Genomic DNA, 72,089 nt, shown 5'->3' on the forward strand with positions numbered 1-72,089 from the left:
GTTCTAACTTTGAGATCGGGATGATTGTTGACTTGTCTTTTATGATTTATAATGATTTCACTAGCTTCATCTTTAGATTTAAGAAAATATGTCCAAGAGAACTTTGAGAAATCATCCACAATCACTAGGAAATATCTCTTCTTTGAAATTGACACCACATCGACTAGTCCAAACAAATCTATGTGCAACAATTATAGTGGTTCTTCAATTGTAGATTCAAGCTTCCGTTTAAATGATGCTTTAATTTGTTTCCCTTTTTGAAAAGCATCATACAATCCATCCTTTGAGAACTCAACTTGAGGAATGTATCTTACTAGATCTTTCCTGACTAATTCATTCATAGTCTTGAAGTTCAAATGAGACAGCTTCATGTGCCATAGCCAACTTTTATCTTGACTTGCTTTGATGAAAAGACAAGTGATAGAATCTGGATTAGATGAGTTGAAGTCAGCTAGATACACATTTCCTTTTCTCACTCCAGCGAGAACCACTTTGTAATTTTTCTTGCAGGTAACAACACAGGCTTCAGAATAGAAAGTTACAGAGTTGCCTTTGTCACATAGCTGGCTGACACTCAAAAGATTGTGTTTGAGTCCATCCACTAGAGCAACTTCTTCAATGATGAAATTCTCTTTTAAAATCAAGCCATATCCCACAATATACCCTTTGATGTCATCTCCAAAAGTAATACTTAGGGTCAGCTCTCTCCTTGAACTCAGTGAGCAGGGTAGAGTATCCAGTCATATGCATTGAGCATCCACTGTCTAGATACTATAGACTCTTTCTGTTTCCCCGCACACATTAAAATTAAATCAAGTTAATTTTGGTACCCAAGTTTCCTTGGGTCCTGCCTTGTTAGCCCTTTTCTTAGGTTTCTTAGGCTTTTCACCATCAGATTTAGGTGATGGAGGATCAACCTTAGTCCTAGGGGATTGACTGTGAATCCCATGAACAATTTTAGAATTATCATGCACAATTTGATTAACATGATATGGCATAGATTGTACGAAATATTATTCCAGTAAGGCATGCTAAATGGAATTTGAGGCATATTAAATGCAGCATAATAAGGATTTTGTGCAAATAGCATATTACCAAATTATGCATTTAAATTTAGTGCAGGCATAATAGGCATGACATTCATTGGTAATGTGGGCGTGTTGGGAAAAGTGGGAGGTGCAGACATCGGTGTAGGCATAACATATTTGCAAATAACAGACAAATGATTAACACTACCACACTTCACACAAGTCTTTTTAGGTGCATATTTATCAGGTGTGTAGTTTTTATGTTTGTTAATTCCTACATTCCCATTTCTGTTGTTTTTCCTTTTAGAATATGGTTTGACCTAAATTTTCTCCAATCTGTTACCCAACTGCTTCATTGATAGATGCCCCATATTTACTCTCTTTGTATCCTTGACTTGACTTAATTTTCCTGTAACAAAGTTCTTAGAAACATATCCATATTTCTCATTCAGCTTGACTAGCTTGGCTTTGCTAATTGGCTTCTTTTCTATCAACAGATGTGCATCCTTGTCTTTCAATGGATGTTTACTTTCAGATTTCGACGGATAAGCTTCATCATCCATTGATTCCACATCCGTTGATAAACCATCAACCAAAATAGGGTCCAGTTTCTTCTTGTCCTTTTTCCAGGCTTCTTCACAAAAAGACTCAATTCCTTGAATTTTGGCATTTTGGGCTCTTACATTCCTCGAATGATTTCCAAGCCTTTATCACCTCTTTCTCATATTCAAGATGCTTTCTTGAAATTTCCTCTTTCTTCAAATATTCAGTCAGTTCATCCTTTGCAATCTTGCACTCTATTTTCAATTTCTCAAACTCAATGAATTGAGTTTCTAACACAGCATTCCTCTCACTTAAAAATAGATTATTATCTTTAATTCTATTTTTTTAGTGAGTGATTTATGTGTAACACGCAAGTTATATAATTTTGTGGACATATCATTTATGGCATCATTACACTCATCTTTAGAAATGTGTGCTAGGTTTGTAGTGATTACATGATTGCTTGAGGAACTGACCTCTGCTTCATCTGATTTGGCCATTAAAGATAGGTTGACATAGCTTGTTTCTTCATCTTCATCTTCCTCATCTGTTGCCCAGTCTTTTTCTTGAGTCAAGAAAGTCTTTTCCTTTTGTTTGATCAATTCAAAGTATTTACTTTTATAATCCATTGGCTCAAACCTCTTTTTCTCAGAGTTAGGCTTTCTGCATTCATTGGAAAAATGACCACTCAATCCATACTTGAAACATTTGAATTTTGACTTTTCCACCATGTTTCTGTTTGGCTTGATTGCTCCAAAATTCTTTTTGAATTTGAGCTTGGCAAATCTTCTTGATATGAAATCCAAATGCTCATCTATGTCTTTCATTTCATCCTGACTAGGATAATCTTCATTCCCAGCCATTAGCCATTTTCCTTTGCCTTCACAAACCCTTGAGTTTGGTGCAGATTCAACAGCTTCAACCTTAAACTCTATTCCTCTCTCTTTCTCCAACGGCTCATCATGCTCCATTTCGAGCTCATATATTTTTAAGATACCGTACAGTCTCTCTAGAGTAAATTCTTTATACTCTTGAGAATTTCTGTGAGAGACCGTCATTGGCTTCCATTCTTTTGGTAGAGACCTCAGAAATTTCAGATTTGAATATTTAGTTTGGTAGATTCTCCCATACAACTTTAAACCATTCAGTAGTTTTTTAAATCTACTGAAAATGTCACTCAATGACTCTCCATCCTCAAAATGAAAATGTTCATATTGTTGTATGAAGAGTTGCATCTTGTTTTCTCCGACTTGCTCAATTACCTCGCATAGCACTTGAATTTGATCCCAAATTTCCTTAGCAGTATTGAAGTTAATAATATTGTCAAACATATTTCCATCAAGACCATTGAACATAATATTCATGGCCTTTTTGTCTTTATGAACTTGCTCAATGTCTTCATCTGTCCATTCTGACTTTGGCTTTAGGACTGTTTGCTCATTCCCAACAGCTTCTTCAACATCTGTTACAGCTCTGCGAGGAACATGAGGTCCTTTCTCTATGCAGTCAATATATCTTTCATCTTGAGAGAGTAGATGAAGGTGCATATTTACTTTTCAGTGAAGATAGTTATTTTTATTCAAAAGTGGGATCTTCACTCCAACATCCTTTCTACTCATGTTGTTACTTTGTTTGGATCTTTAAACTCTTAGTGTGTCAAGAGCTTGCTCTGATACCAATTATTATTCCCTAACAATCTAACCACAGAATTACATAGGGGGTGAATGGAATTCTGGTTTTTTTGGATATTTAAAAACTCTTTTGAGTATATATAACTGTGAATGAATATGCAGTAGCACGGATTAAAAGAATTCAAGTATTCACACAAAGTAAATAAACAAGAGTGTTTAAAAACTTTCTGGTGGATTGAACTTTCCACCAGAGATATGTATAAAGATTAGAGAATCCTGTGATGCAAGAATGCACATAGCTGCATACAAGTGTTTACAAAGATGAACAAAGAGAATTCTTAACAAATATAGCTTTATATATATTCTCTATTCAAATTGCTTGTAGTTCACTTACTTTTAAACACTTGCAACTCTTGGTTTATATATTACCAAGTTACATATTAATAATAAAAACAGTAAAACCAAGAATCTAAGTCTTATTCATATGTTGCTTCATTTCTCTATCTAGCATCTTTGAATATCTTCAGTTAAGCATGGAAATGGAAATGTTTCTTTGTTCTCTAAAACCTGCAAACAGACTACCACATTCCTTTTGTATACAATCAACCCATGTGACTGTCAAGTCACTTTCAACTATGATTTAAATTTGTTATCATTCGATACTTTAGCATTATCCGTCAATACTTGCACTACACCATATATGGCATCTAGCAACACCCAAAAAAAAGTGTAAAAATGGCCAAAAAGTGTTACCTAAAGCAAAAAATTGGGCTATGGTTACAGTTTTCGAAAATTTCGTGGTGTTGGATTTGCTCGTGCTATAATAGGGGTCTATGGTAACAGATTTTGAACCTTTGGTAATATAGCTGAAAATGTAACAATAGACCCCCTATTGTTACACTTTCAGTATCTATGGTTACAAAAGGTAGGTGTAACCATACTTCTATTATAACACCCATAAAGATCTAGTAACATCAAAAAATATGTTACAGTAAACTCTTTTGCAACATCATTTTTGCTATTGTAACACCGAATGATAAAATATTTCAATCTTTTGGTAACATCTTTACATCTTATTGTAACATTTCTTTTTTAACACTTCTGTATTTATTATTTTATTTTTTCATGTTCGTACCAACATAAAAATATCTACTAATTACACTTGCAACACTAAACACTTAAATACATATTTAACTTAAGAACTCAAATCCAAATTTCAAATACAACACAACAATACAAAGTTTAAGTCAACTAAAATAAATAAAGTTTGCAAATTCATCCAAAAGCCATAAATTTTGACCTTTCTAATTAAACAAAAATAATCTCAAGTTCTGACATCTCTTCTCTTGATAATCATATTCAGCTTGAGTGGCATCTCCTCTTGTTGCTACCACTGGGATAAGCTCTGGTCCTTGCGCCAATCTTTTGTTAATGTAGACACAGACCTTGAGGCATTCCCTATAGGTTTGCTGAACTCTCCATGATCAGATGTTCTAAATTGGGATGCAATTAGGAGAGCGACAACAATCTGCAGTTAATGAAGATAATGAACCTTTATTAGATATAAACCACAACGCATGACATTCTACTTAAAAATACTTCAGCAATTTACAGGAAGAAAAACTACGGATGAATTGCCGTATTTGGCAACATATGGTTGTAGATAGGGATGCCTCAACAGCTCTTAGAGAAAAATATGCAAGTGTCATAACAAGGTAATTTACTAATTCACAGCCATATACAATATTTCTAAGATAGAGAGTTGGAGACTGACAGTTGGTCGGAGTTCTGGCATTTTCTGTAGCATGCTTTTGATCAATCTTTTCCTGTGATACAAAGGAATGTGATATATTGAGCAATCATAGCGTTCTATTATGTCATTTTAATTACTTACTGTATACTATAAGCTGAGGGATGTTACTTACAATGTAGAGGAATAAACTGTAGGCAGCGGGGAAATAGAGGATTGATTGATTACTCGGTCTCTATATGCTGGTTGATGTGCTACTATTTCAACCAAGGAGCAACCTGGGTACAAAACAAACTGTCAACTTATAAAATATATGTCTCATGAACCACCATTAACCCCAAATTATGCACGAAAATTGTGTTATGGAGAAATGTATATACCTAAGGACCAGATGTCTGACTGGTAGCCATACGGTATATCTGCTATAAGTTCTGGACACATATAGTTTAGAGTGCCAACAACCTAAGTAAGGTTTAACAAGAAAATGTTTGAATATAAAATCAACTACGAAAAATCATTTGTGAAGTCTTAGAATTAAACTTGTACAAACATGAAATTTTAATGAGTTGCATACAAGTCAAACAAGTTAACAACAAAGGTAAGGGAAGTACAATAAAAAAACTAGAGTAATATTCCCCCTTACTCTGTATAAACACCAGTAGATTATCTTAGATCACTCAATTCATTTTTAAGTAGGTTTCTCATGTTCTTTCTTTATGTAGATTATATGCAGATGACATGAGATACATATGAGATAAATATTTAGAATTGTTTTGACAGGCAAACCATATATACACTATATTAAAGTAATAAGTCATCATATCTAATAGTATAGTTTTATGCCTAGTGAACTTATATCTGTAATAAGTAACCTTTCAATTTTGATATATATCTAATGCCATATCCAAATATATATAATATTAATAATATACTTATTATTTAGCTTATAATAAGTATATGATTATTATTCAAATTAAAAATTTAATTTTATGTGTGTACAGTTATACTTTAAATGTACACACATACAATTACTCAACCATTTTTTTCTTACCAGAACATGGGAGGGGGTTGGAGTCAATTTTTCCGATTTCTGTAAAATAGAACAGCTATAGCATATCCATTTTTTACAGCATCGCGAGATTTAGTTCCCACCTCTGTGGCAGCCTAACGCCCCCCCCCCATAGAACAGAGGTTTTAAGACATCTTACTATGGTGATTAGTTTTATATAGCTGCAAGTCTTTGCTAATAGAATACATAAAAGGATTTAGAGTCAAGTATCATTAGAAAAAATAAGTGGCAAATTACGCTTATCCTTGATCTAAAACATGGAACTTTAGATGTTAACCCGAGATTGTGAAATACAGGTCACTAGGAGTTATATCAGGGATGACAGGGAGCGGTGGAACAGTAGGGGCAGTGGTTACTCAACTATTACTATTTTCAGGCACAAACAAATTTTCAACACAAACATGCATCTCTTTAATGGGACTTCTCATTATCTTTTCTACACTTCCAATTACATTGATCTACTTTCCGCAATGGGGTGGGATGTTCTGTGGCCCTTCAATCCCTCCGGATGACTGATACCGGCTAATTGCCTAAAGATCCTCCTACTGCACAATAAACGTAAAAAAGATAGAGTTTGTACATTCTTCGAATTGCCAACAATTCTATCATTAGCACACAAGTGTAATATACACATTAAGCACTTCTCTTAATCCATTAAAGTGTTATTATTACCTGATAACTTAACATGTTACTAGAATTATTTTGACCTCTACTTAACAGTTGATTTTATAAAAAGACTGAACATCTGAATACGAATCTATAATTCAATCTTTCTCATTGATGTATGGACAAATTTGAGCATTTCTGATATGTTTCAGAATTCCACATTCCGAAATTTGACCAAGCTCTTAAAATTTCCTATTGATTGCAACAAGCCAAAAGGGAAAGCGGGTCTCTGCTTAAAATAGCCACAAACTTTGCCATATTTATTAATAGAAATCATTTCTCTAAATATGCACAACCAAAATTTTCTAAAACTGTACAAAATCATCATAGAGAATAATATTAACTTTGTAGCCTAGTACTATAAACCTGATATGAATAAAAATCCATCACATTGAACCATAGGGAATACATTATACACTCTACACTCTTGCGCGATACAAACACACAATATATGTATATATAGATAAAGAGCATACGTGATTGAGGAGGTGGGGAAGAAGGAGAACCGAAATCAGCAATGCCGGAGAACGTAGGAGCATCATCATTTACAGTAACACTTGATGAGATAGCTTTGGTAGAATTCATCTTTGTTTCTTCTTTCCCTCCTATTACAATTCAAACATTACTTTAAACATATATAATTATATATTACACCACCAATGTATCAAATCATACATATTAATGAAATTAGCAAAAGACTGTAACATATGTTAACGAATATGATGTGCTAAAGTTTCATAGTAAATGCAGCTTTCATTGAAGCAAATTATAAACTCGAAATGGTAGATGTAGTCTTAGAATTGGAACCAATACACTATACAAATAAAAACAAATGCATGTTCTCCAATTCCACTTCATGATTATATATGAACATTCATTTCGCCTAAAATGCTTATATAAAATCATCTAGAAGTATACTAATCCTCAGTCACAAAATGTTATTCACTTAAAAGTATAATTACACTTCATCGAAATAGACTAACCAGATGTTATTCACTTAATAGTATAAACAGATTATATACATTAATACAACATACATGTAGCTAGAGAGAGCGAGTACCAGACTTAGGAGGAGAAGGAGAATCGAAAGCGGAAGTAGGAGCAGCATCATCATATAAATTAAGACTCGACGAAAAAGCCTTACTGAGATTCACCTTAGCTTCGTCTTCATATCCTATATAAAATCAAACATCAATCCAATCACAATACAATAACACAACTATCAAATCAAACACAAAATAAATACAGTAAAAATAATATAATATAAATCACTTAATAAATAGAAATCATCAAAATAAGTAAATCTCTCTCACACACACGAGAGAGAAAGGGGGAGAGAGAGACAGAGAGATTCAAACATCAATGATGACAATACATGAATCTCTCTCACATAGAGAGGGGAGAGACAGAGAGATAGAGAGAGAGGAACCCACATCAGAACGAGAAACATTCGGTGATTCAATCACGATTGAAAACCCCAATTACTCAACCCCTAAACCCGACTGAGAAAAACTCTATTGAAAAGAACCCCTCAATTACTCAACCCCTAAACCCAACTGAGAAGACTCTGATTAGTTCTGAACCCTAATTCATCTTCTGCAATAGCTCTGAACCCAACTGTTTGTGTGTGTGTTTTTTAGATGCGTTTTTGAGATGAGTGGGGTATTAGTTGGTTTTGGGCCGCCCAAAAATTTGGTCCAAAAAAGAACCGCCTAAATTTTGTCCAAAGAAAAAAAAAGAACCGCCTAAAATTTCAGTTCTTTGGTAACACATTTTTTGATATCAATGCTAACATTTTTTTATGTTACAATAGCAATTTTCTCCTATCTATGGAAACACTTTTTAATCTCTATTGTAACGTTAAAAAAATATGTTAGTTTATCAATTTTGGGGGATGTCAGGTAATATTTTTGCTTGTAACACCAAAAAAAGTGTTGGGAGAGGCCATATATGGTGCAGTGTTGACTTAGTTATCCGTTGAGTCTTTAATGGATTATCCGTTGAGAGTGTCTTGAGTCATCCGTCGAGGCTTTGCAGTTTATCCGTTGAGAATGTTTCCTTGGAAGTTGATACTCTTTCACTTATGCAAAATTACAAGGTATCTTCTATTTACAATTAGTCAACCTATTTTACATATCTTGCTAGTAGTCAACATGACTTAGAATTTCCAACAACTTCTAAACCTCTAAGTAATCACAGTATACGAAAATGTATTACAAAAACTTATTGATATATAAGCTATTTTATCAATGGATGAACAAGTGTGGTTATCAGTTGATAGTTACAAAAACACATAATTAAATCTACAAAGGTGTTTTGGTGAATTATCATCAAGTATACAACATATTCCTAACAATATATCAATATTATATAACAAAATACAGAAAATGACATCAAATACCGGTTAAAGTATGTTTTAAGCTCTACTAAACTAATTTTTTCCACCGGCCTCTTCGGCTTGTTAGGGTCCTTAGCAACCTTCTTTTCCTTCTTAGTCTTTTGCTTCACGCCAAGCCTATCACCATTACAAACACAAATCAACAATCACATATTCAATTACATATATTAACATATCACCATAACAAACTGATCAAACAGATAAGCAAATTTTCAATTACACATATTTTCATGAGAGAAAGAAGCAAATAACAAACCCTCCCATCATCCTAGAGTACTAACCCTACCATTGTGAAATTTTCAATTAGTGTGATTTCACCTAAATAATAAATAAACTGTAGATACATTAATAAAAAGAAATTTTTTTAATAAAATAAAGAGATTTAAGTAAAAGGGTTGTGGAATATCACCAAGTCCAAGGGCCCATTTTGAAAGGATCTGATCTTTTAACAGTACTTTGCGTTTGACGACGAGAGAAGCATATGTGCAAATCAAAATGAAAAACAACATAAATCAAAAAGGGAGATATATTAGATGAAGTTTAGGAAATTACATGTAAGTAATTGAACTCTAGTTGAAGTTTCTGAAGAACAAAAATCCTAATTGAAGAATCGAAGCCTTAACCCCCAATTAGACTGAGCCCTATGTGAATCTCTAGTCACATACAAAAGATTGAAAGTGGCGGCGAGAGACAGTATAATTGATGGAGAGAAAGAGATTAGCCTCAAAGAGATTATTCAGAAAGAGAATATAATGAGAAAGAAATTCAGCATGAGTGAAAAACAGATCTAGAGTTAGTCAAGTGTATAGGCCAGTGCGTGTGTACTAAAATTTCAAACTTAGTTTGAAAATTTGGTCGGCTTTTTGCCCAAATTCTACCCGCTTTGGCCCAAAATATTTGGGCGGTATGATGAGTTCAACGATTCGCATATATTTATATTTTATTATTTGAATAATATAAAATTTATATACTTATTTTAGAAAATAATTAATTACTCATATGTATTTTATTATTTTTATCATTCTTGTATGTAATATTTTTTATATTTTTAACTTCTTAAAACTTATATATCAATGCTTATATCAAAATTAGGGGAATTTATACTCTTTTTAAATTTTCTTACTTTTAAAATTCCTATTTTATTTATTTTTTTTAAAATTTAATTATGTATAAAATTCATGTATCTTGATTATTTAATTTATAAATCGCCTTAAATTCTTGAATATTAATTTAAAATAATTTTTAATCTTAAAAAACTTATACTTATATTTTAATAACCTAAGCTAACACTTTTACAAGTATGTTGCAAGTTACTACACTTTATAGCTAATGCAACATCGTGTTTTGGGATAAAGTAACATAAAAAACACAATGTTATACTAGGCCATAAGTAGCATAGATAACTTAACATATTGGGGGAACATTATTGTTATAGGTTAATTATGATATTTTGGTTCTAGTGAATTTATCAACTTATATCTCCAAAATTCACTGAAATCAAAATCATGATTGTAGCATGATAATTAGTTGTATGCTAATTCTTGACTTATATCAGTTAATGATATTTAGTTAAGAGTTAAATATGAACTAATTGTGAAGTATTAGTATTATTGGCATTACTTAAAATTCATTTAAGTAATCAATGTTTATCCTCGGTCACTTATACTGATATAGAAAGTGTAAAACTCTTTCTTAAAGTACAACTATGGTTATTGTGTTTGATATTTTATTAGAACTGACCATATGTTGTCTACTTAGAATAATTTTTATACTTATTTGCAAATTTATTTACACATTGATAATAGATGCCATACTCATTGGATCAAAGTATATGGAACTTAGAATATTTTTCTAAGATTGCATACAAGACAATGTTGGTTAATGTTACTTTATTTATCGAATTAGTATTGTTTGAGATATTACAGTTGTTAGGAGTTAACAATTGTATAATATATGAAATTGAATGCTAATGTCTATTTTATAGATTGTTGGTATTTAATTCATTGATTTTTTTTAATATATTTGAATTATGATGTTAGACGATTCCATGTCAAATCAGTTTCATGATTTAACTTATATTAAAATGAGGTGCAACATAATTATTGGTATCTAAAGTACTTGATAAGTATCAGTCAATGATATATTGTTAATATTTTATTGCAGATAAATGTGAGATTTTAAGTCTAGTGAATTTATATGAGTTGCTATATCTGACAGATTCACTACAATTTGAAATCAGCAGCGTAGTCATTCTTATTAAGATTATTTTTCAATAAAAATGTTGTTGATAATAATTTTATAGAGATAGATTATGGAGATTTTGACACGAATGAGAATTGCTTAGACTTTACCCTAAGTGATCAATACTTTTATAAAAACTCATTCATATTGAAAGATAAAAATTTTATTTCTCTTCTTGATAATGCTAGGTCATGAATCTGTCTTTTTCATCTCAAAAGATATGATCATTTATCTTTTTATGCATAAAAAATAGACTTGTGCACTCGAATAGTTTTAAGAGAAAAATCAAACTTCCTTCCACAGTGGTGATTACTTATTTCATAAAAATCTTTATAAAATCACTGTTGTACATCATTTTTCCCAAAAGATAAAATGCATAACTTTTATTCATTATAGATTTCAGGGTGCATTTTATCTCTACATTGTCATATATTCTATGATGCAGGTTCAGCCTTCAATGGCATTCTTTCATTGATATTCATGAGGTTGAAAACCCACAACTTCTATCCTATATTATAAAAATAAACACAGAAATAGAACCAACCAACACACTTTTACACCTAAAATAAAGTATGAACGAGCGTGAGGGAGAAAGTGCTTAGTGCACCACATAAGGAAGGTTCTGAAGTCAACCCAGCAGCTTTGTCTCCTACAAAGACGAGTAGTTTTAAAACCGAGGCAACTGCTAGCCCCCATACACCTTAACAAAAAGATATACTGGTTGAAAAGGCACAAAACAGTTACTAGATTCATCCTCTGAACATGGTGCATCTATTGAAATTCGCCTGTCACCCAAGGTATCTGATCTAGTGACACCACCTCAAACACAAACAATTCTTAATGCACAAGGCGAGGTTACACAAAAAAAGGAAGAGTTGACGGAAACAAGAGTTTCGACCATTTTAAGGTCAGATTCGATTGTTCAAGGTTCTTTAATGGACCAATTGCCTTTACATGTGTTAGGAGAGGATACTGATCTAGTAGCCATATGCCAGTGATCAGTGTCTACCTCCCCAGGCTTAAATCCCCTGGATGCATCTGCGGATAAACGAAAACTTGTTGACAATGATTCAGATTTACCTGATCAGTCACAAGAAAATATCTTCACAGACATTAGAAGGAAAATTTGATCTTTATGCAAAATTCTTTGGATCACTATTTACCTTCCTAGAGTTCAAATCTGGAATCCTCAAAGGGAAACTAGCAACTTGTAGATTATGACTCAGATTCATCTGACGAGTCTAACAAGGTTGAGGATTTGCGAACTTTCATTGCACCACCTATGACCTCCTTAAGGATGGCTAAGATGATTTTTCTTGCAGGTACAACGGTATTTTAGAGCTATGAAAGGAGTGATACACTTGTGAAAATGAGTGTAAACACGAGTGGAGAGAAGAGTGAAACACTTGTGTGGTACACGAAATAGAATCACACACTCACAGTGAGGAAGAAAGAGAAACACCAAATACTATTCCCTTTCCCTAAACATGGTTCGTAATGTTCAATCTTTTGGAAGATGATTCTTAGGACCCAACTCTATCAAATAGTTCGAGACCTAACAATAGTTGGGGCCTAACAATTGTGATTTTACAGTTGGGAGGTATAAGGATGTGGGAAGCTTGGTTAGGAGGATGATCAACGGTGAAGCCATTGTTACAGTATTTAAAAGGACATGGTTGATCAGACTATGACTTGATATTTCTTTTATAATCAAGTGAAATATGAGAACTCCTTCAAGAAATAGAAATACATTCCTTCTCTTATTCCAAGGGGAAGAAATGTTACATAAAAGTTTGGATAAAAGTTTGGAGGATTCCTCAACTAAGGGGGGGAAATGGCAAGTGGCAGGAAAAAGGTAAAGCATATGTACACCACACCACACCATTGTTGTTTAAAACTACGGATCTTATTGTACAAGAGAGGTGATAAACACGAAGGTGATTTCCTAGCTATCAGAAGAAGTGGATTGGTTCATCACTACTCTTTATAATGGGAGAAGCTGTTCTCCAAAAAAAGGGAGTACCATTGGTTTTTATCTGCAAATTCTATTGTACGGAAGAGTTGGTAAACGAAGGTGATCTCCTTTAAGTAGTTGACTCTCATAGGGGGAGAAGCAAGAGATATATGTGCTTCTCAATAGAAAATGTGGTTGTACAAAAAAAGGTGCTGATGATTACTTCAAGACTGAGAAGTGTTATCTGGCAGAGATTTGAAGAACCAGTGAAATGAAGATGAGACTAATTGAAGATCAGTTCAGTGCTAGAGGAACAAGCATCTTCCATTTCAGTTACTCAAGAAATCTGAAAATGCAGAATTTGATCCAGAAAACCAGTAGCATTATTTACAAGTCCTGGTACTTTACTTTTTCTAGTTGTTAGTTGAGTTATTCTCTCTATTAATTTGTTTGTTAGGTTTAATAACTAAATCGGGGGAGATTATTGGCGAGATTGTGAAGCTGTATAAACAATAGACGTGATAACTAAACACTAGAATATGACATGTGAATAATACTACGTCTACACAAGAAATCAGGAAGAAATGAAGACAAGGCAAATACAAAGAATCAAAAGATTAGAATAAATCTTGAAGTCTATTTACAGGTCACTGAAAGAAGTTCATTAATGTGTTCATGCCTTAGTTAAGAATAAAGGTTAAAGACTTTCAGGGTTTCAGAAATGTTGAAGATTAGTATAAAAGTGCCACAAGAAGATTTTAGTATATCATCATTGATTAAAGATATACAGTGTTCGAAGAATAAGAATCTGAAGATTTGAAGATAGGGTATAGACAGAGGTTAAAGCGTTCGACAGAAACTAAGTCAAAGTGATCACTACCTTGTAATATGAGTCACTGAGACCATTATATTGCTTAGCAGGAGCAAGAACATTGAAGTACAACTCATAACCTGAGTACAGGAATTGGTTTTGACCTAATAGGAGCAACAAGGAAGAAATGAGAAAAGAAACTAACTCATAAATGCTTCTTCTACACCCTTGATCATAACTTAGATTGTTTCCAAGATAATAAAATATTCTAAGGCATAAGTGGTTACCACTAGAGCACCTAGGTCGCAACTAAAGCTTCCAAGGTGAGCTAGGGTCGCCACTTAGCCTACACTAGTGGGTGGAAGTCGCAACTCAGCTCAAAAACTAAGGCAATTTCTTTTCCCTAGCTGCAAAAGGGCGCCAGTTAGCTACAAGGGATGCTTGGTCGCAACTTAGGATTTTTCTAAGTCAAAAATCCTCCCTTTAGGAGTTGTAGTTGCCAGTAAGGTTTCCAAGAACCTTTTGAGTCTCCACCTAGCTCCTCTAATCACTCAAGTCGCAACCTAGGGCCTCCATGGTGGAATGCAGTCACAAGGAAAGCCTTGTCCTATCACCTAGTAGTCGCCACTTAGAAAAAACTTCAAGGAAACTTCTCCTGGTGATTAGGAAACGCAAGTTACATGTTCAAAGGATCCTTGTACTCGCCAGTAAGGTCTTGGAAAATCAATTCAAGTGCAAAACTCCTTCATGTATACACAAGTAAAGAAATGACATCCCAGGGAAGTAAGTTTCTCTCAGCCACTACTTTATTGATTGATCAATTTATTTACTTGGCTCATATTTAGCCACGTAATTAAGATTGATATAAAAGTCTACACAACAGAAGCAGAAAGAGGACAATTGATTTTGTATTTGTTCTGTTCATCTTCTCTCCCACGAGATCTGGTGAAATAAGAAACAAAGAATTACAGAGAAGTTCAGGCACATTGAATATCCGTTTAACTTCTCACCGGAGAAACGTTATAATGTCCGATTTAACTCTTGTATATTCATTGTGGCATTATAATATTTATCCGGTAATTAGATCCCTAGACAAACAAAAACTAGATCATTGTATAGGATTTAATTTGTATATCTTTGTAGAAGCAAGAACATAGTTGTTCTTAGATTGTAACTGGTTAATTCATTTACCGGAGAGTAGCAACACCCCTGAGGATTTATATATGAATATATACTTCCCCGAATATTTTGTGTTCATTACTTTATTGTCCTAAACACTATTCACCTCAAGAACACGGGATCACTAACTGAATACTAAATTATATATCCGTAAAAGATTCGAAAGAATTTTTTAATCTAGTGAGTATCGTATTCAACCCCCCTTCTACGATACTTCGGGACCTAACAACTTGTGATGCTAATGGATACACTCAAGTGTGGTTGATCCTATTTCGGCACACTGAGCAGTTGTTGCATCGTAAGCTAACATTCATAGTGCAGCAGTCATTTTTTGTTGTGGTAACAACCCAAGTAATCCAATTGCATCAGTTTTTTGATGCCAGTAAAAATCTTGAGTACAAAGAGTTGTCATGATGCGATTGAAAATATGAGGGCGCAATATATACCTCTGACAAAAATCATCCTCATTGAATATTGGACGTTCAACGAAATAATTTTCCATGAAATAGTTTCCTCTCGATAGCCTTTCTCTAAGATGATTTAAAGATTTTCCTGGTCGTGAGCCCCGACCTTGTGCTTCATCTAGAGTATCGATGAACTTCATCATCATCGCCGCTTCCGTCACCATGGTATTCATAATTTCAGTCTCTTCTTAATCGTGTTTTTGTCTCTGACACAATAATGTTTTTAATGAATTCATTATTGTAAAGATTTATAGTGAGTTTGAGATGATTATAATACGAAGATCATGATATTATTTATAGAATTTTCTATCTATAAATCTGGATTAAGACACGTGTCATAACGTGATTCAACGAAAATCTTATCAAAAACTTAAATTTATCCACAATATTATCAAAAATTTAGAATTATCTAAAATTATATTATTGGATACTATCTGTAGGACCATTAAATAATAGAGATGAAATTAAATTTATGATATATAATAATATTATTTATTTAGTGAATAGTAATTAATAAATTGATAGAATTATATGAGTTTATAAAAACTAAAAAAATGAATTTAACATGAATAGTAATCAACTCTATTAATTCAATTGATGAATTAAGGAATTAATGCCCCGTGTGGGTGCATACGCTCTTATAGGGCTGAGCAAAAAACCGAACAAAAATCAAAACTGATCCGAAACTGGTAAAATTCGTAAAAAACCGATCCGCAAAAAGCCGAACCGATCCGAAACCGAAAAGTTTAAAAACCGATCCAATGATAATTTTCCGGTTCCGGTTTTAGGTCCAAACCGATCCGAGAAAAGTCAAACCGAACCGATTATTTAAATAAATAAATATATATATATATATATATATATTTAGAATTAACAAATATATGTATATATATAAAACTTAGAATGAATGAACTGAGAAAAATGAACTGAACTGAACCATATGTATCGTATATTATTAGAATTTAGAATGCTTCACTTCTGAGTGGTATCTTGCATGTTGGTTATATTTATAATTTAGAATTGCATGTTAGTTGTAAAACTAACGGACCATTCTTATCTTTTCAAATGAATTACTAAAATGTAAAATTTGCCTAGTAGTACGAAAGATATCACATATGTACTAACTAATAACATTGATCGGTATAGCCTCCTCTACCGTCATTTCTGTGCACCGGTATTCAGTCTTTCTGATTGAAGTCGGACCGTACGTAACTGTTTAATTTAGAATAACAGTGGTGAACCTTGATTGTAATATAACAGTGGTGAACCACCCTATTTGGTTTTTTAGTTAGTGTCTGCACTAAAGTATGTTTATATTATTTTTTGTTACTTGTCTGTTTTCTCGCAATTACATTAGTAAGACGTTCTAACAATGCAAAAAGATATTTGAAGAATCTTATTTGTACACGATATCTAGATATTATGCAATACATTTTTTTAACCGATTTTGCAACCGAAATCGAACCGATATAAATTGATTCGAAGTTTTTAAAACGGTTTTTAATTTTAAAAAACGAAGACTTCCGATTCCGGTTCCGGTTTTATTTAAAAACCAAAACCGAACGGATCCGAGGTTTGCTCCACTACACTCTTATGATTATGGACTTGCGTAAATAGAAGTAATTGTAGAGTGCGGTGCAGGGGAGCAGCCAAGGGCCCTGGGTCTCATGAGTCAGGACTTCGTGACAAGTCCCTGGGTCTCATGATCTTGAAATAAGTAATTTTAATTTATAAATAATATTTGAATAAATATTTATAAGTCAGATAAATATTTGAATAATTTTATTTAAAGCAAGTCTAACAAGTTCTTATTTGAGCTCTTAATGCAAAATAGAAAAAAGAATAGTGAAATTTTGATTGCAATCGATGACTTTACTGACTTATCAAATCGCTAAGAGCTTCTTTTCCTTAAGTCTTATGTTTTAGAGTATTTTCCAGAGAATCTTAATGCATTACTTATAAATATGATAAATATTAAAGGTTTCTTAAAAAACACGAATGTATATATATAAAGGTGGTTCTTTGCTCGAGGAAATATAAGAAAATTAAATATATGGTTCGAACTATAACATTTTAAAATATATGTTGCAAAATCATGCACGTCCATTATCTTTGTTTATATAGCAAATTTGCAATCCTAAATTTGAATCAACAATGCTAAACTACAATATTTTAAAGCCGTATATATAACTTGCGAAAAGGATATGTGACGTGTTAACGATCAACTTGCAAAATATAAAGGTTTGTATAATTAAATATTTTATTGGGGGTTGCCCAAAATACCCACGCTCAAAATAAGTGCGCAAAATAACCAGACAAATAAGTATACAAGAAATGCGTGTATAATACATGCATACAACATATACGCATATTGTAAAAATTTTAAAGTTATGCGCATACGCATATAAGCTATACGCAAACGGAGTATGCATCTCACAGGAAAATTTTGAAACTATACGCATTTGATGTATGCGTGTAAGACACACGCATATGATGTATGCGTGTTCAAATGGTTATTTTGCGCACCTGTTTTGAGCGTTGGTATTTTGGGCAACCATCTTTGAATTTTGGTTATTTTGGGCATTTTCTCCATATAACTCGTGCGATGCACGGATTATTTTAACGCACGAATAATTTTTAACAATATATTTTATTTTAAAATTATTAATATATTAATATAGATTTTCAATAATTGAAAAATAAATTAAGAACATAATAAATTATAATAATATATATTTTATGATAATTTGAGACTTGACCGAAAATAAATAATATATAATATAATATGTTGTTTACAGGACTCGAAACTTGAACCTGTAAAAATTGTTAAAAATACAGAATATAAAAGTTTAAATATAATACGTTATTGACGGGATTCGAACCATAGAGCATTTTAAATATTAATATAATATTATTTTATCATTACATTCAACGATTCTCATCTATCTATCTTTAGATCTGACGGTTATTATATATCGTACTAAATAACTATATCGAACAAACAACTACCAGTTTGAGGGTGTTCTGCTTATAATGATATACGATAGGAGAATATGGCATATAGGAAGAACGAATTACATATACATAAAAAACAAATGTCTCTTTCTTGAAAACACATAGACCTGCTTATCACAAGGGTTTGCCCATGAAGTTATTAATTATTGGAACAAAATGCAAAATTGAAATGAAGCTGTCGTGGGTTATAATACGAGGCCAACACTTTTGTTAAAACGCCTAAAAGAAAATGATGTGAAAGGGGCTTGTCAATTGCCATCTTGTTTTGGCATGCATATTTGGAGAAGCAACATGCCCTTGTGCTCTTGTACCCGCACTTATCAATTGCCATCTTGCTTTTGCATGCATATTTTGAGGAGCAACATGCCCTGTGCTCCTGTACCCACCCCTTTTATTCATATTCGAGCCACTATATGACGCATATTTTTGTTCTATTCACGCTGGTGGTCATGTTAGAGGAAATAGGGTCCTTTCCGATCAGGACGGGAGGATCCAGAAATTAAATTTTAGGGAGATATCGAACATATTTTATGAATATGTTCTTATAATTTTAATTTTTGAAAAACACTTTTATATATTTTTCAAAAAAAGTAATGATAATAAAGGTAGAATTTTATTTTATAGAAAACACATGTCCTCTCATATCTCTTACTAGATCTTTTCTGTTTTTGATATATCAAAGGACTAAATCGACCACTCTTTACAACAGTCCATTTTACACCTAAATAGACAAATTAATCCGACTATCATGTCAGTACATGTGATAGTGTCACATCAAATTTGGATGAGCACCAGGTAAACTGGGTACAGACACATGTAAGTACATATAGTTTTAATCATCAAATCAAATAAGGCCAATGTCTTTTTTGATCGATTTCGACCATTATTTCACTAAACCGATCAAAATTAACTCGACCCCCTCTAGCGATCGGGCTTAAGCAAAATTGACCAATTTTTGATAAAAACCAATGTTTCAGAAATCGCTAGGCGTGCCAGGGTGGTGATGCTACATTCGAAAGATTAATTGAAAAGTCGGAGATTAATCAGACCGATTAATCGAAACATTAATCGGAATAATATAAATATTATTTTTAATTTTTATAATTATATAATGATCAATATGTCAAATACTTGTTTGAAAAAAATATTAGATAGGTATTAAATAATATCTACACATTTGACATGCGTTATGTACTAATTATTGAGTTTACAATATTAAATATATTTTAATTCACACTTTTAAATTATTATAATATGTTATTTTTATATTTTAAGTGAGAAAATAAATATATTAGATTACTTGTTACTTATTACCAATACTTTATATTAGAAATTGACATGATATTGTGTGAAATTATGAAATGAATTAATTAAAATTATAAAAATGAAAAAAAAATATTTTTTTAACTATTTTCCGCCAAAATCGGCTAGGACCGATTTTTGACCGTATAGCCTGTCTAATCCCGATTTTGACCCGATTTTTTGAAAAAACGCCTAAATCACCGCTAGGTCCGAGTCAGGGCGTTTTACCACGGCCTACCGTCGCCTAAACCGATTTTCAGAACACCGATAAAAACCCGCTGATTCTTGATAAAAACAGATTGTTTTAGTGATTTATTTAGGCTATCTATCTTGTAGAGCATACCGCCCGGGGATTGATCTAATTTTACCCTGCAAATCTCAAAAAATTAAAATAATTACAAAATTACAAAAGAACCGGAAAAAGAATGCTGTTCCTGGTTAAAATATTTATACTAGTTTAATCCAGTCCAATAAATTTACGATCCTAGTTTGGCTTATGTTTATCTAATAGATTTGCTCACAACTTTTGATCTATTATTCCACGTCTGAGATCGATTAGCAGCAGTGAACATTGGAGTATATATAAATTAATATACGTACTCTTGAGCAGTTAAAATATCCATTTGATTGAAAATGAGCTAATGTTTAAGCTCCAAATTGAATTGTTCAAGCAATTTATTATTGTCGAATGATTATTTGTTAAGAACAAAGAGTGCTGTTAATTATGTGAGGTTCGATTTTTAATATATTTGTAGATGTTAATATGAAATATTTAACTAACATATCTGATTCCGCCAAAATCATGATCGAGTATACTTTTGAAATCCGGAGACTACAGTTGTAATGTAAGTCAGCAAAAGCAAAGCTGACCCTGAGTGCAAGCAATATAAATTATAGTCTGGGTATCAATCATTCAGGGGTAATTGTCATTAAGAGACACTAAAAATAACTTAAAAATGAAAAAGTAACATAATTTTTGAATTTGAAATTGATTAGGTCTTCTAGTATTATCACATAAATTGTCGAATACTGTTATTATGTGATCTGTCGAGAAATAAATATTAACACATTCTTGTTTTCAAAGTTTATTAAAGATTTTGCTACAAAAAATACGTGAAAAATAATTTTTAAGATGTGAGTTAACATCTATTTATTATGATTATTATGTACTGAGTGCTTATTTGATTCTATTGCTTTGTTTTTTTATTCTATTATAAATAATAACACTTTTCTTGTCAAAAAATCAATTTCCAACTTTTTAAACAACATGAAAAAATCAAAAGTTATGCCATTTTGATTGTTTTTATTCAATAATAACTCATTTTTGGTACTGGTACATCTTTCCGTGCTTTTTGTCTTAACTTTATAAATTTCAATTTGATCAAACCTTCCGCACAACCATTTTTATATTTGAAAAATGTTTCGGGAGAAAAATTTATCTACAATAACAATACTCTTAGAGCATCTCCAATGGTGTTAGATATAATTGGTTGACTAAATTGGACATGTTGGACAATATATAAAATTTGTTGAACATGTAATATATTGTATTTCGATGGTATTGGTTATATTGGTTAGCTATATTTTAAAAATAGTATGTTATTATAAATAAAATATATTACTTCAATATGGTAATAAATGATTAATTTTTTTTTTTTACAGATTTCATGAAATTCTGTAGTGGTTCAACAAATATAGTCAATATAAAGAGATTGACTATATTTATGAAAGAGAGGAATGTACCATTGAAGATATATTTTTTTTACATAATTTTTATATTTTTTATTTATAGTGTGTATTAATAATTTTTATCTAAAAGATCTATGTGATTGAAAATGCTCTTATGAACTAATTCCAATCACTCATACTAAATTTCTTTATATAACAGGAAATTTCGAATTTTGAGATACTTATGATTTAACATCTCACACCAAGTATTAGTGCAGAGTCCGCAGACAGATCAAACATCTTAACGGGCGGCCATCACACTTCGCATAATCCCAAATGAATTGATTTATTTGAAAAATATCTTGTGTTTTGAGATCTATAATAATTATTTCAAAATTATTTCAAGTAAATGGTAGAATAAATTTTGGAAAATGTTAAAAATCCCAAATTTTTATAATAAAAGATTTCTCAAATCTGATGTGTCATATAAATATTGGACAACTTTCATAGTAATAATATGAGATTACTCGTGTATTTATATACGCCCACAAATCAAAATTAGTCATATATGAGCAACTTTATTTAATAAATTTTTTAAAAAAGATATTTAGGGTCTCTAACAATCCTCATAATTTTTTTTGAGATGGCTCGGAACATCTCAAAATTCATGGCTAGATGACGTGCCTATTTGTTGTTACCACACAAAGCCGAATATCAATTGATCAATGATTTTGAGGAGTTCACATCAACTTTCAACTTGCCAAGTTGGAATATTAGTTCTAAAAAGTGGGACGTATCATCATGTTTTTTCATGAAGTCAAACGATTGACCATCCTCATAAAAGTTTACTGCATCAAGCTCGACCTGGCAATTCGTTCGTATCGTATACTTTCGTATCGTATAGTGTATTTTCGTGTTTCGTGTATTTGAATGTCAAATACAAAACCGACATATTTAGCGTTCGTGTACATTCGTGTTCGTATACGTTCATTTCGTATCGTTTCATGTCGTGTATGTCGTGTTAATTGAATATTAATATATATTAAATTTAATATTAATATAAATTAAAATATAAGGTTTTTAGGTAAAAAACTATATAAAATATATGAAAAATATATATTTAGATCTCAATTCAATACAATATAATGAAATTAAATAATATTTTAAAAATAAATATGCATACATTTATTATAATTCTATATATATTTATAAAAAATATTAAAATTTAATTATACACTATACCATAAATGGCCTACAGCAACACCAAGAAAATGTTACAACATGCCCAAAAAAGTGTTACCACAGCCAGAAAAAGGCCTAAGGTAACATAAAAATTAAGTTGCTTTTTTTCGAGTTACCTTTGACCCCCAAGGTAACATTACTTTTGCCCTGCTGTAACATTCACTTTTATGTTACAATAGCTGTCAAAGGTAACATTAATCTATGTCTATAGTATCACAATATGTATGTTACCTTTGGACTCAGAATTTTCAAAAAAAAATGGGGCCCACATGTAGGGCCCACTGGTGGGCCCCATTTTGGGGCCCTATTTGTTTGCAAAGGTAACATACATAATGTGATACTATAAACATACTTTAATGTTACCTTTGATGCATATTGTAACAGTAATGTTTTGTATTATACCAATTTCTTTGTAACATTTTTAGTACCTAATGTAACATATTTTTCAAAAAAAAAATTGACAGGAATGGTTCGTAAATTCAACATGCCATAAAATCTGTTTTTCATCCAAGTCAACCAAATAAACAATTTCAACCAAACTCCATATCAGTTTTCACAAACCCCCACCAAATACTGCGGTTTCACACAATTCACCAACTCCACATACTCCACATACTCCAAAGAACAGTTACTTAGTCTAGGACGATAAATAAACATCCAAAAGCTAGTACGATAACACTTGTTACTAGTACGCAAAATAAGATATGTAAAAAGGTGCACATCTGAAATCTAAAGTCCAGAGCCTCCGGTAACTGGTGTGAGGTAATTGTCATTATCGCTGGTTGTGCTGAAATCTTGATGGTTGATTGTGATGCCTGGATTTGCGTCGGCTATTTTCTTAAGTAACCAGGCCATATTCTCCTGCACCTTCTTGTTGACTTGCATATCCACTTCTTCTTGTACCTTCTTTGTCATCGATGCCTCGACTTCACTCACCAGAGTCTGCTTTATCTTTCCTGCCAACTCCTGTACATAAGTATTTGTCGAACCAGCAGTACTGGAGTAACTTTTTGCAGCATCAGGACATCTTCCATGGAGCCAAGATGGCCCATATTTTTTTCCATCAGAAAGTAGTTCCTCGTTGGGATCTTCGCTCGTACTGATTTTTTCCTTAATCTTTTTCTACATACCAGAAAAACAAATGAACACTTGGTCACACAATAATTTAAATGCTTCACTAACTAATTTCAAAATAACCGAATAATTTAATCCAATTAAATTCACAATTAGTAATCATTAAATAAAAATGCATGCAGGTACATAAATAAAACTTCTAAACACCAAATAAATCATAAAACACAACTAATTAACCATCTTGCGACATTAACGGATATTCAGAAGCACTAAGATTAATAAAAAACACTTACAATCTTGTTTTTTATTTCTTCAGTGTTGGTCTTATACTCACGACCATCAGTACGCTCACGAGTCTCAACAAAAACCTCTGCTTCAGGTGGTGGACGCTGATTCTTTGCCTTATTTTTCTGACAAAAATGAACAAGTTAGCCAAAAGAAATATAGAAATTAATTTCTAGATATATAGTAATATATGTAACCAGAAGGCTGCCCACATTCATATATTTGCGTAACAACTAGCTTATTGAGGTTAATTTGCGTAATTGAGATTCTGGCCATACCATATTGTTTCGAATTTGTGCTAAAGTCTTTGGACCAGTAGTGTGTGTGTCTGTATACTGACATCGACTTCTTGCATTTGTCGCTGCTCTTTTCTACAAAAATGTGAAATACCTTTATGTCACTTAGATCAAATATAAATACATAATTAAATATGAAAGTGCAAGGGGAATTAGAAAACCTTAATGCTTTCATCATTCCAGTACTCCAGCAACATCTTAAAACTCTCAAGGGGAATATCATTTGGCCTATTTTCCATCCGTTCTTCATCAGTTTCAAATGCTTTATAATGCGCCTTCTTAATTCGGCTCTTACGTGTCTTCCAAGATGACTGAATGGTTTTCAACACCCATGTTTCACATTCATCAGGTATAATGTATCTTTGCTGGAAAAAGTCAACAAAATAAAGAACACAAGTACAGTTAATCAAAGGTAATGTTGCAGAAAAATAAATCACGATAATTAAACAATGTATGTGATACCTTGACATAATTCCACAGTGTAGTTTTCAAAGTTTTCGGAACATCACGCCAAGAAACATAGGTAAATGACACGCATCGCTTTGCGAGTGTCCCCAAGAAGTTACTAAGTTCAGAAATTACTTTGTCCTCATCTGAAACGGGCTGGAACCTTTCATTCATCTGAAGGACAACTCGATGGTCCATATTTCTGGTATGAACCCTATCCATCCTCGTCGGTCCTCTCAGCCTTATAGGAACTTCAACTACATATGAGCAAAAATTACTTGCAGGAAAATCAAACAAAGTAGGAATATTATAATAAATTTGATTATATTTATGGGTGTTTTTCTAATATATCGTATTTCAAAGATTGATCTATAAAGATGTCTTATTTTTAGTTTTTATTTTTTTAATGGGTGTCTTTATAATAAGCAGCCCTTATTTTTAAAATGATAAATATAGATAACGCATACCTTGGATTCTGGACACTCTAAAGGACCTACTGTCATAAAGAATACATTAATTCTCATGGGGGTTGTGTTTTAATAATTATATAAAAACACAAATAACAATTAACAGCATTATAGATTACATATGCTAATTAAATTTATACAAGAAGTTTTACATCTATCACATAATTAACCATGGTTAACTTCACAATTTCATTAACTTAAATGACATAAATAACCTTATGCCAATTAACCTCAATTATAAGTAATTTATTAAACTGATACAAATTAATCAATTATGAAAAATATATGAATGTGGGTAGCCTCAAAGTGAGTATTCTTTAAGGGGCCTTAAAGGAATAATTCCTTTATAAATAATCAGTTTATGTAATCATAAATAAAGGAAAGAAGATACCTGCTTCCTCCTCTTCTTCAATGTCCAGAAAAACATTTTCTTCAACAACATTTTCTATAGCAGTCTTTGTAGTTGCAGTTGTACTTGGAAAAATCTTCGATGTCGCTGCAGCTGCTTCCTTTTGGCGCTTTCGCATAGCCCAAAAAGCCTCCATTGAACCATTTGCTTCAATAGACGGTAGCTGAATCAGAGGTTCTGCAGGTTCCATTGTGATAATGACTGATTTTCCTTCTCAGTAGCATCCTCGGTTCCTTGCTTCTGTGATATAACAGTATTGGCTCGTGACCGTGTTGTTGGTCCACGTCCAATAACTTTTCTCAGTTTTCCCTCTCTGAAACATAAATCATGTAAAACTCAATGTTTGTGTATATATGAATTACAAACTATCAACCCCGATGAAACATTTGGGGAAGAATTTAGAAAATGTGAAAATGATAGCTTTATGACATTTATGACATACCTTTTCAGTTCCTGATCCACCATCCTTACTAGCAGCCTTCCTTTGAGTTCCCGATCCACCATCCTCAAGATCCACAGCTGGATCATATTCCTCATCGCTCCCCTCTTGCACATGCTTCTTTTTTTTGGATTTATCTTTTAAGATTGAGTTTCTCACTTCAGAAGAGAGTGTAGGAAGATTGAGGGCAAAAAATACTTCATTGTTCCTCTTTACTGTGACAGCTCTCAGTTTTTCATACTCCGTTAGAGGAGGTGGAGGGGGTAGTCTCTGCAATTTCACATAAATTCATGTTAATATAGGTATGACGGAATTACTGGATTAATAAAGGGGTTACATACATGTACTTACATGTACTTAAACAACAATAATCTAACAAGAAAATTATAGGTATTACTGAATTATATGCTAACCTCCAGTTCATTTTCTCCCATACGCTCATCTTCATGAGTATCATGTAAACTCAACTTCCTCCTAACACTTGGAGGAGTTTCACAATCATCACCATCAGTGATTTCCTGCACTCTAGAAAGCCGTGGTGACTTCCGAGTACCCTCTAGGGGAAAGTTCTTTGAGTTCCTCTTCCCAGCCTTATCAACTTGGTTTGCATTCTTGTTCATCTTCTGTTGCTGTAGTTGATGAGTGGTTACAAACTGCCGCTTGACTTGGTTTTTAGCTATAAAGACATAAAAACAATAATTACGAGTTTGAATAAAATCTAAATGTAGTAACACCTATATATTTTTCTGATGCCCCTACAATTAAGGTATATTTCTGAAATGAAATTAATATATTACCTGCTAAGATATCCTTTCTTGGCCGTATTATTACAAATGGCTGCATCTGATCCATTGGTTCGATAGTGCTATCAACGACATTGTCAAGATAAAAATCAACATTTTCACCGTCTGCAGCTCCTGCAGTTAATGAACACAAGTCCACATCATTGGCCACCAACTGCCACCCCCCTGCTTATCACCTTTTCTCATATAAATCCCTCCAATTTCTGAATATTCAAGGTCATCCTTGACATAATCCATCAATACAGGGTAGAAAAACCTATCTACTTCGACATTCCTTATAATCAGTTCTTTACCACCGACATACCGTGTAGGCTGAAACTCACCCTGGTGGTACAACCTGAGATTTATGTATGCCATCCTACAAAAAATTGAGAAAGTATAATTAGATGAAATCATTAAAATAATCTGAGACATGGCACTTAAATAAAAAACACTTAAAAATAAACACTTAAAAGAAACATTAAAAGAGCAGTATGCAAGTAAATAAATTTAATAATGCTCTAAATTAAGAAGCGATCGCATAAAGAGCAGGGCAGATTTAAAACTAACAGAACATTATATTAAGAACAAGTTAATTAATTAAAAGAAAATACATTAAAATATGATAAATTAGGCAATTAAGAAGTCACTTCATTAACAGTTGATACATCAGAAACTAGGCCCTTGATAGTTACATATTTCGAATTACAAATTTAAGTAGTTTCTTCGTTTGTTCTAGCCTTGATGGGGACTTGTCGTGTTGGGACATCATCTCTGCACCAGTTAATATCCGTGTCTATTTCTAGAGGAACACTAGTGTGTAAATCATGTAAAACTGGATCCTCGGCTTCTTCATTTGCATTTTCAGCTTCGACATCGCACCAATCCCTTGGCAATTTCTTTATAACATTATACATCATCTTTTCAGTAGGATCTTCTACGTAGAAGACTTGCTGCACCTGTGAAGCTAGCACATATGGATCAGACTTCTGACATAATCTGTTAAAATTAACTCGAGTGAACCCATATAGATCTTTCTCTTCCTTATACCAACAACACTTGAACACCACTACAGAAAATTCTCCCCAATAATCAACTTCAAAAATCTCTTCAATTGCTCCGTAGTAATTGACATCGCCGACCAGTGGATTTTGATCTTTTGAACTAGCAAAGCTAGTAGTCAAAGCAGATAGAAATACCCCACTATTTTGGGTTGTACATTTAGCATCTCGGTACTTTGTATGGAATCGATATCCGTTAAGTACATAACCACTATACTTCTTCGCTGATTGATTAGGGCCCATTGCAAGCACTTCCAATTCCTTTGAAATGTTATCTTTTTTTCCGACCTCCCCCTTCATCCATTTCCAAAAATCTTCAGAATGTTCTCTCTCACGATTGTATCTTTTTGACTTGGCTTGTCCTTCTATTAAGATTCGATGCTCCCTACAACAATTACCTAGTTAAAAATCAAGACAAAACAGGTTCTAATTCTATAACAGTTAAACACAATTAGTAGCTAGAATCTTACTCGATTAAACTATCAATTTCTTTATTCCCGCAGTTGAATAGAATATAACGATGAATAGCCATCCATTCAACTTCAACTAAATTCACAGCCTTTCCATCTTTATTTCTGCGTGAACCAATAGGAAATTCTACTTTTTCTGGAAAACTTTCAAATTTTGCAGCCTTGGTAATTTTTGATCCTCCATGGCCACCCAAGAATCTTGAACAAAATATCAAGCATTCTTCGGCCAGGTAACCCTCGGCGATACATCCCTCTGGTTTAGATCTATTCCGTACATAAGATTTCAATTTATTTAAATAGCGCTCAATTGGCCACATGCTTCGAACATGGGCCGGTCCACCAAATTCAATTTCTTGGCACAAGTGAATCAAAAGGTGGACCATCACATCAAAAAAAGCCTGAATGAATATAGTCTCAAATTGACAAATAATTTTAATTATTTCTGTTTGCAGCCTCTTAAGATCACTTAAGTCGATGACTTTACTCCAAATACCTCTTAAGAAGGCCCCTAATCTGATAAAAGGGACTGCAACCTCCGGTTTCAAAGATTTCTTCACTGCAAATTGTAATAAGTAGTGCATGAAAAAGTGAGCATCATGACTCTTATAGCCAGATACCTTTCTCTCCTTCATGTGCACACACCGGCTGATATTAGAGGCACTTCCATATGGCAATTTAGCATTTTTAAGGACAGAGCAGAATAAATCTTTCTCTTCATTTGTCATGTCGAATATCGCAGCCCTTATTTCAAGGTGTTTCCCGTCACTTGATAGAACAGGATGGAGGACCTTTCTGATGCCAAGTTCTTGCAAATCTAGGCGAGCTGCTATATGGTCTTTTGTTTTTCCAGCAATATTGAGCAATGTGCCAAGTACTTTATCACACACATTCTTCTCGATGTGCATAACATCAAGGTTATGTCGAGAAACATTGTGCTTCCAGTAAGGCAGATCAAAGAATATTGATTTTTTCTTGAAAGGCGAATTCGACTTAATCTTATTTTTTTGGCGCTTTCTTTTCTTCTCTGGTTTCTTCCCCCCAAAATGATTTACAAATCCTGCCAATAATTCTTCAATGTCTGTTCCAGTTAGAACCTCTGGAAAACCTCTCAATTCAATTTGACCATTAAATTTTCTTTTATCAATCCTCCATGGGTGTTCGGGATGGAGAAATCTCCTATGGTCCATGTAACACATTTTCCGACTATGTTTTAGGTACATAGAGGATGTTTCATAATTGCAAACTGGACAAGCTAGTCTTCCTTTTGTGCTCCATCCAGATAGCATTGCTAGCCCGGGAAAATCACTGATTGTCCAAAGTAAAGAAGCGCGCAAGTTGAAAGTATGGTCAGTAAGGGCATCATAAGTCTCAATGCCTACTTCCCATAACTCATTCAGTTCAGCAATTAAAGGTTGCATGAAGACATCTATATTATTCTTCGGAGACTCGGGACCAGATATGAGTGTCGAGAGAATTAGATTCTCTTGCTTCATACACAGCCAGGGGAAGGTTGTAGTTAACCAAAATAATTGGCCAAGTATTATGACTTATGTTCATAGTACGAAAAGGATTGAAACCATCAGCGGCTAGGCCCAATCTGATATTTCTGTTCTCGGATGAAAATTGAGGATAACGAGCATCCAATGCCTTCCAAGCCTCTGCATCAGCGGGATGTCGAAGTTTGCCGTCCTTTTTTCGACCTTTTGCATGCCATAACATCAGTTCTGATAACTCTTTGCTCATAAACATGCGTTGCAACCTTTTTTTGAGTGGAAAGTAGCGCATCACGTTTGCCGGGACCTTGTGAATTAACTTCTTCTCATTATTGTCCACGGCGCCTTTTTTTTCCACTACGACCCACCTTGAAGCACCGCAAGTTTTACAATTTTCTTCTTTTTCATTTTCAGCCCAAAACAGCATACAATTATTGGGGCAGGCGTGTATCCTTTGATAATCGAGCCCTAAATCTTTAATAACATTTTTTGCCGCATTAAAAGACAAAGGAATGTGTGCTTCTGGAAAAGCATCTTTTATCAGCTCTAATAAATCCCCGAAACCCGACTCCGAAATCCCATGAATGCACTTTAAAGAGTACAGCCTAATGATAAAACTTAAGCGGGAAAATATTTTGCAGCCCGGATATAAGGCCTGCTTTCCTTCTTCAAGATGGCCATAAAATTTTTTGGCATCATCATTCGGTCCAGTAGTATCATTAGTACGATGGAACATCTCGTCCAAATTATCTCCGAAGGTAAAGGAATCTTCAAAACCCATATTTTCTGCCCGTTCAATATCTATCCTATGATCTTTGCTCGAAACATCACAAATCCAATTCGCATACAATGGACAAGGGCCATGACAAATAAGATGATCATAAATAAGATCTTGAGTATGCCACTTGCAACTTGCCATTTCTACAATTCTTGCAAGGGCACAACATTTCATCGCCTACGGAAAATTTGGGAAATGCATTTTCTAAAAAATCCTTTATCCCCTTAATGTAAGGTGTACTATATTTTGGAAGGGTTATCCATTGACTTAGATCATCGTCCATCACTACAGAAAATAGGACAATAATGTTATATTCCTAAAAGAAAACAACGTAGTCGTGAAATCATACACCCATATTGGTTATACGTTCTAACAACACAATGCAGCCGTGAAGCCCTAAGCAGACCGAGGTAATATTTTATGTTCTCCTTTTCATTGGTTGTACATACTAATAACGACACAACCGTGAAACCCTAAACCCATATTAGATATGCGTACTAATAACAACGCAGAAGTGAAATCCTAAACCAATATTATAGATTATATGTATTAATAACAACACAGAATAACAATGCAGCCCTGAAATCGTAAATCCATATTAGATTATACGTATCGAATCCATGTTATATGACCATGAATATACATGTGCATACACCCATTTCCGTATTATCCCACTCCTCCTACCTACCGAACTGTGACAGTTGATGTTAACAAAAATTTAAATACTCGTAAAGGGTTGAAACTCTCAGGAATAAATGTCAAATTAACATAAATGTAAATACTCATAAACAATTGCATTATAGAGACAACAGATATCTACTTACACAATCAATTATATCCACTTGACTATGATGATTTACATGTAACTAAAGCCTAACATGAAAATCAACCGGATAAAAAGCAAATATCGAGAAACAAATTTAATACAAAAATCACACTTACAGATCTACAAAAATAAAAAACCCCAATTCCAATTAAAATTACACAAAAACATGCATGTAACATACATATACATGTATAAAATACACAAAAACACGCATGTAACAAATTAGAGAAGAAACTAACAGAAATAGAGGAGGCGAGAGAGAGAGAGAGAGATAGAGAGAGAGATACACAAAATCAGAGAGAGCGAGAGCGAGAGAGAGAGAGACAGAGAGAGAGAGAGAGAGAGAGAGAGAGATGTAGTACCTTAATGTTGAACCGCAAGCTGATTTGAAACCCCAATTAGAAACCCTAACTCCAATCTGTGACCCGCTTCTCCAAAATGTGACCAGCTTCGCCAAAATGTTACCCCCAATTAGAAACCCTAGCTCGAGAGAGGAATGAAAGAGAATAGCTACTAGGAGAGAGAGAATGAGAGAGAGAGTGAGAGAATGAGGGAGAATGAAATTAGAGGGAGAAGTTAATTTGTCTGAAATTTTAGCGCTTCTCCAAAAAATTTGAGCCCGCCTGAAAAACCCCAGCTAATTTCATCTCTTTTTTTAAAAAAATTAAGTTTTAATTGTCTTTAAATTTTTTATTGATAAAAATTTATCAATTATTAATTAATACAGTTTATAAATTTTTTTTAAAAAAATATTTTATCAATCTTAACTAATATTAATATTTTTGCTTAATTATATTATAAAAATTGATTAATTTTCATGTCAAATAATTATATATATTTAATTGTTTGTAAAATATACTACTTTTTTATCCAATAATACCCTATTGTAACATAAATTGCCACATGTTACTCGTATGTAACACTTTGAAGCTATAGTAACATGTTTTAAAGGCTATGGTAACATCAAAAATACTACGTTGCGGTAGGCTAAGATGAGCATACCTAAGGTAACATAATTTTGTAACATGCATGATTAAACCATTGCGATAGGCCATCTATGGTGTAGTGATAATATTTATTTATATCGTATACTTCGTGTTGTGTCGTGTACTTGAAGGTTATGTTGTGTCGTGTACTTGAAGGTTAAACACAAAACCGACACTAAATCTCGACCGTGTACTTTCGTGTTCGTGTATTTTTGTGTCGTGTACTAAAAATGCAAACACAAACACTAAATTTTCTTGTCGTTTTGTGTCGCGTCTAAAGTTGCCAGGGTCTATTCAAACCTTTAGCAGGGGCTATAACCATCTTGTCATAGAGGATCTATCAGGGACTGCATTGTAATTACATGTACGTGAGCATTGAATCTTTCGATCAACATATTCGCACTCTCATGGACCTACATATTTTTGGAAAAATAATAAATAAATTCTTAGTGTTATCATTTTAAGTTTCAATTTTGAATATGAATTACATAGTTTTTAAAGTATAAGTGCCAGAGTTTCAAAAAAATTATAAATTCTTATAAAAATACGTGTCAAAATAAAAGGATTAATTATCAAGTTGATTACATGTATTAACGTGGTTATTGAACTAAAAACTGTATCGAGTTGGTCATTAAAATCAACAACCTGCACAAACCGTTTATATATATCCCAAACTGTGTATATAATTTAAGCATTTTTATTTTTATATAGAGAAAAATAATGAAGGATGGTCTTGAAAAAAGTATAAAATAATATAATTAAGAGATTATTCTTGATTATAAATAGTCCAAATTGGGACCGTAATTTTTTATTATAATAAGGAGATTATTACTATACTATTTTAAACCCGTGCTATTCACGAATTTTTTTAATATTATATTACTTAAAAAAAATTAATTTCAATTGAATTCTTAAATTTATTCATTTAAAATTTTTAAATGCTATGATTTCATGATAAATGTATTAATACACGTATGTGTTCATGATTTTTTTAATAAAAAATACTTAAAAAAGATAATATTTTTTTATCGTAGTGAACACACAGCCGTTATCCTTTCGAGTACGCACTAGGTAAATTCCAGGGGCTCACGCAATAGCCGCAAATCACATGAACCAATAATGTTCCTGATCAAACGATAAAGTTTTATGATTTTACAAAAAAATAATTATTATATTTTAGTTAAAAGTTAAGTTTTATTTCGGATTAATAGTATATGAATTACGAATTATGCATAGTCTGATATTAATTTTATTTTATGTTTTAACTTGAGGCTCATTATACCCATAAAATTCAACTAATTATTTTTAGTTTGATTTTAAACTTTTTAAACCCGGATCAATATGATAATTTTGTTTTAAGCCGGATAAATAGGATATATGATTTTGTTTACTTAGTTGCATTATATTTTGATTTTGATTTTATTTTATTTGGATCACGTATGTAATATTTTTTTTTATCCTAGATGTATATTATATATTATTTTGTTTTAACCTCATTCAATAGTATAATATTTTTTTAGCCCGATCAATAATACTTTTTATTTTATCTTAACTTGAGGCACATTATACCAACCAAAATTCAACTAATTATATTTAATTTGTTTTAAATTTTATTTTTGCTCGGATCAATAATATAATTTTATTTTAACCCGAATGAAAAGTATAAATTATTTTGTTTTATCTCGAGACTATTATAACGAGTTACAAATTATCTTTTTGTAGTGTAAATACAGATATATATAATATCTAATTAATAAATATTATAATTCTACTTTATAGTTTAATTAAATAATTTTTTTAATAATGAAGTTTATTTAAATAATAATTAAACTGGTTGTTATAGTAAAGACTGTTTTAGAATTTAATTAAATAAAAATTTCTATAATTTAGTAAAATAAGTTGACTTCAATATTAATTAGATAATTACAATAATATAGATCTCAATATGTTTTATAATTTAAATTGGATGGAGAACTTGATTTTAATATTAATTATAATAATATAAAGTAGAATTTAAATTGAAATAGTGTTAGATACGCGAAATTGGGTATAAAAATAGTTTTAAAATAATGTGACATATTCAGATTATTTTGATCGTGAGATTGATATGTATGCGAGAGGTCCATCTTACTAATTTTATTATGACTAATCTTTTATTATGACTAATCGGAACAGCTATGTTGCATTTGGGAACCATTTTGAGATCCAAATTTGGATACCTAGCATTTTGTTTATTATAATTATAAAATATAGTACAGTATAGATAGATAAATAAAATATTATACGAAGGTTCTATGTACTGTCATAACCCATAACCCATGCATGAGTATTTTGTAATTTTTTAGTTGATATCTTAGTTATACTTTTTGAAAGGGATTAACTAACCAACCAAATTATTTCCTAATTATTTCCTAGTTTGCATAGCATAGATAGTCAGTTGTAATTCACCTTTTCCCCTCACATTTTCTGCTTCACTAATATCATATGTTGTCTGGTGTGCAGGGAGATTTCAGATTTATAAAGTTTCAAGCCAAAAACAGGTATTTCCAATAGTAAATTGAAAGAATTATAAAAAATAAAATATTGATAGTGTTTAAATCGGTGAAGCTAGTGAAAAAAATATTTTAATTTTTGATGCTCTTTTAGAATAAAAATTAAAAATAGAGAAAAATGCCCCTAAGTACGTACTTAGGCCAACTCCAAGAGTGGCCTAAAGGTCCAAATTTGGACCAATTTCGATCCAAATTCACCCAATCATCGGTCCAAATTTGGACCGAAATTAAAATAATAGTTTTTAATGTATTTCTTTTAGTTTATTACATAAAGTTTTGATTTCGGGTATTTATAAATGCAATTAACCGATATTAGGATATTATTATCTATTTAAATAATAATTTAAACTAAAAAATATTTAAACGTAAATAAATAAATAAATATCATTGCATTTCTTGAATTCAAATTACGAATACATTCAAACATTAAAATAAAGATTACAACATATAAAACTTAATTTGAAATACAACATAAATGAAATGCGATGAAAACTAAATTATTAATTTAGTCCGACAAATTAAATTGACTTCCTCCAAAACAGTCAAAATATTGCCCGTAACTATGTGTTTACTATTTTTCATATATATTTGAAGTTTAATTAGAATTCTATTATTCATTTATTAATAATTTTAAAATAAAACAAGTAATTAATAATAATAATAAAATATACAGATAATATCTTACATGATACAAAAATAATATATATTTATTATTATAAGACATTAAAATAATTAAATAAATATTTTGAGATTTGGACTGAAATTTAGACCAAACTGTTGGAGTTGGAGAAGGGGAACTCTTGGAGTTGCTCTTAGTGGCTTACCTGAGTACATAATGTATTTTTAATGGGAGAATTGTAATTTTTTTAATAAATTCTGTAATTACAATAATACTCCGTATATTTATATTGAAAAATTATTTGTACTCATCTAAGTTATGTGAATACGTACTTAGGAGTATTAAATTCTTAAAAATATGTGGAATTAAAATTTATTTTGAGCTTATATTTTTTAACTTTTTTCTTTAGTTCATTTATTTATATAAAAAAGTGTACTCCTAAAAATTCAAATTTTTTATGCCCGCATTTATTAGCATAAAGAGGGTGATTTTAGATATGATATGTTGGGGTGAGACTTGCCAAATGTATATATAGTACAATATATATATGTATTATTTGTATAAAAATTACAGGCAAGACAAGTTAATGTACAGATTAATGTAGTTACATACAAAGGGAATCAGCAAAAATAACCCTATTTTTCTTATCCTCAATCTTTTTTTTTTTTACCAATGTCCCAGGGAATCGATGCTTTCTTGTTTAAATTGTGATTGGATTGAGTTTTGGGGAAAAGGTAATGGAAATGTTTGATCATTGGGCAGGAAAGATGGATGAGAAATGAGATTTTGTGGAGAATATACATTACTAGTATAGGGCATTGGTGTTTTATGGTCATGTTGTTGAAGGCGTTGTTGTTCCCCACGTTGGTGCTTAGGAACATTAAGTTTTTCACCTTCTAATTCTCTATACTTGGCAAGGTAATGTTTTAGTGGAGTTACATAATCCTCGAATCCAAGTATGGTTATAGCCCAAATAATATCGTCCCCGTTGATAGTTTTCCGCTTCTCGCGTTGACATTTATCGGATGCCTCTCCGGTGACAAAGCTAATGAATTCGGATACGCATTCTTGAACGGTCTCTTTTGCGTCTTTGGAGATCTTGCCATTAGCCGGAATGCCCTTCTTCATGATCCGTCCAACGTTGGCTATAGGAAGAAACCTATCTTGCTCTTTGTTGGTGGTATTTGAAGCGTTGGTATTGTTGTTGCAATTGCAATTGCAATTGTTGGTGGTGTTGTTACAATAATTTTTTGAACAGGGACTTTCGGGGCTTGCGATACCACTAGGCCCATTTAAATCTTCAATGATTTCTCGTTCATTGTTAATTTGGTGAAATTCCATTTCTTTCTATTTCTCTCTTGGTGAGAGAAAATTGAGAATGATAGTTATAAGATGATACTTGATGTTTATATGAGGGATGTGATGTAATAAAATGGGAACATTAGAGAGCTTAGGAATAGGCAAATTAAGAGGGAGGGAACAAGGGATTTGGGGATTAATGACTTGCACAAATGTTAGACCTTTGGACTCGCTCCTCAGCCCTTGGATTGCAAATAATACAAATGTTCTATCTATACTTTTGTATGCACAATCATTTATCTGACCACCTCGTATCATCACAAGGATTTCAAGTCAAAAAAAGTAATATTGCATATACCATGTAGTCGGCTTGTGTGCTACTTTTTGAGATAATGGTAGTGAGTTTCTTGTGTCGTAATGGTCTAATTTGTATCCGATGCATATAATTTTTTGCTGTGTCATACACAAAAAAAATATGTATTGTATGTCAGTATTTTTAAAAATATATGTTATAGTATTAATGTAATATATAGTACTCATATTTTTAAAGCACTCTCACTGCCCCAAATTTGTCATTAATTTTTTTTTAAATAATGTGGCATGATATTAATCATGTTTCAATTTTATCATGTTAATTGTGAGCATATATGCATGCACTTAAGTCCTATCATATTATCAGAAAATTAATGAATATGCATGCACTTAAGTACTATCTCATTATTAGAAAACTAATGAATTATACAGTTTACACATTAACATTTGGTAACGGTTTTGGAGACTCTATAACATTTTTCGTTATCTTATATTAAGCATTGTTACAATACGCATCATTATACTCCCAAATCCAAATCATTACCGGATGAATTACTTTAGTGCCCGTTTGGTAACTTGGATTTCATTTAAAATTCTACATTTGATCAAATAACATGTTTGGATAAGTTAAAGAATTTGGATTTGGATTTTATTTGAAATTCAAGGCAATCAAATTTTAGTGTAAATATAGGAATTTGAAATGACTAATTCAAATCATGTCATTTGAAATCTTTCATTTAAAATGAAATGTTTGACATTAAATATTTGTGTAAATAATATCAATCATGATTTGTTCTCGCCTTATTAGCCTCCATATATCACAAGTTTATTACCATAATACCATAATAACAAATACACGTAGAGTAAAATGTAGAGTAAATAAGAAGCAAAATAGTTCAGGTCTTTTTTCCAATAAGAAGGAGGGATAGTAAGTGTTGTTTATGAGTTCTATACAAAAGTTCTTACAACTTTGGCGCTTTAAGTTAGAGGTGATCAGGAAGAAAAATTATATAAGCAACAGCTGATTAATATTACATTCAGGAACTGCCTAGTAGTTTATATAGGCATATATGGCAGAATAAAATGTCATTCTTAAACATTTTATGCAAAATGCAGCTAAATCTACACTGCTATTTCTCCTACAACCATCCAAAATGTGGGATTTTCTTCTAATCAAGAATTCCTAATTCGATCCTGTTTGCTCTAAAAATTTCAAATTATACAAGTAATACTACCTACAAATATTCAAGTATAACCAAACTCCCAAAATCCACTGCTTGCGAGTAATAAAACCAAAAAGATGAAGAGTAGATCAGATACTAACGTACCGACCATACCATAATCCATGAGCTAAACCAAATTAATTGCTACGGAAACGGTTTAGATGTGCTGTTTATAGTCACCCGCTAAAATAAACCAACTTATCAGAGGAAGATGGCTTATGTACCATGTGGTATTTTCTTGAGCTCTTCTTTAAGCTTCATTTCACGCGCAATATCTTCTTTATTTGCAATTGCATATGGAAGTGTTATTGCCTCTTTGGGGCGCCAATTTGACTTCTGCACGCACAGCAACCCCTCTGTGTCCTTTAAATAGGTCATTCGGACATCCCATTGCATGGATTTATACTTGGTCTCTAGTTCACTAATGATCTCGACTGTATCCCGCACAATTAGCTTTCCTTCCGGTCTTAAGATACGATCAACCTCTACAACGAGTGCCTCAAAGTTGCATCTGCAGCATTGAAAAAAAGAAGAAGATAAATATGAGTATATTGTGGTCTCATGAAGTCTCTTCAAGTAACTTGTTGGAAAAGATGCATACTTCTTTTTTATCTTGGAGAAGAGATGATCTGCGTGGAGAAGATCGTAAGTTCTGGGGTACGTACTGAATGATTCACACCAGTCGTGATACATTCCAATGAGTCCGCGTTCATATATTAGAGGTAGTGTGTCAGGAGAGTCTATGTTGACCACATTCATGACCCATACTTTCATTTCTCTTAGAGCTGCAGCAAACCTGTAGGTACATCCAAATATCAGATCCTTAAGTTTGAGAGTTAGAGTGTGCTAGATTAAATTTCTACAATTTGTACAGTTAAAATCAGACTTATTGTTTTGCTCCTCTACAACTTGATTTCTAGTTCTTTATAGTGTGCACCTATAATATTTATTGTTTATATATTAACTACAAAAATTGTTTTGCTTACCCTCCATAAATGGCTCTCATGTCCATAACATTCCTCACTGTAGACCAGTCTATACCCATCCCAGTTACATATGACTTGGTAACAACGCGTTTCCAGTGTTCATAGTCTGCCACAAAATCATCAGGTGCAGGTTTTCCATAAACTCCAACCTGTGAACTCAACAACCAGTACGGTGCTTTTTCCATCCTTGCAGGCCACTGTTCTGGCCATTTCGACCCACGTTCTGTTGCACCAGCAGGTATTTTATGCATGCATACTTGCAATGGTACCTTCCTAAACACAGGACACATAAGATTGGAAACAATTAAAAAACTAAAACCCAATTCATTTTCTTTCAAAAGATAAAGAACATATGTGTGGTCAATGAGCAGCAACTGTCAGCTACAAGTGTGTGACCCTCCATCATTTCACATTTTTTTCTGCCAAGTTCATTTTCAACTTTTTGGTATAAATTAAGATAAACTTACAATTTTATTAAGAAAAATTAACATGCCGCTCATATGTTTTCGTCAAACATGACGTAGATAACAAAAAGTAAGATTTTGCTGAAGAGAATACCAGGATGCATTTGGATCATCAGAATCTTTGCATAGGGGTGGCTCTTTTTCCGATCTTGTTTCATAGCACTCATTAGAACTGGTTTTCTGAAATACTGCAATTCCTACTTTATTTAATTTATCGTTATAGATAGAAATGACTTCCCAGCAGATCGCTTTTAGGAGTTTCTTCATAGCTGCCAACAATTCAAAGAAAAATGAACATTTTGAATAGATATCATAACACAATTTTAATAAAAAAAAATTATTAGGTAGAAGCAACTCTTACCTTCCCAAATCTGAACGTCCTCGGGCTCTTTCTCGTAGACAGGAGTAGCAGACCACACGAAGTATCCCCCGGGGCGGAGTAAACGATTCAGCTCCAAAAGAAGCTTACCGCCTGCATCACGTACCAAGCCAAATAAAAACCAAAAAAAGCACAAGCAAAAGGGAAGCACATAATCATCAGGAGTACATGGTACCTTCTGCATGCCATGGAACCCTACAACGTGCACAGTGGATTACGTCAAAGACTTTCCCTGGAAATGGAAGTCTCTTTGTACCCATCACACTTACAAATGCAGGAATTCCCCTTTCAAGTGCAAATTGAACCTGAGCCTGATGTTCATCGTTTGGGGCAAATGACATGGCCAGCGCATTTCTATCAAAAAGAAAACCTCCAAAGCTAGCAACCCCACATCCAACATCCAATATGACTCGTGACCGTTTTCCCCAAGCAATAGCAGGAACAAACTAAAGCAACAGAGGATACATGTGTCTCAAACATATTTTTATGATACTATTGTACACATGTCCGCCGCACCCGAATCCCTATATTTTGATTATTTGCGTAATCATCGAATCTATGTATTCCCACACTATGCACCCACATCCCCGGTCCCGTATCCTTGTTTCTTAGGATGAACTTAATATATGGAGATTCGGGTATGACGGATACAACTTTTATTAAAATATTATAAATGTAAAAATTAGATGTTATGTACCATAGAAGCCATTAACAAAACAAAAAACTTTCTGTGAATTAAATCAAATGCACAACTTAATCATCTACAACTCCAGAATTGATGTTGGAGTTATTATTATTTGTAGAGTCAAGATATACATCAATACTTCTTTTCTTCTCTTTTTGCAAATTAACATCAGCGTGTTTCTCTTATTAGAGTACCCCTCGTACCAAATTTTTTTAGTAAGTTTTGCATAGTGAATAATTAAAGCTGGAATTGTAAGTATCCGATGTGATGGTGTGTTAGGTAACCCAAGCACCCATGAATACCAATATTGAGTAAGCTTTGCAAAATAATTAATTTAAGTTTAAACTGTTTGAGTATCCGACGCGGTGGTATATTTGGTAACCCTAGCCCCCCCTGCTTCCTAGCCACGAAGCAATGGCATAAGCTACTTGTCATGGTACCTTTTTCTTTGAATAGGAGTGCAAGTATCAACATTATTTATGCTGTTCATGATTATACGAAGACTATATAGCTGAAGCTTAAATAAGAATGGTGTGAAACTGCGCTTTTATGAAGAGATGGAAGGGAGGACATATGCAATATGAGAATGTTAAGAAAGTAACCTTCTGTATGGTGTCGATATAAGGAAGAGCCCCTTGCATCATCTGGGTCCCTCCTCCAGGAAATAAAAGGTATTCACCACTAACTTTAACCCAATTTTGGTGTCCCTTATATTCTGCGAGCTGTGTGTAGGGGACATTATGGTACCATATCTATATAACAAAGATCAAGAGTCCGTATAACCTGATTAGAGATGGAGACAAAAGCAAATGATACTGCAAAAACGATCTCAAATTGTCATGGATAACTAAGCACCAATACATAAGAATTCAGGTGTCTCTAAGGCTACTATACCTTTTCCCTGCTCATGGGCCACTGAATTGGACGCTGGTATTTTCCCGGAAGTGAAACTAGGCATGTTGGTGGGTCATCTGGACAGTGTCTCTCCTTATGTTCAAAATGCCCTGTACTTCTAAGTCTCCTTATTGCTTGTAAATTATCAAGGCATGGAATGTAATCTGGCCCAGCTGTAACATTACAAACTTTCCAGTCAGACCCGGTTTCTGGAGCAGGTTCTGAAGATTTACGAGCTTCCTTCTTTGATTCTGCTGCTTGGGTTTTCCACGCCCCGTCCCCACTCATAGTCTCGTTTAAAAGCTCTGATTGAACTGCAGAAGGTAGGAGATCCTTCTTCTCACTAGAAATACCCTCTGGCTTCTCTTCGATTGTATCATCGGTTTTACTTTTATCCTTGTTTTGTGGTGCAGTAAACTTCTCTGATTCGTTTTTTCCTTCATTTGATTTTGATGTAGTTACTTTTGAATCATCTTCAGGGTCCCCTCCATAAGAATAACGTTTCTCATCCACTTGTTTCTGTTCATCCATTTTTGATTTCTTCTCATTAAATTTCGATTCTTGATCATTCGTGTTAGATACCACATCTTCCTTTGTATCTTCCTCATTTCCTGTCTCAGATTTTGGTCCTTTCTCTAAATTAGCATCTTCGTCTCTGCTCTGCTTCACAGGTTTCAGTTTCAGGTTGTCATCAGCGGAACGGTCAGATGTCATATCAGATTGAGAAATATTTCTTTCACTACTGGATACCTTTACATTATCCCCTTTGGTTGCATCCTCCGGTAGAGTACCAGGATTATCCTCAAACTTCTTGGGCTGGCTTTCATTACTCTCACTAACTGTGCTGATCTCACTGACACTCTCACTGCTTCCTCTGCTCATGCTAGTTGTGTCGCTCTGACTGTTTGAATTACTATCTCTGCTTGTGCTCACATCACTCGTATTGCTTTCAGTGTCTGAATCAATATTACTAATCTTGTTTTCACTCTTTAATTCACTCTCACTAGTCTCGTCCTCACTAATGTCATTGCTCTTACTCGTAGCACCATTTTCCTTTATCTGTGTTTCCACCTCATTCTTGACCTCATCAACATTTTGAACAGGGACAATTGATGAGGATGTCATCATCCAAACTCCAACCAAACAAAGGCCGATAAACACCACAAAAACTACTGTTGAACTCGTCGAAGATCTTCTGCCATCAACTCTCGAGTATCTCCCTAACGCCATTTCACTACAGTAATCCTTCAAATTTCTATCCTAAAAAAAGAGCAACTACATAAATTTCTTGAAACGGATAACTAATTCTGACAATATTGACGAAAACAGTGAACTTGGAAAAAGAAAAGTATATCAAAAAATTTATTAGATGCGCATGAAAGGCCTAGACAAGAAGTTCTGCAAATTCAAGCATAAATCAATACAGTTTGAAACAAACTAACCATTAATTTCGATAAACAAAAGCTTGTTCTAGGAGATTAGCTAAAAATACGAAAGTTGTCATAATAAATAACAATAAGATGCATAAAGTTTCAAAGTAAAAATACATTAAACATCATTCACACTCAAGAATAAACAAGGACATACAGTACCTGCATCTGCATGCAAGAAAATTATTATTGTAAAACATGAACGAAAACGAAAATATACCTTAAATTTAGGAGGCAAAACAGTGATGAAGAATCATTCGTTCAAGGTGGACTCTATTTCAAGAAATTATTATTTAGATTTGATCTTTTTATATAATTATAATTACATATACCCTGCAGATCATCATATGCAGATAAATATATATGATATCTGTGAATTGATAATTGTATAGTGTTGTTAATGCTCTCGTCAAGTTATGCGTTTTGATAGCTGTGAATCGGAGGGACACAGAATAGAGAGGAGATAATACAACGAGAAAGCCGTAAAATTTGTGTAGGAAACTAGGAAAGTGCTATTGTTTCTATTTTTGCCCCCCTCTTCTTATGTAATTAGTACAATGATTTAGACAGTGAAGGAGACAATTAGGGTGCTAAACATAATTTACTTTAATGACTATGTTTGAGGTCCTAAAATCGCAGAAAGATTAGGACACAGAGACTGAGGCATGTACTTAACAAATTCATGATTATTCGGATCACTTTGTCAAGTTACGTACTTTATATCATCATCAAGATTTAAACATAAAATCCTAGCTCCTTTTTTTACAATCAGATTGGAAAACAAATAACATAATAAAAAATAATTAACTGATTTGTTTCCTGATCGTTTAACACATAAAATTTAAAAATTCATAATGTTAAAAATGAAATAAAAAACATCCAAAACGATCCAAATTGTATCAATATTCCTGAAAGTAGCAACATCACAATTGACCTTATCACATAATAATCATTGGTAACCCAATCTTCATCGAAAACCACAATCACATAAATGAGGTTAGAGCACGACACCCTAACTATCTACATTTCAGATACTAGCTATACACATACCGAAAGTGTAAACTCGTAAACGATGAACAATCTTTGACTTTGAAAGGTGAGCTCTTAAAATAATCACGTCGTTCCTGATTCGACGATGACTTTCCAGATCCCGAAAAACATCAATAAAAATCATTGTCAATATATTCAATACCCAATAGACCCAAATATAACTAAATAAAGTAATAACAAAACACCCCAAAATTAGAGATAAGACAAACACTCCAAAAGGTGAGACACACAAACACCCAAAAAAAAGAGTTTTATTGGAGGAGAATCTACTGGAAAAAAATGAAAAATAAAAGGGTTGGGGCTTTCCACCAGAATAAAATTGATGAAAGCCCCTCGACTAACTTGAGAAAGGACGAAAAAAAGATGGAGGCCGCTGGGAGAGGGAGATTAGGGTCTTTTGGTGTATGTACTCTAAATATAATATAAAATATTAGTTTAATTTTTAAGTGTTAGACATAATCCTAATTCTTTCTTAGATAAACCAAATCAAACCAAACACATTCAGGTAATCCTGCTTAGAGTAGTGTCTGTGGAGGGTAAGATGTACGCAGATCATGCCCATACTCGGAAGAATAGGGAGGCTGTTTCCGTGAAGACCCCCGGCTTAGTGCACGACAACAGAAATGGTGTGTGGTAAATATAAAAATGAACAAAATTATAAATAATAATACAACAAAAAAGAAGTAAGATTAGTGCATGAACAATGTTGTGCAAGACATGCCTGTACATAACAAGACTAGTCACTCCGACAAACCTAAGAATCAGTTGTATGATAATCTTATTGTATTTTGTAATTGTATTTCTTTAGTCTGTAAAAATGGTAAGAGATTAGACTGGAGGATTTTTCTATGAACAACTATCAAGCTAAGGAATAAATTCTGGAAGAAGATCAATCCTGATCATGCCTCAGAGAGAAGTACAGAAGCTTGGATTTGAATAATGTTATTTTTGGAAAAATGTTCTAAGTCAGATATCTACAAGTCATAGATCAAGGGGTATAGAGATGTATGTCGAGAAGTCAAAAATGACTTGCAGAGAAGTCCAAAGAGATATCGACAAGTCAATTTACTTGTAGAGAAGTCAAGATATCGACAAGTCAAAATGACCATGTAGAGAACTGAAGATATCGATAAGTCAAAAAGACCATGTAGAGAACTGGAGATATCGACAAGTCAAAATCTACTTGTAGAGAACTGGAGATATCGATAAGTCAAAATCTACTTGTAGAGAACTGGAGATATCGACGTGTCAAAAGCCTATGTAGAGAACTAGAGATATCGACAAGTCAATCTACTTGTAGAGAATTGGAGAACTCGACAAGTCATAATACTTATAGAGAAGTAGAGATATTGATAATTCATTTTACATATCGATATGTGACTTCTCTACACAGTAAAATAGATCTCAACAACAGCCTCAAATTTCAGAATGCAGATAACTTGAAAAACCAAGATTATCAATCAACAAACAATTCTATCACTGAATGAAATGTTTACAAATGCAGCTTGAAGAATGCAAGATCAAGGGCCAAGATGAACTGGACAAAGGAGGGTCACAGACATGTTAGCTTGTATAAAGATTTGTTTCACTTAAAGTGGAAATAGACAAATAGACTTTAGAATTTGTGTTAGTCCATTTTAGTGTAGTCTTTGTAACCTGTGCATGTTGTTCTTTAAAATATGTCATGGGTCCTTTGTTTAGAAGGAACAAGACAGATCTAGAAAATCTTGTATTCTCTCAAGAGAAGTAGCTGAGTTCTTATTTTCAAGAACACGGATTTGTAGTACAAAAAAATTTGGTTTAATATAAATCAAGTGAGTTTTTAATAAATTACTTGTGTCTTTACGTTTGGTCTTTTATCATTGCAAATTCGATTCTAGCTGTTAAGTTCCAAAAGCCAAAAACAACTTTCAAATAGTCAAGAAAACAAAGAAAACACATTCACCCCCCTATGTGTTGCAATTCATACCTAACAAAAAATCTGAGCCCATGGTTGTATGCACAGAGAAATACCTGCACTGATGCCTCTCTGAATTTTAGATACTTTATGTTCTCAAACTAAAAGAGCCCATTATTTTAGTCAAAATTGGATGGACCTGATAGGCGTAAAACCAGTAGACATAACCTCATCTACTCTAATTCGTCGTATCCAAACAACCCTATCTAATATCATGTCACCAGTAATATTTAAGGTCTTTATATCCAAACTCAATTGATCAGCCCACATCCTACGCGGTCGACCTCGTTTTTGTTATCCCCCGACCGATAGGCCTTCAACCACTCTAACTGGGGCCGATGCACGTCATCTCTGAACATGTCCATGTTAGTCGCTAAACACGCGCTAATAATACACGCAAGTATACGCGTTCGCAAGTAGTATAGAATCTTTTCTAGTTCATTCCCACAGAGACTGTATTGGTTAACTAATTAATTCACGCACTTAAGCAACAATGTACGGTTATTATTCAATGCTAAGATGATAACAAATTGAGGTTGTTTATAACTAAGAATTAAACTAACAATTATAACTAAGAGAATAAGATTGATTAAATTAATATATATGACAAACATGGTATTCTAACTTCATTAAATACTTCATTCAATAGCCTTATTATTCTCAACCTTAACATGCAATGGTGATGACACTAATCAGATAACACGAAACTGATTAACGCCAACTTTCGTTGCATGAGTACCATACTACCAGACATCCATAAAAGAGATAGAAGCTGAATAAACACCAATTATATTAAGGCCTTATATGTCTATAGAATTTGACAACATAACGGTTTAAACACAAGTTATCTATCTTGATTACACAGGGAAAGTAAGATGGTTAAAATTACCTACGAATCATGCATAACAATATATGAACCTATGCTAGCATGACAAGTTCTGAATCCAAAATTCATTATCGCTTCATTAAGAATTAACACATTATCTTATAAGTTCGCGACGCTCATAAGACGAATACGCACAACCAATACTAGGCTATCAATCAATCACCACATACTAAGGCATCGAAACAATTTAACTAAAGAAATACTTAAATAAATTCGCTAGAACCCCACGATAACGATTAGCCCATAATCGGACTCATCATTCAACGTGGGTTCCGATGAAAGCATGATATAACAAACTGTAGTCTTTATAACGAATAAATAAAACCAAGTACAAAACAAGAGTAAGGTTCACAGGTAAGAAAATTAGCATCCAAATACAACTTAAAATAAAGATTCACAAGTAAAAACAAGATCTTCTTCGTCTTCATTGAATCGTGCTAAAACGGTCTTCTTACGGCTCCTCTTGCGCTCTGGTACGTCTCTCTCATGAAAACATTCTTATTTGAATATATATAGTGTTGGATTTTAATCGCAGCGGGGGCATGGCAAAACACTTTTACACATATAAAATCCGAATATAAGCATATAAATCGTGAATAAAAATTCGATGGATCGAATCTAACCTTTTTAAAATAATTCGGAGACAACGATCATAGATCCTTAGCAGTTGCTCCTCAAGTGTGAAGCACTCCACCGGTATCCACCAAGAAAACGATGTTAAGGAGGAGGAAGGAGGTGGAGAGAATTGGGTTTTTCAAACTTTTTGGGTTTTCAGGTTCGATGGGGTTAGAATAAAATAGGGTCTATAATAGTGTATTTATAGGCAAAATTTTCAGCTGAAATTTTCCCATAAGTAATATTATTATTATCCCATTTATTATTCTTGATAGGGATAAATAAGTCCTGATTTTATAATTAATGGGCTGATAGGCCCAATAAGAAGATGTATGATATTCAGACCAGAAAGGTTAAGCCTGATGGACCAGATCAGGTCTGATGGAATAAAAGAGGCCCAAAAGCCCTGATTATTAATTAATTTCGTAATTAATTAATAAGGGAAAAATCAGCTATTGAGAAGAGTCCTGATAAGGATATAAATCCTTATAGATTATCCTCAAGGGGACCTAAAAGGATAAGGAATCAGTTTCCTACTATCTAGGACTCCAAAGTCCATTCTAATTATGAGACTTGCCCACCAGGTCTCCTATACCAAGTCCAATTCAAGGACTCCCAACATCTATATAAGGGGTCTCACCCCACAAATCAGAACTACGTTTTTTTTGACTTGATCTTTGGCAATCAGCAAGGTACGTAGGCATCTTGTTAAGGCAGATTGAGTCACGAAACACAAGAGCAGTCAAATCGAGCCTTGAAGCTCACGTTCCTTAGTACTAAATACAGCAATTATATATATATTAGTTTTTTATCCATAACATTTGGCGCCGTCTGTGGGAAGACAACAACAACCATGGCGAGAACACGGAGAACAATTGGAGCTATAGAGGAAGGAACACCATCAGAGACAACCCAGGTGATTTCATCAACCGTGGAGGTTCCTCCCCATTCAACTTATGCATCTACTCAGGAGGAAGCCCAGACAGGGGCAACTCAACCCCAGCTACAAGGGACAACTCCCCCGATTTAAGGTACGAATCCTCAAGTTCAACAAATACATATACCTGTGAATTCTCGACCCGTTGGGTATGAATATTCAACTATTGTTACTACTAACCCCCCTTATGGAATGCCCCTTCACCCTGAGGTTGGAGGAAGCGGATATACTGGGCGAAGCGAAGCACGAGGGCGGTCGCCCCCTATATACGAGGTTTGGGTCCTATCCCTGAGGATCGGGAATTTTCTGGTCCATACACTGAGAGGGACTCCGAATCTTCGGATGATGAAGTGGCCCCGAGAAGGAGGCATCCTGGAAAAGAGCCAATGGCCGATGGAAGGCAACGCCCCCAAAGCACCCCAGGGGCGAATCCCCAAGTAGTGCAGGAAAGGATCAGGGCTCATGAGGCTGAAATCCAGAGGCTGAGGCGTGATTTGGAGGCTCACCAGGCCACCAGACCCCACATACCTCCTAGGGGGAGAAATCCTCCTCCTATCATAGACCTGGATGGTCCGGTAAGAAGAAGGGCTGCTGTCCCAAGAACTGATCCAAGCAATCTCCTTCCCCTTGGAGATCCTGATGATCCAACTCCGCCCTTCACAGAAGAGATAATGAATGCCCATATCTCAAGAAAATTCAAGATGCCAACTATCAAAGCCTATGATGGCACGGGAGACCCCGCAAATCATGTTAGGACATTCTCTAATGCACTGCTGCTGCAACCCGTGAATGATGCTATAAAGTGTCGGGCCTTCCCTCAAACCCTGTCGGGTATGGCTCAAAGATGGTATAGTCGCTTGCCCCCAAACTCTATAGGATCGTTCTGGGAGTTAAGTCAGGCTTTCATTAAGCAGTTCATCAGTGGGAGAGTCCATGAGAAAAGTTCAGCATCTCTCATGAGTATTGTGCAAGGAGCAAAGGAATCTTTGAGAGACTACCTGAATCGTTTTACAAAGGAGGCTTTAAAAGTCCCAGACCTTGATGATAAGGTAGCCATGATAGCACTGCAACAAGGAACTAGGGATGAGTTTTTCAAGATGTCCTTGGCCAAACGTCCCCCTGAAAATATGTTGCAGCTCCAGGAGAGGGCAGGGAAGTATATTAAGGTTGAAGAAAGCATGAGGAAGACTGCAGTAAGTAATGATCCCACTGGAGGCAAGAAGCGAAAAACTGATCTGGAGTATATCGCTAAGGACAAGTATCCTAGAACCGAACAAAATCCTGATTCAACCCCCAAGAAGGGAGGACCTGGGCAAAAGTTCACTGAATACGCTAAGCTGAATGCTCCTAGAAGTCAGATTTTGATGGAGATTGAGAAAGACAGAGATATTCGCTGGCCTAAGCCCTTGAAGGCTGATCCTGCCAAGCTAGATAAGAGCAAGTACTGCAGGTTTCACAAAGATGTTGGCCATGACACCGATGAGTGTAGGCAATTGAAAGATGAAATTGAGTTTTTGATTCGAAAAGGAAGATTGAACAAGTATACTGGAGATGGAGGGGACAGAAATAATAATGGAAGGAAGAACTTTGAAGATCGTAGGAGAGACCAAGACGATCAGGGGCGGAATCCCCAACCTAGAGGGCCGGTTATAAATGCAATTTTTGGAGGACCGCGACGCCCTCGAGGGCCAGTGATAAACACGATCTTTGGAGGTCCAACTGCTGCTGGATTGTCCAAAAATTCCAGAAAGGCATATACTAGGGAGGTTATGCATATTGTTGGAGAAGCCCCGAAGAGGGTCAGGATAGAAGTAACATTGGCTTTTGATGATTCCGACCTAGAGGGTGTGAAGTTTCCCCATGACGACCCGCTGGTCATAACACCGATAATAGGAAATAGCCCGGTTAAGAGGGTCCTTGTGGATAATGGTTCTTCTGTGGATATCTTGCTCCACGACACCTTTCTAAGGATGGGGTATAACGACTCCCAGTTGACACCAACCGACAAGCCGATATATGGATTTGCTGGAGTAGAATGTCCTGTGGAAGGGATAATTAAATTGCCAACCACCATAGGTACGGAGCCAAGGCAAGCAACGCAGATGCTGGATTTCGTGGTGGTAAAGGCTAGTTCAACTTATAATGCTATCATGGGGAGAACAGGGATACATGCCTTCAAGGCAGTCCCCTCTTCCTACCATTCAGTCATGAAGTTTCCCACCCGAAACGGGATTGGAGAAGAGAGAGGAGATCAAAAAATGGCTAGAAGCTGTTATGTGGCCTCTTTGAGGGCAGATGGAGTCGGGGGGCAGGTTCTTCCTATTGAAGATATGGATGTTCGAGAAAATGATGAGAATAGAGGAAGGCCAGCAGAAGAATTGGTTTCGGTTCCTTTAGACCCCAAGAATCCTGAGAGGATGACTTTCATTGGAGCCACATTAGAGGAGCCCCTTAGAGGAAAGTTACTGAAATTTTTGCAAGAAAATAGTGATGTGTTTGCATGGTCAGCAGCTGATATGCCAGGCATAGACCCGGAGTTAATTACTCACAAGCTAAACGTGGATCCAAGCCGGAAGACAGTGAAACAAAAGAAAAGAAATTTTGCCCCGGAAAGACAAGAGGCTATAAAACAGGAAGTAGAAAAGCTCTTAGAAGCTGGTTTCATTGAGGAGATCCAATTTCCGGAGTGGCTAGCCAACCCTGTAATGGTGAAGAAGGCTAATGGAAAGTGGAGGATGTGTATAGACTTCACTGATCTGAATGATGCATGCCCCAAACACTGTTTTCCGTTGCCGAGAATTGATACTTTGATTGATGCCACTGCTGGGCATGAGATGCTGAGTTTCATGGATGGATTTAGCGGATACAACCAGATCAAAATGCATAAGAATGACATTCCAAAGGTATCATTTATCACTGACTTTGGTATTTATTGTTATCTTGTTATGGCGTTTGATCTCAAGAATGCAGGAGCCACCTATCAGAGGTTGGTGAATAAAATTTTTAAGGATCTTATTGGGAAGACTATGGAAGTCTATGTTGATGACATGCTAGTCAAGAGTCTAGTAAAGACTGATCATATAACCCATTTGAGGGAAGCTTTTGAGGTCCTGAGGTACCACAAGATGATGTTGAATCCTACGAAGTGTGCTTTCGGAGTAGGATCTGGAAAATTCTTGGGATTGATGGTCTCAAAGAGGGGAATTGAGGTTAACCCCGATAAAATAAAGGCAATCCTGGACATGGAACCCCCAAAAACTGTCAAGGATGTTCAGAAACTCACAGGAAGGGTTGCTGCGCTAGGACGATTCATCTCCAAGTCAGGAGACAAGTGCTTGTCATTCTTCAAGTCATTAAAGAACATTAAAGACTTTGTATGGAGTGAGGAAAATCAGAAGGCATTTGAAGAGTTAAAGAAGTATATGGGCCAGGCCCCGTTGTTGGCCAAGCCAGTTCTGAGTGAAGTTTTATTCTTGTACTTGGCTGTTTCAGAAAGCGCCTTGAGCGCGGTGTTGGTTAAGGAGGAACTGAAAGTCCAGAAACCCGTATACTATGTCAGCAAAATCTTGCATGGTGCAGAGTTGAATTATTCAACTATTGAGAAATTCGCTTTAGCCTTGGTAATGGCTTCAAGAAAGCTGCGTCCTTATTTTCAAGCTCACCAGATTGAAGTGCTAACAAATCAGCCGTTGAGAAACATCATTCACAGTCCCAAGGCAAGTGGGAGACTGATTAAGTGGGCAATAGAGTTGGGAGAGTTCGATCTCAAGTATAAGCCACGTACGGCCATAAAAGCCCAGGCACTAGCTGACTTCGTGGTGGAATGTACCATACCCAACCAAGAAGTCGGGGGGCAGGAAGATACCATACCTCAAGACAAGGGAGTCGACAATGGGGACAAGGAGAAAGAATATTGGGTTCTCTATTTTGATGGAGCATCAAAAACAAATTCCAGTGGAGCAGGGTTGGTTTTGCAAAGCCCTGATGGATTCCTAATTGAGTATGCTATGAAGCTAGACTTCCCAACCACAAATAATGAAGCAGAGTATGAAGCCCTGATTGCTGGCCTTGGTCTAGCTGGGACACTTAGAGTCAAAAACTTAAAGGTCCGTGGAGACTCGAAGCTGATCATATCCCTAGTAAAGGGAGAATTTGAGGCAAGGGATGATACGATGGCTAAGTATATTCGCCTAGTAAGGGCTGTGATGACCCAATTTAATGAATGCCATGTTGAACACATTCCAAGGGAAGAAAATGCTAAAGCAGATGCGCTATCAAAGTTCGCTTCGTCTGAGATTGAAGAAAGTTCAGGAAGTGTGTACTTCCGTGTTTTGAAGACATGGAGCATAAATGTTAAGCTTGTGGCTCCCATAGGCTTGGGGACGTCATGGATTGATCCCATCAAGGCTCATATTCAGACCGGTTGGTTGCCAAGTGATACAACTGAGGCACGAAAGTTAACTATTCGAGCACTAAGGTACTCCTTGATAGATGGAATTCTTTATAAGAGATCTTTCGTGGTTCCTTACTTGAGGTGTCTCAGGCCCGACGAGGCACGCTTGGCTCTTGAGGAAGTGCATGAAGGTATTTGTGGGCAGCACTTGGGGGGCAGGGCCTTGGCTCATAAGATAACCCGTTTAGGCTTCTATTGGCCAGAAATGATGGCTGATGCCAAAGAATATGTGAAGAAGTGTGATCGCTGTCAAAAGCATGCACCAGTTGTTAGACAACCCCCCGAGATGATGACCTCTATCAACTCGCCTATTCCCTTTGCCATGTGGGGGATGGATATTCTAGGGCCTTTTCCTATGGCCACGGCACAAAGGAAATTTCTGATTGTAGCCATTGATTATTTCACCAAGTGGATCGAAGCCAAACCCTTGGCCAAAATCACTACTAAGCAGGTTGCACAATTCTTGTGGGAAAATATTATGTGCCGATATGGAATTCCCCGTATCCTCGTCACTGACAATGGAACACAATTCAATAATGAGGAATCCAAGAAGTATTGTGAAGAAAATGAAATTGAGTTACGATTCACCTCTGTGGCTCACCCGCAAGCCAATGGCCAAACAGAGGTAGCAAATCGGATAATCCTGGATGGACTAAAGAAGAGGATTGAGAAGTCAAAAAATAACTGGGTAGATGAGATACTTCCAATATTATGGGCCTACAGGACTACCTGTAGAGTCACGACAGGAGCAACTCCCTTCATGTTGGCATATGGGGCAGAAGCAGTAGTTCCAGTAGAGATATCACATTCCTCTCCAAGGATTCAGGCTTTCAATGCAGAAGAAAATGAGGAAGGGCAAAGGTTAGCCCTGGATCTGATCGATGAAGTGCGAGATAGGGCACATGCAAAGATAGTAGAATATCAGAAAAAGGCTTCATTCTACTATAACCTAAGGGTTAAAGAAAGGTTTTTTAAACAAGGCGATCTAGTCTTGAGGAAGATAGAAGCATCTGGTGTAGGACAAAAAGGGAAGCTTGCCCCGAATTGGGAAGGGCCGTACAGAGTCAAGAGTGTTCAAGGTAGAGGAACCTACAAGCTAGAGACTATGGATGGTTTTGAAGTTCCGAGAACTTGGCATGCACAAAACCTGAAGGTTTACTATGTGTAGGGCAGCCAGATACGATTCTCACTCGTCATGATGGCGAGTAGGTTGAAAAGCACCTTGAAGCTTTGCTTGCTTAGGATTTATATGTTTTAGTTTTATTACAAAGTTTATTAAGACTTGTGTAAGGGACGAATCCCAGACAATTTTATGAAATTCATGAATTCTTCAAAGTATGTTTGTGGCCTAACGAATAAAAACCAAATGCATGGATGCAAGCATAAAAGGTGATAAAATAAGATCAGATAAATATTACAAGAAATTTGATAAAAAAAAGGTCTCGAAAATAAAACAAGCCACGCAGGGCTGAAAAATCTCTAAGAAGCTGAGGTGCCCTCAGCATCCATATTATCATCCTCTCCACTCTCGCTGGATGTCTCTGTCGTCTCGGAGGAGGAGGAAGAGCTGTCGTCCTCAGCAGGTCTGGAAGAAGACTCGGGAGGAGGAAGGAGTGGATCCTGAGGAACATGGTCCGAGACAACTACTCGGGTACGAAACCTCTGTAGCAAAGCCTCGTCATCAGGGCAGATATAGTCCGCCGGGTTAATATCAGGACAAGCCTCGTTCACGGTCCCAAGGGCCGTGTCCCAACCAGTCCTAAAAAACCCGGGAAAGACTGAATCATCCCTAATCCTCATGGATTGGGCAAACTCCTCCGAGTCCAGATAGTTGTCTATAGCTTTATCCTTCTCCGCCCTGAAGTACCACCAGCTCGGCGTTAGACTCTCCGAGTTCTTCCTCCTTGCGCTTGAGCTTCTTCTCCAGGGTAGCATACTTCTTCTGTTGCCTCCTGAGGGCATTATCGGCCTTATCAGAAGCCCGCTTCCACGATTCGGCTTGCCTCACAGCGCCTTGAAAGTAGGCGTTAGACTGGAACAAAGCAATTAACAAAGTATAAGGCAAGAAAATGCTACAAGAATGAAAAATAAGTTCAAAAAAGAGAAGGCATACCGAAGCCAGAGACTGAGCTCCCATGAGCTTAATCCTCTCAAGATCAGGGGTGGCCACCACATCAGTAAAATCCTTGGGAGTCACGCTATGGTAGGACCAATCCCAAGCATGTTTCGTGGAACCAACTACGGTGTCCCCTCGGCGGAATCCCCAGAGAGGCTGAAAGGTGCCTGTGGCAGCAGCAGTAGGGGCAGCAGCAGTGATAGGAGCACCATGGTCTCCAGCTCCTTCAGTTGAAGCCTCCCCTATAGGCTCTTTGTGCTTCTTCAAAAAGATAGGCTCCGTGGCCTTTCCCCGGGTGTCTAGGCCTGCGAGCCGAGCTTTCTTCATCCTAGCTGTTTCCTCAACCAAAGGAACATTGTCCTCGTTAATCTCCTTAGCAGCTGAAACAAAGCAAAGGATAAAATAAGTGATGTTAATAATGCATGAAATGAAGTAAAATTGAGAAGGGAAGAAAAATACCCTGTTGAGAAACAGAGGATAGTCCCACATGAATCAGGGAAAACTCCTCTAAGAGAGTCCAGCTAGTGGTGGTGCCATCATCCTGAGTAAGCCCATTATAAATAATAGTTTCTTCAGGAGTTAAGTGAATGGATTTGAGGCTACCATCACTGACCTTCCCGAAGGAAGATCGAAAACGTGTGCCCCAGTCACCATTCTCCCAACGTAACCCAACGAAACTATTCCTCCAATTTTGATTATTATCAGGAATAGAGGCGCTGTTAAAGATATGTTTGCTTTTGGGCCTTTGCTTGACATAGACCCAGCCACAGATATTGGAAGAACTATTATAACACTGAAAGACCTTCCTAAAAATGGCTACAGAAAGAGGAAAGCCCTCCCTAAGACAACAAACCATAAAACATAGAATATTCCTCCAGGCGTTTGGAGGAAGCTGACACGGATTAATTTGTAGATCAGCCAAAAGATGAGGAATAAAAGGATGGAAAGGAAACCTAAGCCCAGCATTAAGGGCATCTGTGTAAATGAAGAGAGTGTCGGGTCTCCAGTGGCAAGTACGGTCACCACCAGAGACTGGAACTAATCTAAAAGGAGGAAGGACGTTATAACGAGCATTTAGTTTATTGAAATCTATGTTGTGCCAAGTATTACAATGATTAAAAGAGTCGAGATGTGCAGTGGAGGGATATTCATCCCCCCTAGTGTTAATCATATCAATTAAAGACATATATGAAGAGCGGATCTCGATATCCTTACCTCGTTTTGAAGCCGAGGCTATCTTGGCCGCTCTCTCGGAACTCTTGTCAGCCATTTAGTAAAGACTGGAAAAGAAGGCTGGGAGCTAAGGGAGGAAAGTTGAAAGAGGGAGAAATTTGTAGGATGATTGAAGAAATGAAATGAGAGGTGTGAGGAATCACACTCTCATCCCACCTCTTTATAGCCAAGAAGAAGGGGATTTGGGCCTCAAAAAAGCCCATATGGGCCCAAAAATGGAAGGATCTGGAATGTTCCAGAATATTTTAGAAAAGTCTTAGAAAAGTATGGAAAAATCTGGAATGATATGGAAAATTCCAGAATATTCTGGAAGTCAGGCTTAAGAGTTCAAGCCCAACCCAAGTTCGAATGGGCTTTGGATATTAAAGCATGATAAAGGCCCAGTCCAAGAAAGCCCGGAAAGAGGGCCCAATTAGTTGACAAATAAGGCCCAGATTTAAGAAATGGGCCCTGGATGAAGACCCATTAAGAGGGTGGCCCAAGAAACCCAGGCCCAAATCAAGGACCCAAAAAAGTCCAGCCCAAACATATGGCCCGACTTCAAGGTAAAAGGATATGAAAATAATCATTCCTGACCCATTCGACCAGAAAAAGTGAGGAAATCTTGCTCGAATAACCTGAGATCAAAGTTCTGTCGATTAAGGCTAAAAATTAAGCATAAATCGACCAGAATTTAAACTCATTCGACTAGAAATCAAATGAAAACCCTGGTCGAAACAATCCTGCTCGAAATTGCTTCGACCAAGGCAAGAAAGGTGGCTAATTCGGTCAAAACAAAGAATTCTGACCCAACATCCTGACCGAAAATTTCCTGCTCGAAAAAGAACAAGGGGGTAGGAAAAATCCTGGCCGAAATTCGACCAGGACTTCTGCTCGAAACACTCCTGCTCGAAAAGCTGTCGACCTGGGCAGCAAGAGAAGCTTAATTTGGTCAAAAAGCAAGAATCCTGACCGAAAGGGACGAAAATCCTAGTCGAAAAAAAATTCCTGGTCGAAAATTGTAAAAAAAAAAAAAAAAAAGGAAAGAAGGAAAAATCCTGGCCGAAATTTGACCAGGACTCCTGACCGAAAGCATCCTCCTCGAAAATCCTTCGACCAAGGCACAGCAGGGGCTAATTCGACCAGGATCCTGGTCGAATGGATTCCTGGTCGAAAATTGTATAAAAAAAAAGGAAGAAAAAAAAAAGGAAGAAAAAATCCTGGAAAATTACAAAAAAATAAGGAAATTCCTTAAAATAATTTCTGGAAAATGTTAATATTTTCAGAAATAAGGAATAAATCCAGAAAATTAAAGGATAAATCCCAGAAATTAGGGAAAAAATCCAGAAATTAAGGATAAATCCCAAAAATTAGGGGAAAAATCCAGAAAATTAGGGAAAAATCCAGAAATTAAGGATAAATCCCAGAAAATTAGGGAAAAATCCCAGAAATTAGGGAAAAAATCTAGAAATTAAGGATAAATCCCAGAAAATTAGGGAAAAATTCAGAAATTATGGAAAAATCCCAGAAAATTAGGGAAAAATCCCAGAAAATTAGGATAAATCCCAGAAATTAAGGGAAAAATCCAGAAATTAGGGAAAATCCCAGAAAATTAGGGAAAAATTCCTGGAAATTAAGATAATTTCTGAATAAAAGGAAGAATCATTGTAAATGTGTAGGTCGCTCCACACTTTACGCAAAAACGAAACCCTGAAAGGCAACGAATAGATTTAACTTCTGCGAAACCTAATCAATGTTTCCCAAAAGTTGGGGGGCAAATGATAGGGATAAATAAGTCCTGATTTTATAATTAATGGGCTGATAGGCCCAATAAGAAGATGTATGATATTCAGACCAAAAAGGTTAAGCCTGATGGACCAGATCAGGTCTGATGGAATAAAAGAGGCCCAAAAGCCCTGATTATTAATTAATTTCGTAATTAATTAATAAGGGAAAAATCAGCTATTGAGAAGAGTCCTGATAAGGATATAAATCCTTATAGATTATCCTCAAGGGGACCTAAAAGGATAAGGAATCAGTTTCCTACTATCTAGGACTCCAAAGTCCATTCTAATTATGAGACTTGCCCACCAGGTCTCCTATACCAAGTCCAATTCAAGGACTCCCAACATCTATATAAGGGGTCTCACCCCACAAATCAGAACTACGTTTTTTTTGACTTGATCCTTGGCAATCAGCAAGGTACGTAGGCATCTTGTTAAGGCAGATTGAGTCACGAAACACAAGAGCAGTCAAATCGAGCCTTGAAGCTCACGTTCCTTAGTACTAAATACAGCAATTATATATATATTAGTTTTTTATCCATAACAATTCTCATTAATAATTAAAATACCTTTTAATTATTAATCCTTTTTCTAAACACTTTAGAAATAATTCTCTCTCTTGATTTAATTTCCCAAAAATTAAATCCTTAATTAATAATATTAAGAACTTTTCTTAATTAATTTATAATCAATTAAATCTCATTTAATCAATTATCAAATTTTCCAATTAATTATTTATTTTACAAATAAATAATTATTTAGCCATTATTAATTAATTCCTCCACCATTAAATCATTCTCTTTTTATGGTGTGACCCTGTAGGTTCAATATTAAGCCGGTAGTAGAAATAAATAATAATAAAACTATTTTATCATTATTTATATAAATTCTCTAATTTATTAAATATGATTAATTAATTAATCACATTTATTCTACATCGTGAGGGATACTTCTCAGCATATCGCGACTATCCGGATAATATGAATTCACTGCTTAGAATACCAAGAACCTATTCAGTGAATAGTTACCGTACAATAAACTCCTTCTACCCTACAATGTCCCGATTAAATACAAGGCATGGATCTTGTGTCAAGCCTATCTAATTCAATCACTTGCTTACCATTTACTATGCGTAGTTCTATGCAAATTAGAAACTCCTTTCTAATTTCATTTACTCTGGCCAGAGATTCCTAAACTAGCATAAGTGGATCAGCCTTGAACATTCGCTTCCTTCACTGGAAGAGGTAGATCCTTTATTGATCATACACTATCTTCGTGTACAAATTCCTATACCTAGAAGAGCCCTAATAATTGTCCCTGGAGACTAAGAACTAAACCAAAGCATAGTTCAGTGTACACAAGATGACTATGATGACCTCAAGTCTAAGGATACTTGTACAACTATCACTATATGAACAACTGTTGACACGTGAGTGAACTCCATCAATTGTTCAGCTGTGCGAGTCATGTTCAGTGAACTTATTCTATAATAAGCACCTACATACTAACTATAGTGTCACCACACAAATGTCTATGAGAACAGACATCCTTCATAATGAAGCAAGCATAGTATGTACCGATCTTTGCGGATTATTAATTACCAGTTAGTAATCTTATGACCAGGAACTATTTAAGTTTAGAGTTATCATCTTTTTAGGTCTCACTATTATGATCTCATCATAATCCATAAAAAGCTTTACTCTAAACTATGGTATATCTTATTTAAACACTTAAATAGATAAAGCCCGTAATAAAAACAAAACAAGTCTTTATTAATATCAATGAAATCAAAACAGATTACATAAAAGTTATTCCTAAATCCTAATACATGATTGGACTTAGGACATATTCCTTTCAATCTCCCACTTATACTAAAGCCAATCACTCTAGTATCTAATACCCATCTTGTCTTTATGCCGATCAAAGTGACTTTCAGAAAGTAGCTTTGTGAGTGGGTCTGCTATGTTGTTATGTGTGTCAACTCTATTTCAATACAATATAAGAAATGTTACCGCGCTCCCACTAACCCTTTTGTAGACACATGGTTTATCTTCAGTTTTTGATAAAATCAAACTCTTTGATTGTCTCATTAAAACGAATGTTCCATCTTTCGAGAAGCTTGCTTTAAACCACATATGGTTCGCAGTAGCTTACACACTAGGCTTTCATTTCCCTTGGAAAGAAAACCATCTGGCTATATGCCAGATCTCATAGTCGTAGTAAGCAACAATCGCAAGCAAAATCCGAACTGATTTTAACAGGGCTACAGGTAAAAGGTTTTATCAAAGTCAATCCATTGCCTTTGTTTGAATCCTTTTCCCACAAGCCTGGCCTTATAGGTCTCCACCTGGCCATCTGCTATAATCTATCTTTTGTATACCGTATACATAGATTCCATTCTGGATTTCATGGCACTATGCCATTTCTCTGAGTCAACACTACTCATAGCCTCATTATAGGTCACAGGGTCGTCATCATTAATGATCGACAACTCATTGTCATTCTCAATGACAAGGCCATATTACCTCTCAGGTTGGCGAGACACTCTCCCTGACCTATGAATGGGCTGTTCCACAAAAGGTTGTTCAGTCAGAACAAGTGTTTCCACTTGATCCGTAGTAGTTTGTGCTTCTTGAACTTCATCAAGTTCAATTTTGCTCCCACTGTTTCCTTCAAGAATAAACTCCTTTTCCAAGAAGGTAGCATGTCTGGATACAAACACCCGATGATCGGTGTAAAAGTAATACCCTAAAGTCTCTTTAGGATATCCCACAAAACTACATTTTACGGATCGATATTCCAGCTTATTTGGGTCAACTTACTTGACATAAGCTGGACATCCCCAAATCTTAACGTGTTTAAGACTCGGTTTCCTTTCTTTCCATATCTCATACGGAGTTTGAGGAACAGATTTGGAAAGCACCTTATTTAGTAAATATGCTGAGGTTTCCAATGCATAACCCCATAGGAATACTGGAAGATTTGCATAGCTCATCATGGACCGAACTATGTCTAACAAAGTTCGATTTCTCCTTTCAGATACTAATCTGGAGGAGTCCACTGGGAGACTATACCATTTACTTTGAGATAATCTAGAAACACTCCATTAAAGTATTCACCACCTCGATCTAATCGAAGAATTATTATACTATGTTTGGTTTGTTTCTCCACTTCATACTTATACTCTTTGAACTTTTCAAAGGCTTCAGACTTGTGTTTCATCAAACACATATCCGAATCTAGATCTATCATCTATGAAAGTAATGAAGTATGAAAATCCACCCATGGCTTGCTAGACATTGGTCCACATACATCTGTGTGTACCATTCCTAGCAAATTTGCAGCCCTCTCTCCATGTCTACTAAATGGAGACTATAGTGCCACTATAAAGTGAGATTTTCATCATCCCTTTTCTTTTATTAGTTTGTTCAATCTGAAGTAAATTATGTCACATTTACACAGACCATTATTTAAAGTACCACGTCCATAAAGAATATTATCTCTAAGAATAGAACATTCATTATTCTCAATAATAAATGAAAATCCAGCCAAGTCTAACATGGGAATAATATTCCTCACAATCGAGGGAACAAAATAACACTTATTTAAAACAATAGTCTTGCCCGTAGGCATATATAAATGAAATGATTCTACATCTTCAGCAACAACTCTTGCTCCATTTCCCATCAGTAGAATCACCTTCTCTTCCTCAAGAGTCCTACTTCTCCTTGGTCCCTGCAACAAATTGCAGATTTGAGAACCACATGCGGTATCTAATACCCAAGTAGAAATTTGATTTAATGACATATTCACTTCTATCATGAACATACCTGAATCAGAAGCGGTAGTCTCACTACCCTTCTTCTTCTTCAATTCTGCAAGGTAAACCTTGCAGTTACTCTTCCAGTGCCCCACCTTGTTACAGTGAAAGCAAACAACTTTGCTCTTGGGGTCTTCAGCTTTTGGTGGAATCGGCATTTTCTCACCTACTTTCTTCTTCTTGGAAGAGTTCCTCTTCCTTTTCTTAGGATTGGAACCTTCACCAATTAGAAGAACAGAACTCTTCTTAGGGGGAAAATTCGATTCCGCAGTCTTCAACATGTTGTGGAGTTCAGGCAGGCTGACATCCAACTTATTCATGTGAAAGTTCACAACAAACTGCGAGAACGAACTCGGAAGCGATTGCAAGACCAAGTCTTGGCCCAGCTCCCCATCCATGGCAAAACCAAGTTGTCCAAGACGTTCAATCAAATTGATCATCTTAAGTACATGGTCATTCACGGATGATCCCTCAGACATCCTACAACCGAACAACTCCTTCGATATCTCATATCGAGCTGTCCTCCCCGCCACATCATACAACTCTTGTAGATGCATGAGGATAGTGTGAACATCCATATGCTCATATTGCTTCTGTAGCTCAATGTTCATGGAAGCTAGCATGATGCATTGAGCAACATTTGCATCATCTATCCACTTACGATACACAACATGTTCATCATTATGCGCATCACTAGCAGGTTCAGTAGGCTTAGGTGAGTCAATCACGTATTCCAGCTTCTCAATCCTGAGAACAATTCTCAAGTTTCGAAGCCAGTCAGCATAATTAGGACCAGTCAATTTGTGAGCATCTAGTATGCTCCTGAGTGATAGTGCAGAAGACATAATGTATATTGTAAACCTATAAATGATAAACACATAACAACACTTAGCAAATATTCGATTTCATTTCAAAACACTATATGAATCGGGTTTTTATTCATAAGTGGCTCCCACTAGTTTACCTAATTTATTCAACCCCCTACGTGAAAAATTAAGCATTCATAATGCTAGTCGGAATAGGGATCCTACATTCCATTACACAACCCCGGTTGTGGCACGAAACGCCATGTAATGTTCAATAGGCAGACAACTCTTATCAATTACATCTAATGTTATTCCCTAATCAAACTTTAGCCTCTTGAATAATTGAGTCACGGCTGTGACACGACAAACTCAATATTCTAAGTCAAGTCTAACCCAACATTCCATACAATTAAATCAGTCCCCAAAGGCCCACGGCTGTGGCACGTAACGACCTTTAGATTCTTATTCAATGTACACATCTCTATGTAATAGACAAGTATTTCTTATTTCGAAATCAAAGCCCTCGGCTGTGGCACGAAACGACAATGATTCAAAAATAAGAACTACTTTCTACCATGTTGGAAGGCTATGACCGACACAAGCCCGTTGTATCATTGGCCAATTACTACTTGATATTATTTAATTTTAGAGGGATTATATTACGTTACAATCATAATCATATTATAAAGAAATTCTTCCTTTTAAATTAAATATTTCAAATCAATAATCAATAATCAGATGATTCCCAGATCGGGTGGAGCATTGTCAAGAGGCGTCACTTAATAACCCTTTCTTACAGATAGAAATCTGTTGTTGACAGAATCATCCTTTCTTTCATATCGAAAATTCATATTCAATTACGTGTTTCATAAACACAAGAATCTCATGATTGTATTCATAATATTGTTCTTAAGGTTATGAAACAATTTCACTATACTAGGTTGTCTAACAAACGCCTTATGTTTATTTAAGTTCACCTAAATCTATCATCACATGATAAACTAAGTATATATCACATATATAAACATGAATAAACATCAATGTAGGCATGTTACATCATCTAGCATATAGGTCTAAGCATTATACATCTCTATGTATCACATGAAGCATTTAAAAGCAACTAAAATAGTTAAAAATAGCTTTAAAACACTTCATGGAAATATAAACAGTTTAAAAGTTTTATATAAACTAAAATTGATAACTCCATTAGATCCGTCTCGAAAAAACAAATCCAACGGTATATTGCACGCCTAAAACGGAGTTACGAAACTCCCAGAAAATCAATTTTAAAATCAACAGAGGGGCTGTAACGCATTACAGGAACGCGTTACAGGACCTGTAACGCATTCCGGTGATGCGTTACACCCCTTTTAAGCCATTAAAGGGTGTAACGTATTTCGTGAATGCGCCACAGATGTGTAACGCATTCCCGGAATGCGTTACACCCCTATTTTTTTTTTTGTTTTCTTTCAGCAACCGCCACTTTTCCTTGGTTTGCGCACCTGACAACTCTGATTCTTCTCTGTCCTTTTCTGTACTTTACCCGTGCAGCACAGAAGCAACAGCAGTATACAGACAATACAAAACATATATATATACTATATATACATATATTTATACTTATTTAATTATGAATTTTAATTACAAGAACTTCAAAAATTCATAATAAAAAATCTATACATCCTAAAATTATGAAAAAAATACCCAGACGATCTACAACACTTGTAGAACCCAGATCAACATTCAAAATTATCCTGAGAAACGATTTCTCATCAGACAAAATTAATCCATGATATAACTTGTAAAAATCATAATTAATTCATACAAGCACATAAAATTCTGAAATTTTTACCACAGATCTATATGCATACAACCTATGCTCTGATACCTTTGTTGGATTTTAATCGCAGCGGGGGCATGGCAAAACACTTTTACACATATAAAATCCGAATATAAGCATATAAATCGTGAATAAAAATTCGAGGGATCGAATCTAACCTTTTTAAAATAATTCGGAGACAACGATCAGAGATCCTTAGCAGTTGCTCCTCAAGTGTGAAGCACTCCACCGGTATCCACCAAGAAAACGATGTTAAGGAGGAGGAAGGAGGTGGAGAGAATTGGGTTTTTCAAACTTTTTGGGTTTCCGGGTTCGATGGGGTTAGAATAAAATAGGGTCTATAATAGTGTATTTATAGGCAAAATTTTCAGCTGAAATTTTTCCATAAATAATATTATTATTATCCCATTTATTATTCTCAATAATAATTAAAACACCTTTTAATTATTAATCCTTTTTCTAAACACTTTAGAAATAATTCTCTCTCTTGATTTAATTTCCCAAAAATTAAATCCTTAATTAATAATATTAAGAACTTTTCTTAATTAATTTATAATCAATTAAATCTCATTTAATCAATTATCAAATTTGCCAATTAATTATTTATTTCACAAATAAATAATTATTTAGCCATTATTAATTAATTCTTCCACCATTAAATCATCCTCTTTTTATGGTGTGACCTTGTAGGTTCAATATTAAGCCAGGTAGTAGAAATAAATAATAATAAAACTATTTTATCATTATTTATATAAATTCTCTAATTTATTAAATATGATTAATTAATTAATCACATTTATTCTACATCGTGAGGGATACTTCTCAGCATATCGCGACTATCCGGATAATATGAATTCACTGCTTAGAATACCAAGAACCTATTTAGTGAATAGTTACCGTACAATAAACTCCTTCTACCCTACAATGTCCCGATTAAATACAAGGCATGGATCTCGTGTCAAGCCTATCTAATTCAATCACTTGCTTACCATTTACTATGCGTAGTTCTATGCAAATTAGAAACTCCTTTCTAATTTCATTTACTCTGGCCAGAGATTCCTAAACTAGCATAAGTGGATCAGCCTTGAACATTCGCTTCCTTCACTGGAAGGGGTAGATCCTTTATTGATCATACACTATCTTCGTGTACAAATTCCTATACCCTAGAAGAGCCCTAATAATTGTCCCTGGAGACTAAGAACTAAACCAAAGCATAGTTCAGTGTACACAAGATGACTATGATGACCTCAAGTCTAAGGATACTTGTACAACTATCACTATGTGAACAACTGCTGACACGTGAGTGAACTCCATCAGTTGTTCAGCTGTGCGAGTCATGTTCAGTGAACTTATTCTATAATAAGCACCTACATACTAGCTATAGTGTCACCACACAAATGTCTATGAGAACAGACATCCTTCATAATGAAGCAAGCATAGTATGTACCGATCTTTGCGGATTATTAATTACCAGTTTGTAATCCTATGACCAGGAACTATTTAAGTTTAGAGTTATCATCTTTTTAGGTCTCACTATTATGATCTCATCATAATCCATAAAAAGCTTTACTCTAAACTATGGTATATCTTATTTAAACACTTAAATAGATAAAGCCCGTAATAAAAACAAAATAAGTCTTTATTAATATCAATGAAATCAAAACAGATTACATAAAAGTTATTCCTAAATCCTAATACATGATTGGACTTAGGACATATTCCTTTTATATAGCAGCACTTTGCAATCTGGAAGTCTCCCCACTTAGAATCGAATTAGAATCAGGATTCATATTTTTCGCTACCGGCGCGACTGCGCGCTATCACAGCGCGGGCGCGCGCTATCACAGCGCGGGCGCGCTGCCTTTCTGGAATCCTGGCACGGCCGCAGGCTATCATAGTGCGGGCGCGCCATCCTTCTGGGAAAAACTCAGATTTCATCTTTTTTCTTGCTGCTTCGAGCCGGCTTTCCACGAGCTTTTTTTCCAACAACACCTTGACACTAAATTAGCACCAAAACAATGCTAATTCACCTGATCCACAGATTAATGCCTGAAATACAAAAATACTAGAAAACACGTTAAAACACTTAACAACTTGAGTACAAATGCATCAATTCAAAACTTATTAGAGCATTATAAAGTGTCATAAATGCCACTCAATATACCCCCAAACTTGAATCGATGCTTGTCCTCAAGCATAAACAGACTCAAAGAACAAGAAAATAAAAATACATGAATGCAACTAATATGAATGCAACAATCCCCATAGAATAACTAAACCAATCGACAAGCAATACCTCAGCAAATGCAGTTATTCGCATAAAGATCAGTCAAACCTCACAAATCAAATTACAAACTAGAGACGTGCGTGTGTGCAGATGCTTACAGATATACCATCGCAACTAGATCAACAATCATGACTCACTACTTATCAAGACAATCACAAGTTTATAAACAGAATAAAAGCTAGACTCAAAATAATTTATAACGCTTCAATTTTTATATCGGAGATTTATATGGATTCATGCTTTTATTCAAAATAAAACAAACACATATGCTTATTTGATCGTGCAATGAGTGAGGTCCACAAAAGACTTATACAATAGTACCCATATAGCGAGCGTTAGGTTAGCGGATCCCAGACTATAAAAGCCTTAGGTCACTAGGCACAAAGTCCCCTAAGAACTTAATAACTCGAGTACTAAAGAGCCCACTCAGTGATCAATTATACATAACACTTATTCTTTTCTTTTTTTCTATTTTTTTTCAACGAATTTCTGAATGAGTGCATTTCGCTCCATCTCATTCATCCCTAGACTACTCATATAAATATGAGCTGGCTACTAGGCATTTGACACCTAGCCACACAACTAGAAATGAAATCCAATTTTCTCCAATTTTTTAAATATCCATGTCTTTTATTATTAAGAGAATATCCTAAATTCTAAATATAAACAAGTGATTAAACCTCGATAAACCAACAAACCATGACTAAGATCTAGCACTCTAGCAACCTATAAGACTTAGTGAAATACAAGTGTCTCTAGCATGCAAATCAACTTAATACGACTTAACATCTCTAAACACGATATCACTACACTAGCATCAATATCACAAGTCAATCAGAAAATCATCTAAGGGACCATGTTATAATGCAAATGCACGAAAACTATATGAACATAATAACATAAAATTATCAAAATATAAAAAAACTATATAGAAAAATATGCAAACTATATGAACTAAACTATCATGAATATGCAAACTATATGAGACTCACAAAAAAAAAAATATTCCTTCATCTACTACCCCCAAACTTAAAATATTCACTATCCTCGGTGAAGGTAATAGTAAGGAATTCAGGCATACCTAATCAGAATCAGGCTCCTCGCCCTTAACGGGTGGAGTGTCGAGTGTGTCCGGAGGTGGATACACGGAATCCTCACCAAAAATTGGCCACTGGATATCAACACTGGTGGCTCTGAAAGCTGTCCCAAGTGCCTGGGTGAGATCACGTGTTAACCTGCTATAAATATCATGCATCACATCCATCCTCCATGCCAGACGCCTGTACTGCATCATGCTCATTCCAGCTCCCATATCAGCTCCTTCCTCCTCCTCATGCACCTGTTGGATGGCCCTGCCTCATCTCCTAGCTGAGATCTCCATGTAGTCCTGCTCGCCTGAGTGGCCCCAGCAGCTGGCCTCCCACCAGGTAGGTGGTCAAAAGTATAACCAAGCCCCTTCAGATCGGGCTTGCCTGCAACTGCTCGTATGCGGGCCAATGAACACCAACTGCCACTGCACAGATTCGTCACCATGAACGTATATGGAATAGACCCTGTAGTACTCCCCCTCAAGAACTTCATCCCCTGATAAATCACCATCCCCAAATCTATATAATCGCCCTGAAGAATGCCCCATAACAACCGTGCACGCTCCACAGTAATCTCATACACATGTAAAGATGGCATGATGTTAGCACATATAAAAGCGTTCCATGCACGGGCAAACCTGTTCATTCTGGAAGTCGGGAACGTAGAATACTCGATCGTGCCTCTCTTGATCTTCCAGTGAGTATCGGGCTGGCACAGAGTAGCAATAATAAGATCCAGATCAAAGTTCTCTGGAGTCTTTTCGTTCCAGGTATCCTGCTCGGGCTTCCTCGCGGGCTGCTCAATCACAGTTCTGATAGCCTCTGCACTATACTCCACCGTCCTCCCTCGAACCACCGTGAATCCATTCTTCTCGGCCTTGGCATTCGCATAGAACTCGTGAACAACACTCATGGGAACAACAACGAGTGCCTCACAAATAGGAACCCAGCCCATCTCAAGAATCATCTCCAACAGCTGACCATCCTTCCCTGATGGCTGAAAACCTCGTTCCTTGATGATTGGCTTTGAAAGAAGCCTAGTATACTGTGAAATCAGTATACTTGGAAAATAGGAACCCGCGGGCGCGCCAAAGGGCGCGCCATATTTTTGTGAAATCAGCACGGGCGTGCGCTAGGACAGCGCGGGCGCGCCAAGCTTCTGAAGTAAGCCCTGATTTTTTTTCTTTTTCTGATTTTTTTTATGTTTTTCTCTTTTCTTCTTGCTTCCTCTACCTACTAATGTACAACATACTTGGGTTGCCTCCCAAGAAGTGCTTTTTTTACGTCACTAGCTCGACGTAGAACCTTGAGCTCAAACGGACAATAGAACAACACTAACCAACTCACGGTTTGCCGTGTCACCATAATAATACTTCAACCTCTGACCATTTACCTTGAATGCTTGGCCCAGATCATTCTTAAAAATTTCCACCACTCCATGTGGAAACACAGTTTTGACAATAAACGACCCTGACCATCTTGACTTCAACTTTCCAGGAAAAAGACGGAGATGAGAGTTGAACAATAGAATTTTTGCCCCGACACAAATGATTTGAGCACTAGACCCCGATCGTGCCACCTCTTGACCTTCTCCTTATACATTTTGTTGTTCTCATACGCTTGAAGTCGAAACTCATCGAGTTCATTCAATTGAAGCATCCTCTTCTTTACAGCCGCATCCAAGTCTAGATTCAACTTCTTCAAAGCCCAGTATGCCTTATGCTCGAGCTCCACAGGCAAATGACACCCCTTACCATAAACCAAGTGAAACGGCGATATTCCCAATGGAGTCTTATATGCTATTCTATAAGCCCAAACAGCTTCATCAAGCTTCAAAGACCAATCTTTCCTCGATGGACGTACGACTTTCTCTAAAATGCGCTTGATCTGTTAGATACCTCAGCTTGACCATTAGTTTGAGGATGATAAGCCGTAGTAATGCGATGATTCACATGATACCTTTTTATTATAGTAGTGAACTTACGATTACAAAAATGCGACCCCTTATCACTAATCATGACTCTTGGAGTTCCAAACCTTATGAATATTTGCTTGTGAAGAAAATTAAGCACCACTTTCGCATCGTTCGTTGGTAACGCCTTAACTTCAACCCATTTTGACACGTAATCAACCGCCAACAAGATATACTGATTGTTACAAGATGAGACAAATGGCCCCATGAAGTCAATTCCCCATACATCAAAGACCTCGACCTCGAGAAGCACATTAAAAGGCATCTCATCCCTCTTAGACATATTACCAACTACGTTGACATCGATCACATTTCAAAATGAACTGATGAGCATCTTTAAATAATGTCGGCCAAAAAAAACCTGCTTGAAGAACACGAACTCCTGTCTTTTCTCCATCATAATGTCCTCCATAAGCCGTTAAGTGGAAATCTCGCAAGATCCCCGTTTTGCTGTAAGGAATACATCTCCTGATGATTTGGTCAGCTCCTTGGCAAAAAAAATGGCTCATCCTATATATACCACTTCACTTCATGTAGAAACTTCTTTCTTTGAGCATAAGACAATTCGGGAGGCATGATATTACTCACAATGTAGTTCACAATGTCTGCAAACCACGGTTCTTCTTCTTGCACTCCAAACAGCTACTCGTCGGGAAAAGACTCATTTATCAATGTCTTATCCAATGAAGTAGCATTAGGATTTTCAGTTCCTTTTCTTTCCTTGATCTTTAGTTCAAATTCTTGAAGCAAAAGAACCCATCTAATCAATCTAGGCTTCAAGTCCTTTTTTGAGATGAGATATCGAATTGCAGCGTGATCAGTGAAAACTATCACCTTAGTCCCAAGTAGATAAGATCGAAATTTCTCAAAATCATAGACAATAGCCAAAAGCTCTTTCTCCATAGTAGTATAATTCAGTTGAGCACCATTTAGGGTCTTACTAGCGTAGTAGACCACATGGAATATGTTGTTCTTCCTTTGCCTAAGAACTCCTCCTAACTGCATAGTCGCTTGCATCACACATCATCTCAAAAGGTTCATTCCAATCAGGCGCAGTTATGACCAGTGTCGTGATTAAACTCTTCTTTAATGTCTCAAAAGCTACAAGGCACTCGTCATCAAACTTGAAAGGGACATCTTTTTCTAGCAAACTGTACAATGGCTTCGAAATTTTCGAGAAGTCTTTGATGAAATGCCTATAGAAACCCGCATGACCAAGAAAACTGTGAATTCCCTTAACAGAAATAGGTGGAGGAAGATTCTCAATGACCCACACCTTGGACTTATCCACCTCAAGACCCTTACTAGAAACCTTGTGTGTAACATCCCAAATCTGGGGTCAAGATTTGGTGTCACGAAATAATCTTTACATAAAATAAAAAAATATTCAATTAACCCCCTTGAATCCGGATCGTTTACAGGTTATGGTATGAAACAAGAATCTAACCTTCTACAATTCACAACAACTACAATACAAGTATAAATACCTTTATGCTAATGCTCTTATCTTATTTTTCCAACATCTTTATCCTCTCGCAGCAGCGATTTCTCTAACTTCTTTATCCTTAAATATAGGGTAATTTCTGAAAATTTGGGCAGCACTTCCCCTATACCCTCGACTACCAGTCGGACTCAAGTCGACACCATCA

At 35.3% G+C, this 72,089-nt stretch overlaps 4 protein-coding genes across 4 annotated transcripts; all 4 read right to left on the reverse strand.

Moving 5' to 3' along the window:
• Positions 1-27,873: 27,873 nt before the first annotated feature.
• LOC141714247 (uncharacterized) lies at positions 27,874-30,109 on the reverse strand. Its single transcript, XM_074517780.1, has 2 exons — positions 28,692-30,109; positions 27,874-28,606 (listed from the first exon to the last, which is right to left on the reverse strand). The coding sequence occupies exons 1-2, from the start codon at positions 30,107-30,109 to the stop codon at positions 27,874-27,876; spliced, it is 2,151 nt and encodes a 716-aa protein (XP_074373881.1).
• Positions 30,110-30,122: 13 nt separating this feature from the next.
• LOC141714248 (uncharacterized) lies at positions 30,123-31,136 on the reverse strand. Its single transcript, XM_074517781.1, has one exon. The coding sequence runs from the start codon at positions 31,134-31,136 to the stop codon at positions 30,123-30,125; it is 1,014 nt and encodes a 337-aa protein (XP_074373882.1).
• Positions 31,137-36,499: 5,363 nt separating this feature from the next.
• Positions 36,500-37,351, reverse strand: LOC141710728 (nuclear transcription factor Y subunit B-7-like). The gene has a single exon (XM_074513264.1). The coding sequence runs from the start codon at positions 37,284-37,286 to the stop codon at positions 36,612-36,614; it is 675 nt and encodes a 224-aa protein (XP_074369365.1). The 5' UTR covers positions 37,287-37,351; the 3' UTR covers positions 36,500-36,611.
• A 1,276-nt stretch (positions 37,352-38,627) lies between these two features.
• LOC141710729 (putative methyltransferase PMT24) lies at positions 38,628-43,417 on the reverse strand. The gene is made up of 8 exons (XM_074513265.1): positions 42,188-43,417; positions 41,896-42,045; positions 40,784-41,054; positions 40,591-40,701; positions 40,324-40,498; positions 39,766-40,038; positions 39,381-39,575; positions 38,628-39,290 (listed from the first exon to the last, which is right to left on the reverse strand). The coding sequence occupies exons 1-8, from the start codon at positions 43,415-43,417 to the stop codon at positions 38,996-38,998; spliced, it is 2,700 nt and encodes an 899-aa protein (XP_074369366.1). The 3' UTR covers positions 38,628-38,995.
• Between the last annotated feature and the right edge of the window lie 28,672 nt (positions 43,418-72,089).

This window comes from Apium graveolens, chromosome 3, assembly GCF_009905375.1.
Source record: "Apium graveolens cultivar Ventura chromosome 3, ASM990537v1, whole genome shotgun sequence".
NCBI lineage: Eukaryota > Viridiplantae > Streptophyta > Magnoliopsida > Apiales > Apiaceae > Apium > Apium graveolens.

Bases quoted from the DNA above. Each gene is read 5' to 3' on its own strand.
- LOC141714248 (XM_074517781.1), bottom strand. From the start codon at position 31,136: ATGAAATGTTGTGCCCTTGCAAGAATTGTAGAAATGGCAAGTTGCAAG.
- LOC141710729 (XM_074513265.1), bottom strand. From the start codon at position 43,417: ATGGCGTTAGGGAGATACTCGAGAGTTGATGGCAGAAGATCTTCGACG. The intron at 40,499-40,590 runs GTAAGAGTTGCT...AATTGTTGGCAG, and splicing joins GGACGTTCAGATTTGGGAAG to CTATGAAGAAACTCCTAAAA. The intron at 39,576-39,765 runs GTAAGCAAAACA...ATGTACCTACAG, and splicing joins ATGAGAGCCATTTATGGAGG to GTTTGCTGCAGCTCTAAGAG.
- LOC141714247 (XM_074517780.1), bottom strand. From the start codon at position 30,109: ATGCAACCTTTAATTGCTGAACTGAATGAGTTATGGGAAGTAGGCATT. The intron at 28,607-28,691 runs GTAAGATTCTAG...TAATTGTTGTAG, and splicing joins GAAATTGATAGTTTAATCGA to GGAGCATCGAATCTTAATAG.
- LOC141710728 (XM_074513264.1), bottom strand. From the start codon at position 37,286: ATGGAATTTCACCAAATTAACAATGAACGAGAAATCATTGAAGATTTA.